Source organism: Mytilus californianus, unplaced genomic scaffold (assembly GCF_021869535.1).
Source record: "Mytilus californianus isolate M0D057914Y unplaced genomic scaffold, xbMytCali1.0.p SCAF_4, whole genome shotgun sequence".
Classification (NCBI taxonomy): domain Eukaryota; kingdom Metazoa; phylum Mollusca; class Bivalvia; order Mytilida; family Mytilidae; genus Mytilus; species Mytilus californianus.
The window spans coordinates 120700690-120772778 of NW_026262690.1; the positions used below are offsets into that span (position 1 = coordinate 120700690).

General features: G+C 33.2%; 1 protein-coding gene and 1 long non-coding RNA gene across 2 annotated transcripts; one reads left to right on the plus strand and one right to left on the minus strand.

Annotated features, from left to right (window-relative positions):
• Positions 1–5184: 5184 nt before the first annotated feature.
• LOC127699193 (uncharacterized) lies at positions 5185–15585 on the plus strand. Its single transcript, XM_052202958.1, has 2 exons — positions 5185–5620; positions 11058–15585. The coding sequence occupies exon 2, from the start codon at positions 11322–11324 to the stop codon at positions 12834–12836; it is 1515 nt and encodes a 504-aa protein (XP_052058918.1). The 5' UTR covers positions 5185–5620; positions 11058–11321; the 3' UTR covers positions 12837–15585.
• A 148-nt stretch (positions 15586–15733) lies between these two features.
• Positions 15734–16708, minus strand: LOC127699216 (uncharacterized). The gene is made up of 2 exons (XR_007981129.1): positions 15852–16708; positions 15734–15821 (listed from the first exon to the last, which is right to left on the minus strand). It is a non-coding gene; the product is annotated as an uncharacterized LOC127699216 (long non-coding RNA).
• Between the last annotated feature and the right edge of the window lie 55381 nt (positions 16709–72089).

The window sequence follows — 72089 nt, forward strand, 5'->3', positions numbered from 1 at the left end:
GTTGCAATGCCTAAAATTAAATCGTAATCATCCCGAGTATGTATGAGATAATTCCAACTGAACAATAAGTAAATAAAAATCTACATTGATCAATCAATGAAAGAAATTTTGTTATATCTTCAAAACTAAGAAAATCCGACTGATCTACCTATTTTTCACTTCTTCTTTTACCACTTGACTCCAACATATACACGGATCACTTTAGTATTTAAGGATGATCATACAGGGAGAATTAGGGATTGCAATAATGTTTATTATGAATGACATTTCCCATCATCTGTACCTATTTTGTTTCACGATGCTTGTAATTTTTATTTGCTAGCTTTGTAGTTTGATAGAATATATAAATAATATATGGATTAAATATTGCAGAATATCTAAGATTTTCCAAATAAAGACTGTTTAACATAAAAAAAAACATAAAATAAAGGAAAAAACCGTTGACTCTATCCCTCTTTTTAAAAGAATCTATTTGTTAACATAGTTTAGTAATGTTCAAGTATTTTGAATACAGTTTCACTCTATTTCATTCGCAAGATCATAATCAAGAGATGTCCCCTTTGGTTGTGCCCTGCTATCTTTTAATACAACAAAATATTTCTGAAATCACACTTAGCAGAATATGATTTGAAAAAGTAATAAAAAAATGCGTGTATTTGATCAATGAAACCATATTGTAATTTGTTATCAAAGGTACCAGGCTTATAATTTAATACGCCAGACGCGCGTTTCTACATAATACTCATCAGTGACGCTCAGATCAAAATAGTAAAGAAGCCAAACATGTATAAAGGTGAAGAGCATTGAGGCCCCAAAATTTCAATCAACTTTCCCATTGGATATTTGCTAGCTCATTTATGAGTTTTGTAATATCAAAACGATGTATAATTGCCCAAGGCAGTTATGTTGTTTCGTCAATTATAAACAAAAAACCCACACTTTTTATCGTCTTATTAAGAAATGTTATTTCATTATGAAGCTAATACAGACTTTTAAAATGTCTTTTGTAAATTGTGATGTTTGAACAGAACATTTGATGTCGATCTAGTATATGCAACACAATATGCTTTTTATTTCTTAAAAAGACATTTAAAATACTAAACACCCATCAGTTCATATATATATATATATATATATATATAGATATGAAGTGAGCAAAAAATAGTAAAAAAATATAATAACCAATGTCATAAGGTTGGCAATGATACATAAACTACACCAAATACAAAATAATTGCATTCAACAATGAGTAAAACCCATACACTACACCAAAGATCAAAGGGCTGCCCACATCAATGAGTAAAACCTATAGTTTACTTTACAGACCAAAGGACTGTCTTCAATAAACAATAAATAAATCTTATATATTGCACTAAAGCCCTCAACAAGGAGTAACACCTATTGCTACAACAAAGACTAAAGGATTGCCTTCAACGATGAATATATATATATATAGTATTGAGCAATACAAAATCGGATAAAGGTAACAAAATGTACACAGTTCAAAAGAAAATAAGTTTCTTGATTTATGCTATATAGAAATACACCAATCAATGCAACCACTCCTGTTACTGGCTTGTAGAAACATTTATGTGAGCCCAAATTATTCTCTTATAAATAGTGGTATTACAGTAAGTTCGAATGAACATGATAGCTATTTGCTTTTTAGTGTTATTACTTTTATAATGTATTTTCCAGATGTTCCAGATTCTAAAACATTCGATGTGACTTTGATGATACTATTACTGAGAAATTTGACTCAAATGACCCCTCCTCTTTGTGGATTTGACCGTTTACCTTCTGTAATGGAGACCACTCATGCTGCAGATTTAGCAAGGATCAAGCACTACAGGAATTACCTGGCTCATCTGGATGATGGCAGACTAGACACAGGGTTCTTCAATACTGCATGGAATGATATAACGTGTGTATGTATCTATATCAAGGTCAAGATAAGGAACTTTGAACTACCTGTTACATGTAGAAAGATATTTGAAACAAAAATCAGAAATCAAATTTAATTCATTTCCCCGAAGTACACTAATCATCTTATTAATTTATTTATGGAAAATATATCTGTTTATTGTCTAGCCTGCATCAAAATGAGCAGAATGTAAGACTAAGGAATACATATCTCATGTATCTGCGCCACCTGCAGCTTTGGTGACAGCGGAAATTTTGTACACTATTTGTTTAAAAAAAGCTTTATTTTTTCACAAACTAAGAGACTAGATGCTTCATACTTTGTATATACAAGCCTTATATTACTAAGTTTCGGTCTGTAATATGTCTATTGTCCATGACCTCATTTTAGTGAATCAGGTTGTTCTAACAAAAGTGTATAGTTTTATTTTGTCATGTGAATATCTCGCTTATTATGAAGTAAAGGATAGTTATGCAGTCAAACCTTGACAAGTCTAGGTCAAAGGGACCCAAAATAACTCTGATTCCTCTGAGGTTGAAGTCGTCTTAGGTTGCATATACCATTATGGTGTCCAATTTCAAAATTTTACCTTGTATTGTATATTTGATTTATCAAGGTTTCAATCAAATCATTTGCATCGATAGTACATTTACTGCTGAAAAATTATTTATTGCATAACACACCGGACAGAATGAACAGTTCACATATAATATGACCAACGAAAGTACTAACAGAACGAAACAAGTCGTTGCAGATGAATGTATTCAACTTTTATTCCTTGTTGCTATCTGTAGAGGTTGAGACTTAATTGCTTACAAATGTTTAATTATGATTTTGATTATACTTTTTCTGTAATGTATTTTACCAGCTTTTTGTCACAGGTAAAATAATATTAACAAACATAGTGCTCACCGTGGTCAAATAAAAAGGGTGTCGACAAATAAGGTTTACATGTCATTTTGATTATTATACAAACACATTGATTGACATAAAGTTATTAAGGCAACTTATTTTAATGCACAATAAAACATTCGATTTCACTGGAAATTTCACTGGAACTACAAATTCCTTAAACAATCTGAATCCTTGGTTAATCTCCATGTTCGTTTGGCAGGCTTCATCAAAACCTTAGCCTCATTAAATGGACTAATTATTTAATGGTACAGTTTTATGTTTTTGTTGGTTTCTCATAAGCATGTAACATTCAGAATTAGGAGTAAAGACTTGTCCGATCGGAGTCAGAATAATGTGTAAAGGTAGATTGAAATTTCTTTTCTGCGGACCTTGTACTAGTACTTTGAAAATCTGACACAACATGTTATGTCAGTTTTGTACAAAGAATAGTTAAAATCTATAAATCATTAATATGTTCTCATCCTGAATATATGCATTTAATTTGCATCCATCATAATCAACAATGTTAAGTTTCAGAGATCTGTTCTCTTTGTGGCTTACTATATATTTACTTACGATTAACTCCATTTGGTGTATACAATGAGTGTGTGATGTACATGTCAGTTTATAGATTTCTTCTAACCTTGGCCTCATTTTCATGTTTCATTGTCTAGGTTTTTTTAATAGTTTGGTCTGTTTCTCAGAAATTCTATGTCAAACTGGTTTACTTTATTTGATTTCTGCAAATGATTGTATGATGTGCATATCCGTGTTACAGGGTATTCTAGCCTTGACCACATTTTCATTAGTCATCATTGCGTTTTTGTGGTTGTTCTGTTTCTGAGATATTTTAAACTATAGATAAATTATGTTTGGTGTATAGAATGTATCATTTAAATATCTGTCCGGCAGCATTCATCTGACCTACATAGATATAAGAAGATGTGGTATGAATGCCAATGAGACAACTCTCCATCCAAGTCAAAATTTATAAAAGTAAACCATTATAGGTCAAAGTACGGACTTCAACACGGAGCCTTGTCTTACACCGAACAACAAGCTATAAAGGGCCCCACAAATTACTAGTGTAAAACCATTCAAACGGGAAAACCAACGGTCTAATATATATAAAAAACGAGAAACGAGAAACACGTATGAACCACATCATTAAACGACAACTACTGAACATCAGATTCCTGACTTAGGACAGGTGCAAACAATTGCAGCGTGTTTAAACGTTTTAATGGTACTAAACCTTCACCCTTTTTCTGAAACATGAATGTATATATCATTTTCAATCAGGATAATAAAGCATGCCAGACATTTCAGTTTGTGCACTCTTGTTGATGGTTGAACACATACATAGCTAATAACCTTGTCAGATATCATTTAAGTGTAAACATTTTCATCAAAAACCAAACAGTTCTAAAAACTGGTGAAGCTATTAACTGATTAACATGTTAAAAAGATACAGTTTCGATTGAAATTCTGGTCATTAACCAAATTGTAATCAATAGTTAGAATAGTAAAATTTGAACAAAAATTATTGAGGGAAGTCTGCAAAAGGTCATTTGAGCTTTTGCCATTCCTTAGGCTTAGTTGTTGGCGTCCGCCTATCTATCGTTTTTCATAAACTTTCAAAAAAATCTTTGAACCTGTTTGGACAAAAACCCATCCTGCATAGTCATTAACAAAAGGCCCCACAATGAAAAATGCAGAGCAATTTAAGAGAGAAAGATAAATGTCTGATTTATTTACGAAACAATGACCGAATATATTAGTGGATTGTTTCGAGTGGTTGGAATTTTTGTAAATTAATTGTAGTTTGGCTTTCCTAAACGTTGGTAAACTCAAGTTTCTGTTCTGGATTTCTTTGGTTTTTGTAAGCTGTAAAGATGTTCCTGTTTGTTTTAAACATTGTTTACTATACTTTGGCTTGGTTCATCTTACCATATAAATGAGGCTCACATGGCTTATTCCAACTAGAATATGCAGATTCAGAAATAATTATAAAAAAAAGCAAAGCTCAGAGAAATCCAAAGGAAGCAAGTCCATGTTCAAAATATAAAATGAATGAGTGATAAACCAGTGATCAATTAATATACTGAGGATTAATTTTTTTTTTATGGTTTCAAATTTAATTTTCATGGTTGGAGATGATTTTGAAAGACTTGAGTAAGTGTTGTCTTCCCTGATTTCACAGATTTGTTCGAGCTGTTAGACGACTGTCATTGATTATTAGCTTTTATTCCAAAACTCCCTTTTCAACCTGCAATTTTCATTCAAGTCATCAAGAATGACAAAATTCCAAAAAAATAACTCATAAAATAATTGCAAAATAAATATGGTATATTTTACAGGCCATAGATAGATTAGGTGGGCAGCAAATGAAGCAGGAGTGTAATCATCTAAAAACCAAACCTTTAGATCAAACCAACCAAGAAATAATGATGGATATTAAACATTCCAATAATGAAATGCGGGAACTTAAAGAATCATTGGAAAGTTTGAAGATGTCACATACTAAGATAATAAAATCTCATGAATTACTTGAAGAACACCATGCAGAGGTAAAGCAATCCCATGTAATGTTACAGGAAGACTATACAAAAGTTAAGAAATCCCATCAGATATTACAAGAAGACCATTCAAAGGTTAAAAAATCCCATGAGATATTACAGGAAGACTATACAAAAGTAAAGAAATCCCATGAGAAATTGCAGGATGACCATAGGAAAGTAACAGACGAAATGGAAAAAGTGAAAACTTCTCAAAAGGATAGTGTGCCTTGGAATATAAGAGGTAAACAATTTGAGTGGACGTACGATACATCTACTCAATTTATTGTTAGATAAGATTAATTCGTTGAAACGTGATCAATCATCAGTTTATTGGTTATAGGTTGCATACTTGGCAAGAGGTTGAACAAGGATTCTCATGTTGATAATTTTGAATATAAGAGGTTATAAACGAGAAAGGTCTGGTAAGTACTTTGGGATGATATAGATCAATACTGGGTGGTAATCTTAAAACCTTTCGATGAAAGAAATCAACAGGGGGTGAATTTGATAGCATTAGATGTCCAGAGGTAAACACAGAGGTTGATATCTTGAAGATCAATAATTGAAGGAATATTTGTAAGAGGTAGAGTCTTTGGGGTCAGGTCGAGATCTTTGGCAGTAACAGATTAGTTGAAACCTTTAGAATATTAGATTGATTGATTGATGGCAATATTGATATCTATACAAAATGTACTGCTCTAACTTTTTAAGGCAGACTGCACCTTAATTGAATTGCATAGCAATAATTTAAATTATTCTTCCAGATGCTTGGTTGGTAACTTGTTTACGTAGAAATCTAAATGAACAAGTTCAGATTTGTCATTGCTTAATATGTACATTGCTAAATTAAAATGAAATGAAATATAATTTGCAGCAATAGCAAGATGCCCGAGTAACAGGAATAAGAAATAGCCCCAATAGTTTTCCGTTAATTCAATGCAAAAGACTAGTAGCTGTGTAAATCTTTGACAAGAAAAATAGTTTGAAGTATAAAATGAATTGCTGGATAGGAGACGAATAGAGACATCTTTTGGTTAAAGTAAAGTGTTTATCAATATTGGTTCCAGGTTCAGTTATACGCAGTACACTGGGTTGGTGATCGGTATTAGAAAATTTCAATTCCTAAAAATGCATATTGCATGATGGTGTGTATGGCAATTTTGAAATCGAAATTGCAATAATTTTGATCAATTATTTAGTGCCAGAATTAAGGCTATTCAAACAAAGCTTGTTGTTGCTACCAAATAAAGAACGGGTGGTTAGAAGACCTTTTATAATAAAAGGGTGTTGACTATATCTTCCTTGCCATATGCGTATATTTTCTATCGGGTATTAATGGAGCAGACCTTACCAGTATGTAGAGATCTTTTTCAAATATGTATGAGCATTGTCTTATCACAGGGAGCTGTTTCTTGTTATGTCGCATAATATTAACCAAACTTTACTTAATAAAATACAAAACAGTTAACATGAACATGTATTATTAAGAAGTTTACAAACCTCAAAGAAATTAAACTTACGGTAGTTGTATATCATAAATATAGAAATAATTAGATGTGATGTATGATTACCAATAAGACAACTATCCACAAAAGTTCAAATAAAGTTTTCATCACTAATGTATTGTTAAATGGCATTTACTTTTAGATTTTAGTACCCTTACTTTTCTGCATTTACCCTAACTTTTGGTTGTGCAGGTTGCACCATTTGCTTACGAGTGAAAAGCCAACCATCTTGATGTAACTGAAGGGATAGCTAATCCTCAAGTCTTGTCAATTTTTTACAGTATTTTTAGTAGCTTCTAGTCCCTTTGAATATATAAACATGCATATGGCTGTAGTACACCTCTATAAACCTAAAGCGAACAAGCTTCTGACTTAATCATATTATATTGGTTGTATCTGATTTCTTGTCTTCTCTCAGCAGTGTTTAATACATATGTATGCCTTGTATCTTTTCTTCCATTAGTAAAACAATTGACTTTTCATTTAATAGGTTGTGTCAGTATCTTTTTAGGTTATCTTTATAACGAATATGTCACAATAAAAAAGACTCATCAGTGACGCTCGAATCCAAAAAAGTTAAAAAGGCCAAATAAAGTACGAAAATTCCTAAAAGTTTTGCCAAATACAGCTAAGGTAATCTATTCCTGAGGTAGAAAAGCCTTTGTATTTCAAAAATTCAAAAGTTTGGTAAACAGTTAAATATGACCATATCAATGATAATTCATGTCAGCACAGAAGTGCTGACTACTGGGCTGGTGATACCATCGAGGAATTAAAACTCCACCAGCAGTGGAATCGACACAGTATACATGTCTTTCTTTTTCATAGCGAAGTATGAATCAACTATACCCAAACATCCTGGTCACAGTACCAATTATTGGGGTTTGGTTAGTACTTCTTTCTATTTATACAAAGCAAAGTAGTAACCAATTAAACCAAACAATCTTTTTGCAATTTGCAAGAACAAATCAATAAGGATTTTACTTGTGAAAATAACTTGTGATTTAAATTAATTAAGTTATTCATCATCACTCTATCTCTATCTAAGAGAGGGCGAAAGATACGAGAGGGACATTCAAACTCATAAATCGAAAATAAACTGACAACGCTATGGCTAAAAAAGAAACAGACAAACAGACAAACAATAATACAAAAAAACACAACATAGAAAAATAAAGACTAAGCAACACGAACCCCATCAAAAACTACGGGTGATCTCAGGTGCTCCGGAAGGGTAAGCAGATCTTGCTCCACATGTTGCACCCTCGTGTTGCTCTAGTTAGTACAAACCCGGTAATAAGTCTAATCTGGTAGGTCAAATCATTTATCTAATTAAAAATGGGCACACCTTATGAAATTTACAGTATTCAAGCTTAACGTTTCAACGTTTCAATGTTCATCTTGAAAATTACTAGTACTTTAAACCATATGCTTATGATTGTAACATATGAGTATATATGCATGACCATGTTCGTATGGTCAAAATACTCATATGTCTAAAACATATCAATAGGATATTTATTGACATTAAACATGACTTTAACACAAATCAAAAGAAAAAGGGAAAGGGAATATACCACGTTATAAATCGCATGCGTCCGAAATGCTTTTCTGGATTTACCTTCATCAAGAACGCTCAAAGCCGAATATGCAAAGGCCATGGATGTATTAGAAGTGAAACAGTTGAAGAGTCATACAAACATTGATTCCCTTGTTTAAATAGCAACAGCTTTTACAATTTCTTCTGAGCTTTATTTCTCGATGGTAAGGTTGCAATTTATAATATTCTATTTTATTATACGACCGCAGATGTTTTTACATTTGTATAATGTAATCATGTTGTGAGCGTCGTCGTCGTCATCCGAAGACATTTGTTTTTCAGACCAAAACCTGAGTATAAGTTTATAAATGATTTTTAGGGATATTGTTCTAGCTGTTTAGTAATTAGGAGCCAAAAAGGGGCCACACATAAATATGTCTTGTTTCAGGACAATAACGTGTGTGTAAGTGTTTAAATCTCTATGAAATTAAAAAACAAAGTTCCATACCTCAAAATGTAGGTTGGGATTGATTTTGGTGGTAATGGCCCCAACTGTTTGGGAAAAGGAGCCAAGAAAGTACATTTTTAATACTTTGCATAAATTTCTTTTTTCTTGAGCAATTTCAATGGGGTTTAATTCAAAGTCTTGAATTCTAAGGGTTCTTTAATATGCTAAAAATAACCGTGTATTTAAATTTTGGATTTGGACCTCGTTTTAAAATTGGTCCGCATTGAGGTCCAAAAGGGTCCAAAATTAAACTTTGTATAATTTCAAGAAAAAAATGAATTCTTTGGTTCTTTGGTATGCTGAATCTAACCGTGTTATTTAAATTTTTGATTTTCGGTTCAGTTTTCAAATTGGTCCTCATTAACGTCATTAAGATCCACAAGCTCTAAAATTAAACTTAGTTTGATTTTAACCAAATTTAAAACGGGTCTTTTTTGGTATGCTGAATCTAAACATGTTTTAAGATATTTGATTTTGGGCCAATATTTCAAGTTGGTTCAAATCAGTGTCCAAGTTTAACCTTGTTTGATTTCAACAAAAATGTAATTTATTTGGTTCTTTGATATGCTGAATCTAACTGTGTGTATAAAATTTTTGGATTGTTAGCCCCATTATCAAATTTGATCCATATTGAGTTCCAAAGGGTCTAAAATTTAACTTTGTTTAATTTCCTCAAAAATTGATTTTTTGTGGTTCTTTGGTATGCTGTATTAAGATTTTGGATGTCGAACCATAATAAGTCCAACTTCAAATTTTGTAGTTCTTAGACAACATTAATCCTATGTTAAATTAGACACCTATGCTTTGTCAAATATTTAATCACAATCTAAATTCAGAGCTGTATTGCAAAATTAACAGAAATTGTTAGTAGATTCATAGTTGAAAAGAGATATAGCATCATATTCTAATTTTAGACTTATGAATAAATATAGTTTGAAATTTACTGTTCATCATTAGATATTTTGAAAAACAATTACAAGCAAGTTCTATAGATTTTTTAAGACATTATATCAATGATGAATGATATTTTGGAAATGGTATTTTTTTTGTAATTTTTTTTAAGAACTTCGTGGAAAGTTTATTGTTATTCTGTATAAATTAATTTTCAGAATGCTAGAAATATATAGATATATTTTTTATGAAACGAATCTTCTTAAAAATTTAGCTAATATTGTCCATTGACAAATAAATAAAATAAATTCTTTGTGTACTTGGATATTATGAATCTAACCGTTTATTTAGATTTTACATATCGGACCATAATAGATATAATTCAATATCCTTTTTTTTTTGTTCTTTGGTCACATTCATTTTGTGACAGAAATCTATGATGAGTAAAATATTTAATCACAATCCAAATTCAGAGCTGTGTCAAGCTTTAATATAGTGTTCTGTCTTTCCCCAACTGTTAAGGATTGCGGTCATATATTGCTGCGCCTAAGAGCATTTTATTGTATTCTGTATCTATCTTACAATACTGAGACACTAGTCGCGCTACTCCAATAGAATATGTTGATATTTTATATCAAGTGATTAGGCATCAAACAATAGCAGAACCTTCAAACATGAAATGAGCAAGGATAAGAATAAAGTTTAACAAGGATATAGAAGTAATCAGGAAGTGTAGGTTGAAAAGAAGTTATTAAGGATGTCAGGCGCCACCTAGATTTTACCCCCAAAATAATAGGTAGAATTAAATCTATTTTCTGCTGCTCTGGTAATGAGAACACAAAATTGAAATAGTGAGAAATGTGTGTTGGCAATTGGTGTAGAAAATGCGAGAAACTTGAAGGAAACTCTCTGGGACGAGCAACAATTTTTTGTGCAAAATTAAGCAGTTATAAACACACAAAGGTGTTGATAATTCAGAATTTGACAGTTTTATCAATGGATCTTTTATAGTCAAAACACAGGACGCAAAAAGGCTATACTTGTCGCCTTTGTAATAATTACATTGTGTACTTCATTTTCACCTGTGAAGATTTACATGGAAACATTATTCCTTCAATATTATACACATATCTGAAATACAGCAATCAGTTGGTTATTTATAAAATGAAATGATAAACTGTTGTATCCAGATATTTCTTTGTCAGTAATGATGATTTTTTAATTTATATTTCAGAAAGAATAAATGATACACTTAAAGATTGGAAGGACAATGATGATACCATGTTTATAAGTACAAGCGCTGCCCAATATGTACTCAAATGTATTAAGGAAAACAGTTGTGTAACTATTACTACAAGTTCTGGTGTAGGGAAGACAGCAACACTGAGACATGTGGCTTTACAAATGGCAAAAGAAGAGTTTGATGTCCTTCCGGTGACAGACCCAGCTGACATTATGAGGTTTTGCAATCCTAAAAAGAAAACATTGTTTGTTGTTGATGATTTATGTGGAAACTTTTCACTTTGACCAGAGTGATATAAAAAGTTGGGAACCAATCATAGAGGATATAAAAAAAATTCCTGATAAAAATCAAACAAAAATTCTTGCAGCCTGTCGGTTTCAGGTGTACCAAGATGGAAAGTTTGATTCATTATCAGTTTTCAAGTCCTGTGTGTGTAACATGTTATCTGAGAACATTTGCTTGACAAAAAATGAAAAACAATTAATAGCTAATGTGTATCTCAATGCAAAAGCATCTGAGATAAGTGACTTTTATGATATTTATGACTGTTTTCCTCTTTTATGTAAATTGTACCATGATAACCCTGAAATTATTATTACAGAATTTTTTCAGAATCCCTATTCAACTTATAAAGCAGAGATAGATAAGTTTCTTAAGAAAGGGCTTTACGCTGAATACTGTGCTTTGGCTTTATGTGTCATGTTTAACAACCAGTTAAAGGAAGAAATGTTGACAAAAGATGTGAATGAAGAAACCAGGATTATCATTGAGAACACATGTGAGGCATGTAGATTAGACAGGGGAACATCAAGACTTGTATTACAGGATGAACTTGACTCACTCACAGATACATTCATAAAGAAAGAAAAACATATGTACAAAATTTTACATGATAAAATATTTGACTTTCTTGCTAACATCTTTGGACAAAAGATAATATATTGCTTGATCAGGAATGCAGACAGTAGTTTGATAAAGGAACGTTTTGTATTAGAAAGAAAGGACGACATGGATCAGTTTATTACTATTATACCTCTAGCTTATCATGATATGTACATGCAGAGAATGATTGATGACTGGTCAAAGGGAAAATTACAAGATGTATTTAGTAACATCAATATGAAAATACCTATGTTTAGAGAGAAATTGCTCTTCTTTTTGAAAACACTAGACAAATCTGACCAGAGACACCTGGCACATATCTGCGATCATAGTAATATATTTGAGAAACGATTTGGAATTTTTGGTCATGATAATGACCATACCTATGATAATTCTTTATCACTTTGTTGCTATTTAGGATATATTTCTTTGGTCAAATGGTGTTGTGATCATGGTGTAAATATAAACAGGTGTACATACAATGGTCAGTCTCCAATAATGACTGCTTGTAAATATGGTCATATAGAAATAGTAAAGATGTTGCTAGACAGAGGAGTTGACTGTAATAAATGTGACAGGTTTGGTCAGTCACCTGTAATGACTGCTTGTAAATATGGTCATATAGAAATAGTAAAGATGTTGCTAGACAGAGGAGTTGACTGTAATAAATGTGACAGGTTTGGTCAGTCACTTGTAATGACTGCTTGTAAATATGGTCATATAGAAATAGTAAAGATGTTGCTAGACAGAAGAGTTGACTGTAATAAATGTGACAGGTTTGGTCAGTCACCTGTAATGAAAGGCTGTAAACATAGTCATACAGAAATAGTAAAAATGTTGTTAGACAGAGGAGCAGGCTATAATCAAAGAGGTATGAGTCACCTGTAATGAAGGCTTGTAAACATGGTAAAACAGAAATAGTAACGATTTTGTTAGACAGAGGAGCTGAATGTAATAAATGTGATGTAAACAGGGTTTCACCTGTAATAATCGCTTGTAAATATGGTCATACAGAAATAGTAGAGATGTTGTGAGACAGAGGGATAGATTGTCATAAATGTGACTGGAAGAGTCGGTCACCGGTAATGATGGCTTGTCAACATGGGCATACAGAAATAGTAAAAATATTGTTAGACAGAGGGGCAAACTATAATGAATGTAACAGTTGGAATCAGTCAACTGTAATGAAGGCTTGTGAACATGGTCATACAGAAATAGTAAAGATGTTGTTAGACAGAGGAGCTGATTGTAACACATTTGATTTATACAGTGAGTCCCCTGTAATAATCGCTTGTAAACACGGTTATACAGAAATATTAAAGATGTTGTTAGACGGAGGAGCAGACTGTTATAAATCTGATGAATATGACAGATCACCTGTAATGATTGCTTGTGAACATGGTCATACAGAAATAGTGAAGATGTTGTTGGACAGACGAGCAGACTGTAATAAATGTGACAAGAGAAGTCAGTCAAATGTAATGAAGGTTTGTGCATTTGGTAATACAGAAATAGTGAAGATGTTGTTAGACAGAGGAGCAGACTTTAATAAATGTGATGAGTATGGTCAGTTACCTCTAATGAAGGCTTGTGTAAATGGCCATACAGAAATAGTGAAAATGTTGTTGGACAGAGGAGCAGACTTTAATAAATGGTGTATGGCCATACAGAAATAGTGAAGATGTTGTTGGGCAGAGGAGCAGACTTTAATAAATGTGATGAGTATGGTCAGTTACTTCTAAAGAAGGCTCGTGTAAATGGCCATACAAAATAGTGAAGATGTTGTTGGACAGAGGAGCAGAATTATATAAATGTGACATTTGGGGTCAGTCACCTTTAAGGGAGGCTTTTGAATATGGTCATAAATAGTAAAGATTTTGTTAGACAGAGAAGCAGACTTTAATAAATGTGATGATTAGGGTCATTTACCCCTACAGACGTCTCGAGCAAATGGCAATACAAAATAGGAAAGATGTAATAAGTCGGAGAAGAAGACTCTGATAAGTGTAATAAAGGAAGTGATGCACCTGTAACGAAGGTTTGCGAACATGGTTATATCGAAATAGTGAAAATGCTGTTAGACAGAGGAGTAGGCTGTAATAAATGTGACTCAAATGGTAAATCACCTGTAATGGAGGCTTGTAAACATGGTCAAACAGAAATTGTAAAGATGTTGTTAGACAGATGAACAGACTATAATAAATGTGATGATAAGGGTCACTTACCTCTTAAGACGGCTTACGCAAATGGCAGTACAAAAATGGTAAAGATATTATTAGTCAGAGGATGACAGAGAAGCAGACTGTGATTGGATTGGTCAGTCAGCTTTATAGATTGCCTTTGTAAATGGTGACAATGATATCGTTGCGATAATTAATCCACATTTCAGTCAAAAAATGGTTTAAATTGAAGTTTAAACAATTTTAAAATGTTTTAAAGCCTAATTTTGATATTTATTTATTATTAATATAATTCACAAATATGAAACAAATATTTCTATAGAGAGTCATTACTTGTTTTAAACGATATATTTCTTTGATAAAGTGATTTGTGACTAAGAAGACGGACTTTGACTAAATATGTCTGGTTACATGCTGACTAAACATGGCACTGCTGTTTACATGATGACAAAACATGATGAGTAAATATTGCACTATTTTTATGATACTGACTAAACATACTGCTGCTGTTACATGCTGATTAAGCATACCACTACTGTTTACATGCTGACTAAACATACCACTACTTTTTACATGCTGATAAGATATAACACTATTGTTTACATGCCGATTAAATCTACCATTACTGTCTACATGCTGACTATATATACCATTTCTGTTTACATGCTGACTAAATATACCACTCTGCCTACATGCTGACTAAACATATCATTACTGTGTACATGCTGACTAAATATACCGCTACTCTTTAAATGCTGACTTAATAATCCACTGCTGTTTACTGCTAACTCAATATATCACTACTGTGTACATGATGATTAGATATACCGTTACTGTTAACGTGCTGACTAAATATACCACTTCTTTGTACATGCTGACTAAATATATCATTCTGCTTACATGCGGACTTAATATTCCACTAATGTGTACATGTAACTAAAAATACCCTTACTGTTGACATACTGACTAAACATACCATGCTGCCTACATTCTGACTAAACATACCATTACTGTGTACATGCTGACTAAATCTAACACTACTGTTGACTTGCTGCCTAAATATACATCTTCTGTTTACATGTTGACTTAACAGATCACTACTGTTTACATGCTGACTAACGATACCACTACTGTTTACATGCTAACTAAATATTCCACTATTGTTTACATGTTGACTAAATATGCAACTACTGTTTACATGCTGACTAAATATAATACTACTGTTTACATGCTGACTAAATATACCACTACAGTTTACATGCTGACTAAATATGCCACTACTGCTTACATGCTGACTAAATATGTTACTACTGTTTACATGCTGACTAAATATACCCTAACTGTTTGCATGCTGACTAAATACACCACTACTGTTTACATGCTGACTGAATATACTTCTACTGTTTACATGCTGACCAAATGTGCCATTCCTGCTTACATGCTGACTAAACATACCACTACTGTTTACATACTGACCAAAAATACCACTAATGTTTACATCTGACTAAATATACCATTACTGTTTACATGCTGACTAAACATACCATAACTGTTTACATGCTGACTAAACATACCACTACTGTTTACATACTGACCAAATATACCACTACTGTTTTCATGCTGACTAAATATACCACTACTGTTTACATCTGACTAAATATACCATTACTGTTTACATGCTGACTAAATATACCTCTACTTTTTACATGCTGACTCAATATACCACTACTGTTTACATGCTGACTAAATATACCACTATTGTTTACATGCTTACTAAATATACCACTATTGTTTCCATGCTGATTAAATATACCACTGCTCTTTACATGCTGACTAAATATACCACAACTGTTTTATGCTGACTAAATATACCACTACTGTTTACATACTGACTAAGTATGCCACTTCTGTTTACATGCTGACTAAATATGCCACTTCTGTTTACATGCCGACTAAATATGCCACTTCTGTTTACATGCCGACTAAATATACCACTTCTGTTTACATGCCGACTAAATATTCCACTACTGTTTACATGCTGGCTAAATATACCACTACTGTTTACATGTTGACTATATATGCCACTACTGTTCGAATGCCGACTAAATATACCACTTATGTTTACATGCTGGTTAGATATTCCACTTCTGTTTACATGCTGGTTAAATATACCACTACTGTTCACATACCGACTAAATATACCACTTCCGTTTTACATGCTGGTTAAATAGACCTCTACTGTTTATATGCTGACTAGACATACAACTTCTGTTTACATGCTTACTATGCTTTAATTAAAAAATGCAATGCTGTAAATGAAAATCCAATCAATGGTCACATGAAATTTTGAACAATTTAAGGTTAAGAATCGCTTATTACATTAGACTTTTTGTAAGAGTTTTCATCCAAGCTGGACATACTTTACTTTAACGAACATCAAAATCATAAATATATAATATAATTTTATAAATAAGTTGTAAATGTTGTATGAAAAGGTTCATTGTTCTTTTTACGAAACAATTTATGCATAAAAAATATTTTTGTATATATGGAAAATTTTCATTGATTTATTCTTATCTGATTGACGTTTTTTTTTTTTATATATTTGTCTTTTCATTCTAATCATTATAAATCAAAGATCTTAATTTTGTTTAATGTATTTAATTGTTTTTATAAATGATTACTATGTTCATCAGTGGGCGCCATAATTAGCTCAATAAAATAACTTGTAGTTTGTATTGATGTTTGTACAAATTAAATGCAGATAATTCTTTTATCACATTTTAACAAAATGAATTTGTTCGCATACTTTCAGCACTAAGGTTTGATTAATTGTTAAACGTTTATACTATGTATTAAATTTTTAAATACTTGGTATTCATTTATTTTTGTGTGTATCAACTTTTGTAGATGAAGACATGTTGAATTTATAATGGATATATGATTATGTGGTTCTGCCCAAGTTTTCATTCAAGGACACTTATGAACTTCCTGGAGCACTTACATTCGTTGCTGATCTACGATCAAAGATATCCACGAAAATTGATACTCAACGAATAATAATTAATCAATTGACATCATTACGGGTCTTTATAAGGTCTACATTATTGAGAACATGAAGGTCATTATGAGATTTACATTGGTGAGAACATGAGAGTTATAACAAGGTTTATCGGTAATCTGTGCATTTCCCCTTTGATGTGTACTCGCTGATAATGTCAGTATCAGTGGACGGGTCGTGAGAAAAAAGTAATTGGGTCAGTTTGCAATTGACATGCGCGAATGCACCGCGAGTTTTTTGGTGAATGAAACACTTGTCATTGTTTAAAACGTTTTGAACGATTGTGTGAAAAATTGAACAGAAAATGTACGAAAACCCTGATAAACTTTAATTGCGTTATCTGCAGTTTTACTACTATTGATAGCTTTCCTTACTATTCACAAGGACGTCGTATAACTAACATATCGTCCATGCTATGCTTATCTGAGTTTTTATTCATAGTCTGGTGCTGTTCCAAGGTGTCTTCTTTTTCTGTTTCTTGAGAAGTATTTGTTTAACCTGTTCAGTCACTATTAATTGTTACAATTCATATTCAAACGCAACATATAGATAGTGACAAAAAAGGTTCCACTATCGCATGAGACTGAGATCCGTTAGAAAAAAATGAAGTGTACACATTTTCGACATTTTTGTGGGACCATCATAAGGAGATGTGGTTATATTGTCAATATATAGACAGATATTCATAGACAAATTCAAATGCGGATCCAGGATAAATTTTAAAAAAGGGGTGCCCGGGGGCCCAAACTAGAAAGCGTTTGGTGTGGAACGTAAAACGTCTGCATTATTCCATTAACCATAAATATAGCCTTTGTAAGGAGTGACCCGGGTCGCCTTCCTTTAAATCCGCTTCTGAAATTAAAGGTAACAACAGGGCCTTCAATATTTCATATTTCCGGTCCGGGTTGAAAAATAAATGACATGACTTTGAAAAAAAAACAAAAATTTTAAGCAAAAGTAAATAGACCAAAGGCAAAGTTGAGTGACATCTATTAAAATGTTTGAAATTATTATGAAGTCGACAAGAAATGAGCTTGTTCAGAAAATTTACAATCAGCCTACAGTCTCGTTGCCTCCTGCCTGTAAAGGCTGTAAATAAATGTCTGCTTTATACACAGACTGTCACAGTGCTTTGCTGAAATGATTTAAAATCAATGTGGTTGTTGTCTGGATGAAAGTAGTCCAATTATTTGGACTAGTAAAGGCAACAGTAGCATACCGCTGTTCAAAATTCATAAATCGATTGTGAAGAAAACAAATCCGGGTTTCAAACTAAAACTGAGGGAAACACATCAAATATAAGAGGAGAACTACGACACAACATTAAAATGTAACACACACAGAAACGAACTATACTATAACAATGGCCATTTTCCTGACTTGGTATAGGACATTTTAAGAAAAAAATGGTGGGCTGAACCTGATTTTGTGGCTTGGATGAACGCTGAGCATATAATGACAAGATAAATGTAATGTTTAAGAAAATTATTCATCCAACAAAGCCAAAGATTTATCTTGAACTTCTAAAACAATGATAAATCTGCTGATTCATATCGTATCATTCTATGCTTTGTGAAAAAATAAAGAAATTTGACTTACCGGTATGCTACCATTATATTCGGCATTGTTAAAGTTTCCAAAGCAGAATTAATGAAACGCATACAAGGGCGAGTCTTTTATTCATTTTCAATACTTGGTGCAAGAGAACGCCATGTTTACTACAAAATATTGTAATGGTGGTTGGTTTTACCTAATAATTCGTTCATATTTAAACCACTTTGTAATATATATAGCTTCTTGACTGCCGTACTGGTCGTAGTTGGCTATGAGGTTTCTGGGACTATCGGTCTTCTTCCGGTAGGACCGGCCCGTGCCGGTCTTATGTCTTCAGACGTCAGACTACGAAGTTTGCGTTGGTTCTGCACTAACGAACTTACTAAGAAAGACAGAAACTGAACATCACCTTCTTCAGGATGATATTTTTATTAATACTACTTTTAAAACCACCATTATGTCTCATTTCGCTATTCTTAAATATTTACAGTATTACTATTCATTGTAAATTGTACTTAAATTATTTGGCTGATATTAAATTTATATTATTAGTAATGTTTTCTAATATTCCGTGAAGTCGGCAAACTCATTCCCGTTACACTAGGGGCTCGTCTTCTAAAGAAAATATATTTATTTTTGTGAAAACTTCAGTAAAAAAAAAAATATCGTCAGCCAAAAAGATTTTTTCGAACTTAGGGGCTAGTTTAAATAGACTTCTTCATGGAAGTAGGGAAAATGAAACACATAATGTGTGCACAAATCAAAATTTAGATTCCGTTAACCAAGTTTACGAGTATAATAGAGATAAAAATAATGTAAGTGACTTACCCCAACATGAAACAAACTTCCAAGAACAGTTTGTTTTTCCAGAAACTCCCAGAAATAGGGAGACACACATATTGTGAGGGTACCCAAGTTGCACTTATTTTGACAGTTTTTTCGCCTACGTTTTTTATCCTCCAAACAAAAGTTTCCATTCTGGGTTTATTTTGTAGATGTATCCTAATTTACTATATAGTTTCACCGATTTAATTATGAATCCATATTACATCATAGAAAAATGGGTTTGAATTTACCTCCAAACGATCCATTATTCTGTAATGGGGAGTACCAAAATTACATCCATGCTTAAATTCACATCCTTAAAAATTGCATAACAGATGTTTTGTTCTATTTCTTCAAATATTTAGAACAATTTGACATTAGTCCATGCTTACTATTCTTTTTTTAAGAAATGGATGCGTGTAACATATTTTATTTGCTCATTTTTAAAAAGATGACCTTTTGTGAACGTCGCATGGCGACGTTTCCGTAGATTTTACATTTACAGTGAATACTTTATCTGTTGAGATATACTGTGAACGTTTTGTTCATACTTAGATATATTTACTTATACTGAAATATGTGTATAATGTCAAATCATACAAAAACAAATTGTTTAGTCTCAAATAAAACTTAAAAAGATTTCCGCAGCTATTTTTGTTCAGTTGGAGCAATTTGGGTACTGTGACGTTAAACACACACACAACTAATCCACATGAACAAAACAGAATTACTCCTTCTGTGGTTCGTCACAATTCACAAAACCAAGACGAAAAGTTTTCTTCAGTAGCTCGTGAATGTTACACATTGTTCCGAGATCCTGATTCTTTTTGTTACGGTACGTACACACCAGATATTTTAACTTAATCTTGAAAACGGCACTGACCTTGACAATAACAAGGAACACATGTCCACTCATAATTCACGTGGAATTTCTGGATCGCGACAATCAACTGGAAAAAAATGAAAGTTCTCGTGATTTACGTAGGTTACCCGAGTCTAGTTTGTTTGATTCCTCTGTCAGTAATTGTCAAACAGGTTATGGGAATACACAACGTCAAAGCAAAACAAAAGACGTTAAATGGCGTGTTGACGTAGCACCAGTAACCTCTACCGGAGATCACATGACTAACGTCGTATCTAAGGAAACAGAAAGATGAACAGTAAGGGGAATAGGCTTTGATAATTGCGAATATTACGACGGTTTGACTTAAATAAACTTAAAACTAGGACACAAAATAATCAAACAGTTTCATTTGAGTCTCCTTTGAATAGTAAAACAATGTTAAATGCTCAGGAAACAAATTTTCAATTTTCAACAGATGCGTGTTCTGATCAATACAACGGTCATGTCAGATTTGAAGATAGGGACGTCTTGCCTGGTGAGGATTCTCGGAATTTGGAGTTTCAAAAACGAACACATAGTTTGTCAAAACAACATTACAACACATTAGACCAAGATGGGTTTCGGGAGGTAAACAATAAATGTTTTCAGGACAAGGGATTCACCCCTTCCTACAATAAACAGTCCGTACGCGTGTTTCTCACAAGTTCACCGTAATGGTGAAAATAGAGAATCTTTTGGGGGTTATCCTAACTGTGCAAATACTGGAATAACAAATGTTGGTATACAACATAGTAGGAGGCCAGATCAAATGTCTGATAGGGTTTAATTGGGAGAAAATAAAAATATGTCTTCGCTTCAAAGTCGGCATAGTATGCAGATGCCAAGGAAACAAAAAGACCCAGATACATATGACGGCAAACATACCGAATGGCCTGATTACATATGCCACTTTTAGCAAGTAGCTCTTTGGAATAGGTGGTTCAAGAATGAAATGGCAGCCAAGTTAACCATGTGTCTACGCGGGAATGCCCAGCGTGCTCTTAGTGAACTCTCTAGGGAGGAGTTGTTAAATTTCAAGAGGTTGAAATGTTCATTGACCCAAAGATTCTGTCCACCTGAACGAGACACAGCTTACCGGTGTGAATTTAGGAACAGTAGGCGGAAAGGGGAGGAGTCAGTAGCCGATTACGGTTATGCGCTGAAACGATTGGCCACACATGCATTTCCATCAATCCAAGTTGATATAAGAAAAAGCCTTATAATAGAGCAGTACATTTTAGGGCTACCTAATCTAGAACTTAAAAGACATGTCCAGTTTTGCCAACCAACATCACTTGATAGGGCAATTTCACTTGCACTCGAATTAGTCAGATTAAACCTTTTTCAAGGAAACCAAAGGATGAAGATATTTCACGCATTTGTACGTCAATTAAGGCAAACTCAGGGTCCGACAATGATAGTTCACAAACCTCTATGTTTTCTAAACTAATTGCGGGTATGCAGGAGATCCAAAAATCAATGCAAGCAATGATGCATAGTCAAAAAGAAAAGGGAACGCAACCTAACAAGAATCACACAAACAGGAGGAAAATACAATGTTATTATTGTAAGGTAGAAGGATATATGAAGAAGGACTGTCCTGTCCTTGAACGTACAGGCTTGACTTCAAATCAAAATATCAATGTACAGGAGGATAATCTTGTTGAGTCCGATCAGTCCAAAATCCTATTAATTTTGAAAATTTTGCAAGGCCGTCGTCTTTGATTAGGTTATGTAACATTTCACAGTTTTGTTGGTATGCATATGTTAGAATGCTTAACATAGACATTAGTATGTCACTTTGTTGTCAAGTGAAGTTTTTAAGGAGTTGAACATAAGCAATTCGGTACTAAAGGGGGTGTCAAACAAGCTCACAACTGCAGATGGTGATTCACTTGAGGTCATGGGTAGCACCACGATTCCACTTTGTAAAGATGGAAATAATTTTGAACATTCTGTAATTGTAGACGGCCTGGGGGAACTCTCTGGTATTTTAGGTATGGACTTCCTCTGTAAGAACAGAGGGTCTATTGACACTGCAGAAGGAAGGTGAAGATCACCAAAATTTGAGGACAAATTAAAATGTCAAACGACGTTTAATAATGTCTGTGCTAGGGTCCATCTAACAGATACTGTGCATATTCCTGCTAAATCTGAATTTTTTGTAGAAGGAGAAATTACGGGGAATTTTTATGGGAAACAAGAAGTTTGCTTAGAACCATTACCTGAATTCAAAGGCGATAATCATCTTTTAATGCCAAAATCAGTTGTTAATTTGTCAAAATCAAAAGTAGTATTTTCAATTTTGAATCCTACATCAGATCCGAGAATTCTTAAAAAGAATGTTCAAGTAGGGTCAGTTCAACCAATTGACCAAGTTTTAAACTGCAATTCGGAATCAAGAAGTAAAAAAAAATGATAACTTTGCTTTGCCCGAAATTGTATTACCAGAGTATTTACAGCCGTTAGTTGAGCGATGCTCCGAGAAATTATCGGTAGAGGAACGAAAACGCTTAGAGAGCGTAATTTATCAATACACGGATATTTTTGTCGGGCCGGATGGGAAGTTGGGACACACCGATCTTGTCAGACACGAAATCGACACCGGAGATATAAACCGATAAAATTGCTTTTACGGCAATTACCGATTATGCAGCGAGACGTTGCCGAAGCAGAAATCAAAAAAAATCTTAAAACAGGGCATTATTGAACAAAGTCAATCGCCGCTAATATTGTCTTGGTGAAGAAGTCTGACGGCTGTACTCGATTCTGTGCAGATTACAGAAAAATTAATTCTATAATTAAAAAGGAAGTCTACCCATTACCGCGTATCGATGAGTCCCTTGAAGCCTTATCTGGAGCTAAGTATTTTTGTACGGCCGACATGGCAAGCAGTTTCCATCAGGTTTCCGTAAAACAAGAAGACAAAGAAAAAACTGCATTTATCACGCATAAAGGCCTTTTTCAATTCAAACACTCACTCGGAAAAATCAAAAGTTTAAGTGGACAGAGAGTTGAGTCAACGCTTTTGAACACCTTCAAAATGCCATAACATCGACACCGATTTTAGTATATCCCACTCGTGAAGATCCTGTCATATTGGATACCGATACCAGCCTTTACGGTATCGTAGGAGTCCTTTCGCAGGTACAAAACGGCGTAGAGCGCGTTATAGCTTATGGGAGTAAAATTCGGTCACGGTCTCAGATAAAGTATTGCACAACTTACAGAGAACTTTTATCGGTTGTTGTATTTGTAAAGCAGTTCAAGCATTACCTCTACGGGAGAAAATGTCTTCTGAAAACAGATCACTCTTCGTTAGTTTGGCTAAAGAAGTTGAAGGAACCGGAAAAGATGGTAGCTCGTTGGGTATCTCTGTTAGACACTTACGATATGACTATACAACATCGGAAGGGCAACGCGAATGGAAACGCAGATGTACGAGTGCCTAGACGACGTTGTACACGCGATAACTGTTCAGAATGCATAGGTAATACGCCGTGCACTGTTAGCGCTATCAACGCAATCTCGGGGGATTCAAAACAGCCAACTCCAAATACAAAAATCATCTCCGCTTCAAACTGGGTACACCAATGAGGTGCAGAGGATATACGTATACTGCAGCAAAAGGACAGTAATATAGCTACTGTAATGTAGTATCTTACGCATAGTACTGAAAAACCACAGATCAGTACTCCCGATCAGGATATGTCTGCCTTATTGCGGCAGTGGGATTTACTCTTTATCCGTGATGATTTGCTCTGTCGTTAATTCTTTGAAATCGATGGTTCAGTTACTCATCAACTTGTGCCACTAAAAGAATTGCGTAAGGACATTATGCTCCAGTTGAACAACAATCGGACCGCTGTCACTTAGGACGGGAAAAAACTTTGAATAAAGTTAGGTCGCGGTTTTATTGGCCATGTATGACAAGCGATATAAGTCGGTGGTGTCAGACTTGTCACTCTTGCGCGAAGCGGAAAAGGGGCCAGGAAAACGGAAGTATTCTATTCAAATTTACACTGTTACGCGTCCGCTTGAGTGTATTGCTATAAATATAATGGGGCCGTTGCCACAAAAACAATGCCATGAATATATAATGGTCATCGGAGATTATTTTAGTAAATGGAAAGAGGCATATACTGTGAAAAATCATACAGCGCAAGCGGTGGCGAATAAATTAGTTACCGAGTTCATTTGTAGATTCGGGGCGCTGACAAAAATACATACTGACCAAGGAAGGGAATTTGAGTCAGGGCTGTTGTCGGAAATTTGTAAACTCCTAGGAGTGGATAAGTCGCGTACTACTCCGTACAGACCGAAATCGGACGGTATGGTAAAAAAATATAATCACACTGCTCAAAATATGTTGGCAATGTACGAGGATGAAAATCGCAGACTGGGATGACCACTTGCTTTTTATAATGATGGCATATCGGGCCGCAGTACACGAAAGTACCAAGTGTACCCCAAATTTAATCATGCTTGGGAGGGAGGGAAGTATGTCTGCCTATAGACATAATTGCTGGTACACCACCGATTGAAACGGAGATTGAATGTCCTATTAAATATGTAGAATGGGTTAAGAATGCAAGAGTCTTTTTCTTTTCCTCACGAGAAATTATAGGCAAGTTTTCATCGACAAAAAAGTTTTTACGACGTTAAGCTTAGAATTCGTTCCTTCGAAAAGGACCAGTTAGTGTGGAAGCACATGCAAACCGAAAATTAGGCGTCGGTTGAATCGGTCCGTACAAAATTATAAGAAAATATGTTGGTGTCACTTATGTGATCAAGTCGAGTCAAACAAAGAAAATGAAAATCCTACACGTAGACCACTTAAAACGAGTAGAAGGAAATTGCTTGGAAAATGAACTGTCAAATGTCTATTCAAGCCTCGCGACCTTAATGGATCAAGGATCTCTGGAACATGTAAACTCGAACGCAGAAGAGTACATTTCCGTTTCTAACAACGAAGATGAAACAGTTTCACATAACTGTACAAACAAAAATAAAGACAATGTTGTACATTACTCACCTAAATACAGTACACGAAGTCGCTTTATACGACCAAATTTACACTTTTCAACATAAAGCTCTCTTATGCAATCTATTTCAACATCGTTTATTATTACTGTTGTATCAGAATAAAACTTTAGACCTACGTTATATAGATATATCATAAGGCTGTGACCGGAAATGGTGGGAATTTTACATGTACGTTTGTACATTTTATTTACCATGGGCCTTTTTCGAATGAGCTTTCGGTAATTTGCAGATGTATAGGATAATTTAGCTGCCATTGGAATGGTATGGGAATAAAGTCAGGTTAGACGTCAACCTGGGTTTTAATATTATGGAAGCTGGGGTACGCTTCCTATAGCATGGAAACAGTCACCATGGATGTTTACATATTGATAGATAACATTTAATATAAGAATAAATCATAGGAATTAGACCAGTAAAACTTTCATAGATATTATACAAAACATTTAAAGTACTACTCTTATTCACAACATGGAAAATCCGGATGTCTCAGAATACAATGAAGATGAAATGGAAACAGAGATGTTGGAATTGACAAATACCATAGAATTTTTTTTATAAGCCTGGTGGACGAATGCAATGTGGACGATTGTGGAGCTCAGTCCTTTGAAAACAGGACAAAATATCAGAGACATTGGGAAGAGCAACACACCATGCTGTGTGTGAAATATGATTGCTCGGTAGCCGGCTGTCTAGCTTCCTGCCATAGAAAACATGACATTAAAAACCATTTAATTCGCCAACATTATATGACAGATATGAAATTTATACAGTCCACCCTGGAGAAATGCAAAGAGACACTGGAGAAATGCAAAGAGACACAAATGGACAACAAAGGGTTTATTGACCATGTTTTTTTTCATATACAAAAACAGAGTGGAGATAAAAATTCTTCTGGATCACCAGGGAGATCTTATTCATCTAACACAAATTCGGCCAAGCAGTTAGTACCTTCACCTTCAGACAAGTCTGCTCATGAGTTACTTTCATCTTCAGTCAAGTCAACCAAGCAAATATCTTCTTCCGTTGTGAAGTCTACCAAGCAGTTATCTTATTCTGTTGTGAAATCAGCACAGCAGTTATCTTCTTCCGTTGTGAACTCTGCCCAGCAGTCAGCTTCTTCTGATGTGATTTCTTACCAGCAGTTTCTTCTTCTGTGAATCCTGCTAAGCAGCTAGGTTATATTTCCGTAGGTTCAGCCCGGCTGCTATCATCACCAACTCCGTCTATCTCACGCATTTCATCAGTCTTAGCAGTTACATGTAACCCTACTAAGAAGGATGATGGACCAGAATTTACAGTATCAGTTCCGAGCAAATTCTCTACCAGTTCTTCTAAGATTTCTCTGTCAGAATATTATAATAGACCACATACTACTTCTACAGATAGGAATTATAATACCTCCTGTGGGTATTCTGTTACTGCCTTTACCGACAATTCCAGCCAGAAGTTCTGCTTTGATTACCTTCCAATTCAGCTGCCGGCCATCCCAGAGAGTGAATTATCGTTATACCTACTGTTCTTATCCAATAGCATGGGATCTCTGGGAAGGACAAGGCAAGTCGCAAAGAAAAGATTAGAGAACCTCAGAAAAGAAGATTTCAAACTAGAACTTGAACGTAAGAAGAGGAGAGAGATCGAAGTTGAAAATCGCAGACTACGTACCGAACTTGCGGACTTGAAATGGAAGGACCAGCTTTTCAGAAATATGGAACTTTAATTCTTTTTGTGGAACTATAATTTATCATATATGACTAATTGTAAAACTTGTGACAATGATTTTTGTGTGTTCAGTATTTATATACTTATTAGGCATATTGGTTGAAAAAAGTTAAGTGACTGTATTTTGTTAAATTTGAAGTTGAAATACGTAACATAAAATTTCGTTTATTTCGAAACTGATTCAAGAAATTTAGAATACCAGACTAATAATTTTGAAAATGAAATTTCGTTAATAGTAAGTGCAAAGTTTAAACATAATTAAGGACTTGGTAAGTTTACTTGCATGCTTTTATATTGTTGTATGTATTTTGTTCTATTGAATATTTCATCGTTTGACTATTGTTGTCCCGACATTAGATCTTAAGGGAGGGGGAGGGTAATATGGTTGGTTTTACTTAATAATTCATTCATATTTAACCTACTTTGTATTATATATAGCTTTTAAACTGCCGTACTTGCCGTAGTTGGCTATGAGGTTAGGGGCCTATCGGTCTTCTTCCGGTTGGACCGGCCCGTGCCGGTCTTATGTCTTATGACGTCAGACTACGAAGTTTGCGTTGGTTCTGCACTTACGAACTTACTTAGAAAGACAGAAACTGAACATCACCTTCTTCAGGTTGTTATTTTTATTAATACTACTTTTAAAACCACCATTATGTCTCATTTCGCTATTCTTAAATATTTACAGTATTACTATTCATTGTAGATTGTACTTAAATTATTTGGCTGATATTAAATTTAAATTATTAGTAACTTATTCTGTTTTCTTATATTCCATGAACTCGGGAAACTCATTCCCGTTACAATATCAAATGACGTAATGCAGCCTGTGACGTCAAGTGTGATTCGCCGTGATTCGACGCGATAAAATAGTTCGTTTGTTATTTTCTCTATTATTGTAGTGATTTTCATTTTTTCGTAATAATCGATAAAAAATATAAAGGACTTCGGGCTCACCTGATATTTAACAGTGATAAAGAAAGTATCAAAAACAAAAAGTCCTTTATTCTATATCTACAGTATTGATAATATGAGAGTCATTCTTCGGTCTACAATAGTGAGAACATACCAGTCATTTAAAGGTTTATAGGTGGTGAGAAAATTCAATATGTGAATTCGAACCATGCATTGGCAGGTGCTCTAGACTCCAATTTTAATTGGCAATGCTTGTTAGTGTCACTGCCAATAAATTGACTGCCATAAAATAGCCAATAGTTCTGAAAGTTGCGTTAATCAGCAATCAATCTATCGATCAATCATTAACAGTTATTTCATGGTGATAACAAAAAAGTAATTTTGAGGTCTTATTGGTGAAAACATAAGGCATTAAAATGTCTTAAGTGACAATAACATGATGATCATTATATCGTCTTTAGAGATAATGAAATAAGATTAGATATGAGGTCTCTAGTAGTGAGCAAATAGTGTCATTATCAGTATTTTTGTGTTGAGAATACAAGTCATCAGTACGTGTTCAATGGCGTGAACATAGTCTCGTTTGTAGGTCTTCAATGGGGTTACAAATGTACCATAAAGTCATTATTAGTTTGTCAGTTGTGAGAACATGAGTCATTTTATGTTTGAGTGATGAGAATATATTGATTGTTTGTTTATGGGTTGATTGACGTCCAGTTGCAAATATGTCATGCATGTTCAGCAAATTAACAATATATACAATAGGTAGTTCTGTAATGGAGTCCTTCTGTGATGAAGGTCGGATAAAATTTTGACTGCCATTGGAAAATGAGGGTATTTGAATACGGACAGAAATTAAGCATTGCAACAGGCAAGTTATGAATACCAACCTCCAGATAATTTGAATATTTTAATACGTTGTATACCTATAGACAGGATATCAAAGAAAATTGGTATTTCATGAATCCACAATATTAGGTTCTCTGTGATAATAAGTCATCAAAAGGTCTTTGGTGAAAATGAAATGATAGTCATTATCAGGTATTCCGTTGCTGAAAACACAGTCATTTTAGGTCTTCAGTGGTACTAACTGGCGAGCCATTAGTCCAGTACTTCAGTAATAAAAATATGAAAGTCATTGTGATGTCTTCAGGGGTGATAACCACGGTAAGAAGATGAGTGTCATTATTTTGATCTTCAATAGTAATAACCTGACAATCAGTATCAGGGCTTCAGCGGTGTAAACTTTAGAGTCACTGTGAGGTTTTCAGTAATGAAAACATGAGTCATTGTAAAGGTCTTCAGTAATGAAAACATGAGTCAGTGTGACGTCTGAAGTAATGCAAACATGAGAGTCAGTCAATATAAGGTCTTCAGTATTGAAAATATCAGAAAAAAGTAAAATAACAAAAATTAAAAATAAGAAACTGCGAGGAAATTTCAAAACGGAAAGTCCCTTTTAAATCACAAAACCAAGAGCTCAACCATATCAAACGAATGTATAACAACTGTCATATTCTTGACTTGGTATAACTATTTTCTAATGAAGAAAATGGTGGATTAAACCTGGTTTTATAGTAAGCAAAACATCTCACTTGTATGGCAGTCGCATACAATTCCATCAAGGATATTGACAACAATGAGTGAACAAAACAGACAGACATAACAGGTAAAAATTTCAAAAATAGTTTTACAGCAGTCAACATTGTGTTATAATTTTAATCAATATAAAAACAAACAATTATGTCAACAAAGAAAAACAAAAAGGCATATAAGCAAAAACGAAGGACAAGAATACAGAAATTTACTATGCACAATAACACAAGGCCGGGATGTGTAGGTACCGAGCCACGTCAAATGAATATTTCCAAAAATAAACTAAACAGTAATAGAAATAAAATACAAAGACAATAAAAGAACACTATAACACGTAATCAAGATCATAAACAACGTCAGTACCTAGAATCTATACTTCAAGACCATCGTGAATTATTTGTGAAGGTCTTGGTATCTTCCTATGAACATTTTTAGAAAAAGGACGAGACGTTCTTTGGCACAATCCTGGTTCATTTACTCATTGCTCAGACACTGGTGATGTTTTATAAAGTCTGAGTAGCAGCTGCAAGCTCTTTAATACCGTATGAGTTGTGAAATGTGTATCTCATATGCAGGTGAAGTTGGAAAATTGCTGCTAATGTGGGGCAAATTGATAACTTCACAATTAAAATCTTCTCGTTTGTCATAGATTCTGAGTCATAATAAGGTCTTTAGTAGTGAAAACAGCAGTGTCACTGTGAGGTTGAAAACTTTAGGTCTTCAGCGTTGAAATCATTATTAGGTCTGAAGTGGTAATAACTTGAGAGTCATTATTAGGTCTTTAGTAGCACTTTCAGGCAATAATTATTAAATCACCAGTAATTCAATGATATTCTTTATAAGGTGTTCAGTTTTAATATCATGAGTCATTATAAGGTCTTCAGTGGTAATAATATTAAAGTCAGTATAATGTCAACATATAAAATATGAATCATAACAAATAAATCAATAGAGAATATCTAATGAACTCATAAATGGCCATTAGATAGTAGAACAACTTTTAATCGAAAACTGAAGGACTTAAAATCATAGCTGTATTAAATATAATAAGCATATCAACTATATGAATATGATTTAAACTGTATTAACTTATAATAATAATATTTGGTTAATCAACAAATATGACTTCGGTACAACCTCTACCTTCAGTGTAAAATATTTTTTCTCTATTATCTAATGTGAATTAACCAAAAAATATTAAATTAGACCAAAACTCAGTACCAATCCTCGGTGATAACTGATATCAAATCTTCAAATACTTGTCTCTCTAGTCCGGATAATAAGACTTTAGCAATCTAACCAGTAATGTATACAGCTTTGTGTTGCAGAGACTGTACCATAGAAGCAGCTTAAAATAGTCCTCTGATTGCATACATTTAGGTTCCTGTCTAGCACGTCCTAAACGCCTAAGACCATCCTTTGCAGGCTCTGTTCATATGCTGGTTAAACTGTAGGTTGAGACTACATGTCCATTCGCTTGTTCATCAGAAGTAGAAGAGCTTCCTGTATCACTCTCAGAATCTTCTCCATCAGTACTCTGTTCTTTGAAGTGCATGTCTCCATCTGATTCTGATTTGTGATGGTAAGACTGATCAATCTCCTGACTTAGTATCATGCATGACAGTTTGTGCTGTATCATCAACGACAGTAACTATGTAATGCTCTTCTTAACTCTCATAGACGAAGGATTCTGGAGATAGCTGAGCTGTCTCATGTTTTGTTCTGGTTTTGGTTCTAGTTCAATGAATTGGTTCTGTAAAGATGCTGGTTTCGGAGTCTGTTTCCCTTCAATTGTGTGTCCAAATGGCAGTAGAAGCTTACTATACAACATCCAATTACGGCACCCGCTTCTCTCCTTGTGCACAGTAAAAAAGAAGCCCAAGGTTTACACCTCCTATCGACAAATTTGTATTTCCCATCACAGAGAACAATTTTGATTTATACATGATCTCCCTTTTTCCAATGCAACACCACGTTTCTTCGATTCTTTATCTGCATTTCGTCTGCTGTGTTGGAAGCAAGTTCGTAATCATTTGATAATTATTGTCGTAATGTCTTGACCTTTAACACCTGTATATTTTGTATTGCTCATTTTGATGGTTTCACGATAAGAAAATCCGGGCATACAAATGCCATTGGTTGTGATGCCATGTATTTCATAGGAGGTCTTGTTGTTCCTTTGCTCTACTCTAGTGCAATAACGACCAGAGTGTTCCATCGCATCATTTAGTGCGTAAGGATTCATATGAACATTAGCTAGTGTCTGATCTTTCTATCTTTAATCGTTATCTCTCTGTATAGAACATCATCTATTATCAGCAGCTGATTAGAGATCTATTATCTATTATCAAGAGAGGTGCCATATGTGGAACAGGATCTGCTAACTTTTCCCGAGAACCTGAGGTCATCCCTTGTTTTTGGTGGGATTCGTGTTGCTCGGTCTTCGGTTTTTTATGTTGTGATTTGTGTATTGTTGTTTGTCTGTTTGTATTTTTCTTTTTTTATGGACCTGGCCTTTTATTTTCGACTTACGAGTTTTAATGTCCCTTTTGGCATCCTTCGTCCCTCTTCTATTGAACAGCGCTATACTACTGTTGCCTTCCTATATCTATTACCGACAGCTAATTTAAGATATTTTTCAATTGATGACCCTAGAGATAATCATGAAATTTGCCCGTGACACTCATCTTTTTAGATGAATGTTTTTTTCTGCTCTAGTCAACCATCGTCTGACATAATATTATATGCAATGACCTTTTTGATGGGGGAAGCCTGAGTGGCCAGAGAGGAGAGAATCTCTAACCTTCGGTAGGAAAACTAACAATCCTAGGATTCGAACTCGAACTCACAACCTCAGTGTGGACGGGTAAGGATACTGTAGTCCCACTACTTACACCACTCGGCCCATGAAATGGATAAATCACCAGTTATTTCAAACAAAACTAGCAAACCTTAACTTGATCTGTGTTGTTGGTGTCGGCAATTCAGTATGCGGTTTATATATTTCTATGTTGTTTTATTATCAACAGTCGTCAGGTTTATGGATGTATCAATTCCCTAATTATATTTTTAACTAGATTCCCAAAGAATCGCTTATTTGGTGAATAAAAATTCGATTCTATTCTATATCAGGAAATCAATTATTTATGTACTGTCAATTCAATAAAATTGAGAATGGGAACGGGGAATGTGTTAAAAAGACAACAACCTGGCCAAAAAGCAGAAAATAGCACAAGGCCACCAATGAGTCTTCAACGCAACGATAAAAGTCCGCACCAGGAATTCCCTAAACAATAATGTATACTATTTCAGCAAAACTGAAAACATGTAGATGTTTTCAAATTAAGATAGTAATATAGTGTTGATCAGAGGACAACATACGAGTGTTATCATTTGCTTTAAATTTCGTGTGAAAAGATATGGCTCAAAATCACTACATGCAATTAACAAAACCAAAGGACAAAGAAGAATCCATGTGCTAATGCTCTTCATAATATAGTTGCATCGATGCCTTTACCAGACAGAAAATTTACACAATTAACTGCAAGTTTATGACGATATACAGCACCATTTTTACATGAGTTCTTTGAGAGATATCGTTCGTTTCTATGTTGAATAAATCTATATTTCATAAATGAATAATTCCAATTTGATTTTACTTTGTTGAATCGTTGTCTCATTGTTACCAAAACTCCATATTTTGTACAGATAAATTAAATTTAAAAGTTAGAAGACATGGTATGATTGCCACAATAGACAACTATCCACCGGATAAGAAAGAACAACGCTTAGAAAAACTATTAGCCTAAGTCTTCAATTATTCACCATGTTTACTTCCATTGGTCTATACAAAAACAAATGCCAACAATGATAACTTGCTAGCTTTTGTTATGTTTTCTGCATTTAATTTCAATTGTTTATCATCAAGTTTTTCATCCGTTGTCAGGGCGAAACGTTTAAGATTTTCCTTCAAAGCAACATTGTTTTGAAAAGGGGCGTACAACTGTTATTAAAACAGTGTATTAGAATAAAACACGCCCACTGACCAAATTTAAAATATACATGGTCTTCACGTGTTCCCTTTTAAACAATGATATTCCTAGAAGTGCATATTAGGTTAGATAAAGAGAAAAACAAATAACACTATGTTAATGCTTAATTAATTTTAAGTTCATTTGTTCGATACAATTAGGAAACACGTTATAATTTAAAATTAAAAATGATGATCCTGTTTTGTCTACTTCGTTAAAACGCATCGGTAAGATTAATGTCTATATTTTTATAAGAATAACATTATAATATATGTTTTGTCTTTTCTATTTCATCGTTAGATATTATTAATATTTTTTGTTTTGTTTTGGGTTTTTTTTTGTTTTTTTTTTATCATTTGTTGCAACGAGACATGATTTGCAGTTAACTCTTCATGATCATCTTACAAACTTTAAAATCCTTTAAAAAAACTAATCATCCTACTTGACCTAAATTCTAAACGTTAAAGATTGAATTGAGACTTTCTGAAATCCACAGTAAAAATTCGCCATTTTAGAAGCTAGTGCATTCTGGGTAAACGTTTCAAAAGCGTACACCAGAACATAGTGATTGGTACTTAACAATGGAAATTCGACAAATGACGTGACGTTATTTTCATTTTGGTGTACGAACAATGTAATTACCCATAGTCCACTGGGTTCTAAAAAGGCAATTTGTTCAACTCATATTTCAGAACCGGATGTACAACAATCTATATCGTATGATTTATCAGAAATGCATCTTCACATGACCCTAATGTCATAAAACTTATAATTTCAATTTTTTAATATAATCATTTCTTTTTTAAAAAGATGAAAGAGAACAATTATAAAAGTTGTTTTGTAAGTAATTAATTTCAAAGAAATATTTTAATAGTATACCTTATTGTACTAAAACCTATAATAAATAGATAGTTTGGAAAAAAAAAACAATTTCTATTTTATAACTTCTGATGATTGTATCAACTATTTAACTCTTCCATTTCCATACTTGTAATAAATTACAATTCGGAAAATACATGATCAACAACGATATTTCCGTGACATGAAATTAATAGAATTAAATTAGTTAATAGATTAAACAAAGTGTATAACACATGTTTATAAGAGTTCAATTCTGCTTACTTTTTGTACAAAAGGCTGCAAAAATAATGTTAAACACAAATCAATGGTGTCGTTAGAGGTTTATACGACAAAGGATACAAAAGAATCCAAAATTTCTATGCAGAGACTTTCAAAAGTTGTGAACTTTACATTTATTATACTAGGAACTCTGTGGGATTCTGACGTTACCGACGTTATATCTGCCACAGTCCAATGTTTGGTAAATGTTTTCATCCCGATACTTAAAACCAAAAGGTGCACATTCACACAAACCGTTTCAAAATTATATCAAGCGAAAACCAATACTCCACATTTTTAGAATCTTCTATAATTTTACGACAAAACAGGGGATCAAGTCCGATTTTGATGTAATTTTAAACATTTGTTTTGTTAACGTTAATAATTTGCGGCAAAATCATCGCACTTAGAATCGATTCGCTATTTTTTATGCACGTATAACAAAATAAGAAAACATAAGATATTTAGCATTAATTTTCTAAATCGTTTTAGACAGATATAAAATCAAAATAATGGTGTTAAGCAGCAACACAGTGCATTTATTTCTAATTCATGAAAAATCTAGGCTTCTGTGGAAAATTTCGAACTTTATACCAGTCCCATTCAAAAAGTAGAGTAACAAAAAAAAAAACGGAACTCCAATGAAAATTCAAAACGGAAAGTCCCATATCAAATGGCAAAATCAAAAGCTCTAACATATCAAACGAATGAAAACAACTGTCATATCTCTGACATAGACAGGCATTCGCTTATGTAGAAAATGGTGAATTAAACCTTGTTTTTATAGCTAGTTAAACCTCTCAAGTATATGACAGTCGCATAAAATTCCATTATATTGACAGCAATATGTGAACAAAACAAACATGTTTAACCCCGCCACATTCTTTATGTGCCAAGTCAGGAGCCTGTATTTCAGTGGTTGGTGTTGATTCATGTCTGTCATATTTGTTTTTCGTAAATTTGTTTGTTATCAATTATGCCGTTAGTTTTTCTAAATTGAATTGTTTCATATTTTTCACACGGGGCCTTTTATAGACGATTATACGATAGGGGGTTTTCTCATTGTTGAAGGCCGTACGGTTGCCTATAATTTCTTACATCCACCTCATTTAAACTTTGGTGGATAGTTGTCTCACTGGCAATCATACCACATCTCCTGACTTATAATAATAGGTTTATATGTCAAAAATAGGGGTACAGCAGTTAACATTGTGTTAAAATCTTAATCGCTATAAAAACAAACAAATATGTCAACAAAGAAAAAAAGCATATAGACAAATCACATCAGCAAAAATGAAAGACAAGAATACAAACAATTGCCGTTGTACAATAACATGGGATGTATAAGCACCAAGCCACTCCAAATGGATATTACTTAGAATGAACTAAACAGTAAAGGTTAATAATTTACAAAGACAAATAAAAGAACATGTATTAAAGATGATAAACAGCGTCAGTACTTAGAATCTGTACTTCAAGACCATCATGTATTATTTGTGAAGTTGTTTTATTTATGTAATGATACATATCCTATATGAGATTAGTATCATAAGGTTCTAGGGTACACTATGTTAATTATCAACGGGGAAAAGACGACTTTATTTAGTCTGATAATTAATGTACATTATGTGTGTAAATGTCTGTATGCTTTTCTATCACATTGGGGACGATTTTTCGGTAGATATTCTTGCATTTGTCGGGAACACTCATATTTCATCATTTGGTGATATAATGATAATATTACAAGCAATATATTATAAGTCAAATTTTAGTTTGTTTAAACACATACAAATTGCCCGCTAAGAACGCGGCATTTAGGGATACAGATCGGCTCGGAGTCAGAATAATGTACCCATGTAGGGTGACAAGTCTTCCTATGAATAATTACTTTGCGCAATAGCACGTTCAAAGTTAGACTCAACATGTCGGTCTATACAAAGCATAGATCATACCAAGGTTCCTGATATTCTTGTAATGTTTTCAAATGGACTTTAACACCAATCCGTCACCAATAGTAAAAGAAACGGTACCAGAGAATGCTTTTCAAATTTAAAACATTGGGGGCTCGGCACCAACCTTACAAAATGGTCAATTGTTTACAGAGAGTGAGTTTTCCATTTTTATTTTTTATTATTACAAATTCGTTGATTAAAATCTTTTCTTTCATTTATCCAAATTTGTATATTTGTCTATGTTCGTGTTGGTTTTCTTAATGGTGTGTACCTTAAAGGGCAGTTAAAATCTTCCCTGTGTTTATATCTTGAGTTCCATGGCCCTGTACAATGCAGTAAAATGTTCGCGTATTATAAATATCTTGGACAAATTATCCGATTACAGTGCTCAAAACATCGATGTATGAATTGAAAACTTGAAACTTAAACATGGTTTGACTACGCATTTATTCGCAGATATCTGAATACTTCTTTACCTTTGAATATAGTTGAAGTTGATGCCTTTTATTTGTTTTTTTTCCGCCAAATATGTCGATCCCTGGTGTTAAATTTTAGTACAAAAGATATGTTATCACGTACTTTTGTGTTCTACTCGTCTAACTTTACGATATAATAACACTTCTTTAAATTTATGTACGAATGTAGCCTTAACGACGAGAATGCTATCTTGAGTATGCTGGGTTGAGTTTGTGGTATTATAGGATTGTAATTTTTTTCTGCCGAAGGTCTCTCTGGACACTCCGGCTTCCTCCACCAATAAAAACTTACCGCCACTTAATCTTATAGTGCTGAAGGTGGGGTTAAACACAAATCAATCAATCAATTAACCAATAAAATTATGTAACAATGGTGTTCTTTCAAATTCTTCTGACAAAATATAAATAAGACAAATGACCGTTCAAAGCCATAACTCCTATTTTGAAATTATAAGTAATGATTCTGTTTGTTTGTTGTACATTTATATACGTTTAATAGTTGGTAAGATAATTATCTTCAAGATGAAAATATAAAATTTTGCCTTAGAATTTATGATTTTTCTTCTCTATATAATCGTTAATATCTTAATTTTGGGTGGTTGTTTTGTTATCAGAATTCATTTCTTGTGTATGCGTTTCATGATCTTAGAACAAGACAGGATTTGTAATGCTCTCTTAATGATCAATTTAAAAACTAAAATCTTTAAAATTTCTTTATCCTTTTTGACTCTAATCTTAAGCGCTAGATAGAGACTTTCCGAAATCCACAGTAAAAAATGTTCAACTTTTATTTCAAAACCGAATATACGACAATCTATATCGTATGATTTATCTATATTGCATCTTCACATGACATTAATGTCATGAGACTTTTGTTTCATTTTGTCGTTTAAATCCTGTCAAAATATAGGAGAAAGAGAATGAAATAGGATTCATGTGTTTATATCACAAAATGATTATACATGTTATATTTTTAAGTAATTAATTTCAATAAAACATATTCATAATACACATCATTACTCACTGTTACTGTTGCTTCTAATTCAAAGATTGAAAAAACACAACAACTAACTCTTACCTCGTTCGAAGCATGAAGACATATCTTACAATATACATTATCCCTTGACCAATTTTGACCAGTATTTCAAGTGGACGGATTCACATGGCAGTTGAAAACCAACGCCTATCCTTTGCGTGGATTTTCTGTTTACGTTGAGGCGGTTGCCGAAGCTAACAGACGAACAGCCGCCCAAAAGTGCACTCATTTAGACTTAATGCTGATACAAATAGCAAATTACTGCCCAATCATTTCTAGAAACATTATAATCAAGAATACAACGTCAATGAAAACGATTTGGGAATCAATTCATCTTGACTACGGATTTCAATCACCTATTGGACACTTTCTATACTTCAATGGCATCCACTTTGAACACAATGGACGTCCAGAGGACTAATATCAGCGGTTGGCTAGTTTCATTGAGGATAATTAGGGCCCCGCCGAATGGCGGACGCCCTATAGTGATCAGTCTGTCCGTCCGTCTGTCCGTCTGTCCGTCTGTCTGTCCATCTGCCCGTCTGTCTGTCCATCTGCCCGTCTGTCTGTCCGTCCGTCCATCCGTCCGTCCGTTACAAATTGTGTCCGCTCTATATCTAGAGAACCGTTATGATTTCAAAGTTTATACTTGACATGTATATTAACCAACAACAGAGGGTGTGTCATAATGTATGTACAACTTCCTAGGTCAAAGGTCAAGGTAAAAAAAATTGGTTTCAGTTGACAACCCCATGTCCTATGGTATAGATTGTGTCCGCTCTATATCTTGAGAACTGTATGATTTCAAAGTTTATACTTGACATGTATATAAACCAACAGCAGAGGGTGTGTCATAATTTATGTACAACTTCCTAGGTCAAAGGTCAAGGTCAAAAACTATGGTTTCAGTTGACAACCCCATGTCCTATGTTAAATATACTAATTTTTTACCACACGTTATTCACAGCGGGGCCCACAGAGATGGCTTCCATCTAAATGATATCTAGTTTACTTCGCACCGGTGTTACTATACAGCGCCATGGAGATGTTCCTGATGCCGACGAAGAACTCTCAACTTTTCTGGAAAATCTAATTGTGCTTACTTGGCTTAGACGTATTCATCGTAATTTGCCTAACTTAGTGAAACAAATGGAACAGAGGTGGTCTTAAACTTTATCTTCATTAAAACCTGAAATTTCGCAGGCTCTGGATAGTTTACTAGGTGAAATTCATTCGGCCGCGGACGCAAAAGTTTTACGTGCATCCTTAAAACATCCCTTCGATAGAAGTGCACGAAAATAAGGTTAAATCAGAACTGGTCGTACTCAAGCAGGCCGTCCAATATTTTTTAAGTTCTTGTAAATACTAACCAGACGAAGACAAATAATATATGTCCAGCGTTAGACAATATAATTGTACTGAAATATGTGATAGTGAGTCTGAGGACGATTTTGATAATAATGAACAAGTATTACTGGTAAATTATTAAGTCAGGGATTTCGTTACCACAAATTAATTGAAACCTTTACTAAATTCTTCCATAGATATAGAGATTTGGTTTTGAAGTTTGGTTGTACCTTTAGAAAACCTATTTCAAACAGGATAGCACATCCTCATTTTTACGGAGATGTTGTTTACCGTGCCCGGAAATTTAGAAACGATCCTGATTAACTTATCAATCCTTTAAATAAACTTAATCTAAAAGGTTACCAATTCAACACTGTAATAAGTTCTTTGAATATTGTTTTATTGTTATTTATATTGATTTTGTTATCAGTAAATGTAAGGCAAACTAAATATTATTGTTATATACATATGCACATTCATGGATCTACAATGTGTCGATACCTGTATCTTGGCATTGCACAAGGTCATGTTTTTCTCTGACTGTTTATGACGTCTTTACTCTAAATCCATTGCATGTTGGATGTGTAATGATTGATAATTCAGTCTTAGATGCTTGATTTTATTTATTAGTTGTTATTGGCTTTGAACTAGCTGTCAGTATCTGCGAGTACTCTTAGATCTGTACTTAGTGTCTTCTTGTTTGTGGGATGTACAAGTACCCGGCCACGTCCACTCTGTGTTTTTTTTAGATGTATTTCTATTTGGATCCATTTGATGAGTTTAGCCTTTTTCAACTGATTTTTATAGTTCGTTCTTATGTTGTCCTGTTACACCACTGTCCCAGGTTAGGGGAGGGTTGGAATCCCGCTAACATGTTTAACCCCGCCACTTATTGGCAATCATATCACATCGTCTTTTTCAGAAGTATCAACTTTAAATGAAAATTTCGTACCAAGTAAGCATACAGTTTTTCGTCTTTGAGACGGGTGAGCACTAGTGCCCTTACTTTAAGGTATTTTACAAACATTTTCCCCTTCAACTCACACTAGATGCATCTTTACATGACACTTTTGTGATAAAACTTATAATTTCGATTTGCAAATTCAATCATGGTTTTAAAAAGACGAAAGAGAATTTATAATATCACGAAACAATTATAAATGTTGTTTTGTAAGTAATTAATTTCAATGAAATATATTCATTATGTACCTTAAAGTGATGAGACTTCTGATAAATAGTTTGAAAAACAAACAATTTCTGATGAATGTATCAATTATTTAACTCTTCCATTCCCAAACTTGTAATAAATTACAATCCGGAAAATACATGATCATAGTGGATATTTTAGTGGTATGGAATTAATAGGATAACATTATTTAATAAGATTAAACAGAATGCATGACATATGTTATATAGGAGATCAATACTACTTGATATTTTCACTGAAGGCTGCAAAAATAATTTTAACACAAATCGATGGTGTCGTTGGAGGTTTATACGACAAAGGATACAAACGAATCCAAAATATCTTTGCTAATTGTTTGAGCCTCGTTTTATTGAAAATCATCAAGAGACGTGTGTTCCTACAACAGCAAAAATATATGCATGAATATTTCCCTGATCTAGTCTGATAGTTCATTGGACTTTATGTGTGTAAATGTCTATGCTTTTCTATCCCATTGGAACAAATTTTCAGTAGATATTGTTGCAATTGTCGGGAACATTCATATTTCCCATTTGTTGATATTTCGATAATATTACACGCAATATATTAGAAGTCAAATTTTAGTTTGTTTAACCACTTAAGAATAAGGATTAATGATCGTACTTTTCTTTATTTATAGTATATATTATGTACATGTATAAACAAGTCAACAGCGAAAAACTCGGTCTTTTAGTCTTGTTATAGCGTGCTTACCTCGGGTGTGCTGGATCGTTGGTGCAATCCCTGACCGGTTGAAATCAAACTTATAATGTTCACCTTGCCCGCTAACCACGCGGCATCTAGCATGTTTAGGGATAAATATAGGCTCGGATTCAGAATAATGTACCAATGTAGGGTTACAGGTCTTCCTATGAATAATTACTTTGTAAATTAGCACATATCGGTCTGATACAAAGCAAGGATCATATCAAGGACTTAGGTTCCTATTATTCTTGTAATGTTTTCCACTGAACTTTTACACCAATCCGTCATCATCAGTAAATGAAACGGTACCAGAGAATGCTTTTTCAAGTTTAAAAAAATGGGTGCTCGGCACCAACTTTACAAATCGCCAATTGTTTAAAACATGTTTCCCATCAAAACTTAAAAGGATCTAATGATATAAGGAAAAAACGTGTTTTGTTTGTGTTCTTTTTTTTATTGCAAATTCGTTGATTTAAATCTTTTCTTTCTTTTATCAAAATGAGTATAACTGGCTACTTTCGTGTTGTGTTTTTAGCGGTGTGTACCCTAAAGGGGCAGTTAAAATCTTACCTGTGTTTATATCTTGAGTTCCATGGCCATGTACAATGCACTAAAATGTTCGCGTAAGAAAAATATCATGGACAAATTTCCCGATTACAGTGCTCAAAACATCGATGTATGAATTGAAACCGTGAAATTTAAACATGGTTCGATTTTGCATTTATTCGCAGATATCTGACTACTTCTTTTCTATCTTTGAAATTTGGTGCCTATTATTTGTCTTTTTCCGCGAAATATGTCGAACTTGTGTTAAATTTTAGTACAAAAATATGATATCACGTAATTTTGTATTGTACTCGTCTAACTTTACGTTATAATAACACGTCTTTTAATTTATGTACGAATGTAGCTTTTTCGACGAGAATACTGTCTTGAGTATGCTCGGTTGAGGTTGTGGTATTATAGCATTGTAATTTCTTCTGCCAAAGGTCTCTTCGGACACTCCGGCTTCCTCCATTAATAAAAACTGACTGCCACTAGATATCCAATAGTGCTGAAAGTGGGGTAAACACAAATCAATCAATCAATTAACCAATAATATTATGTAACAATGTTATGATCTTCTTCCAAATTATTCTTACACAAAACATAAATAAGACAAATGAACGTTCAAGGCCATAACTCCTTTCTTGGAATTAGAAGTAATGATTCTAAAATTGAGAATGGAAATGGGGAATGTGTCAAAGAGACAACAACCCGACCATAGAGCAGACAGCAGCCGAAGGCCACCAATGGGTCTTCAATGCAGCGAGAAACTCCCACACCCGGAGGCGTCCTTCAGCTGGCCCCTAAACAAATATGTATACCAGTTCAGTGATAATGGACGTCATACTTAACTCCAAATTATACACAAGAAACTAAAATTAAAAATGATACAAGACTAACAAAGGCCAGAAGCTCCTGACTTGGGACAGGCGCAAAAATGCGGCGGGGTTAAACATGTTTTTTGAGATCTCAACCCTCCCCCTATTACTCTAGCCAATGTAGAAAAAACAAACGTACAACAGTACGCACAGTAAAACTCCGTTTAAGAGAAGTCCGAGTCCGATGTCAGAATAGGAAACAAAAGAAAATAAACAAAATGACAATAATACATAAATAACAACAGACTACTAGCAGTTACTGACATGCCAGCTCCAGACCTCAATTAAACTGATTGAAAGATTATGTCTTCATCATATGAATATCAGGCACAATCCCTCCTGTTTGGGGTTTAGTATTATACCGTCATATAATATATGAGAAGAACATAACCCGTGTCATGCCAACAACGGGTTTTAGAATAAACATGTTTAATTCCGATGTAAAGACCCTATAAGTGAATCAATATTAAAGCCAAAATATGCAATCTTTAAAAACCTGACAACAGTATCGTAACTATATCCCTTCTTACTAAGTCTGTTTAAAGGTTTTGTTAGCTTTTGAGGTGAATACTGACATTTTTGTGCTTTGTAAAGAATATTACCATAAAAGATTGGATGTGAAATACCCGAACGTATAAGATGTCAGCATGTTGAGTTATATTTACGAATGATGTCCTTATACCGATGATAAAATTTAGTAAATGTTTTGACTAGTTTATGATATCAAAAACCCTGGTGTAATAATTTTTCAGTAATATATAAATTTCTCTCGCTAAAATCTAATACGTTGTTACAAACACGAGCGAATCGTACAAGTTGAGATATATAAACACCATAAGATGGTGACAAGGGAACGTCACCATCTAAAAATAGATAATTAACGATAGGAAATTAAAAATCATCTCTTTTATCATAAATCTTTGTATTAAGCTTCCCGTTAATGATATAGATATCAAGATCGAGGAGAGGACAGTGGTCATTGTTAGTATTAGCTTTATTTAAAGTAAGTTCAACAGGATAAATTTCTTTAGTATATATACTGAAGTTGTCATTATTGAGAGCCAATATATCATCCAAATATCTAAAAGTATTGTTAAATTTTTGTATCAGATGTTGTTTCGATGGGTCTTTGCTGATTTTAGTCATAAATTGTAACTCATAACAATACAAAAACAGGTCCGCAATAAGTGGTGCACAGTTAGTCCCCATTGGAATTCCGATAACTTGACGATATACGGAATCTCCAAAGCGAACAAAAATGTTATCAAGTAAAAATTCAAGGGCAGATATAGTATCAAAGCATGTCCAATTGACATAGCTCTTTTGTTTGTTGCTACTAAAAATGACCTAAAAGAGTTTGAACATATGTATTCGCATTCCGACTTTTTAAATGCCCATTTAATTAGGTGTGTGAATTTTTTCTTAATAAGAATATGAGGCAAAGTGGTATATAGGGTAGAAAAATCAAAACTTTGAACAGATTCAAAATTACCAATATATGCATGCAATTTATCAAGTACTTCCAACGAGTTTTTGACACTCCAAAAGTAGTTAATTCCACTATTTTCAAAGGCCTTATTTGAACAATTTATTATCAGGTTTTTGATTGTACCAAGTGTACTAGTAAGTAGAATAGACAATTTAGTAGTGGAACAATGACTTGAAGACCAAATAAATCTATATTTGAAAGGTGATTTTTATGTAGCTTCGGAAGCCAGTACATAGTTGGGACTTTCATTGTATTTGGTTCTGCTTGTAAAGAAGTAGCTAATAGTTTATGTTTGTTACAGATATCGTTTTCTGAAAATGAAGTCAGTTGGAATGTTGATGAATTCGTGATTTCCTTTTGCAGAACCTCAATGTAAAATTTACGTCAAACTATAATGATATTAATAGCAGCTTTATCAGCCGGGACAAAAACAAATTCCTTGGCTAGTCCTTTTAGTTTGTTTGTTGTATTTTAATACGTCTAATTAGAAGTAATGATTCTGTTTGTTTGTTGTACGTTTAATACGTTTAATAATTGGTAAGATAATTATCTTCAAGATGAAAATATAAAATTTTGCATCAGAATTTATGATTCTTCTTCTCTTTTTAATTGTTAATATTTTAATTTTTCTGTGTGTGTTTTTTTTTTTTTTTTTATCAGAATTTATTTCTTGTATATGACGTTTCATGATTTTAGAACCAGGCAGGATTTGTAATCGTATCTTAATGATAAATTTAAAAACTAAAATCTTTTAAAAAAAATTATCCTTTTTGACTTTAATTTTAAGCGCTAAATAGTGTATATATAGACTTTCTGAAATCCACAGTAACAATTTTTCAACTTTTATTACAAAACCGGATATACTACAATCTATATCGTATGATTTATCTATATTGCATCTTCACATGACATTAAATTCATGAGAATCTTTATTTCATTTTGTCAATTTAATCATTTCAAAATATAAAAGAAAGAGTATGATACAGGATTCACGTGTTAATATCACAAAATGATTATATATTTTATATTTTTAAGTAATTAATTTCAATAAAACATATTCATAATAAACATAATTACTGTTGCCTCTTATTCATAGATTGAAAAATAAAAACAATTTCTGCAATACAATTTCTGACGAATGTATCAATTAAATTGATCTTTAATTCCCAGAACTTTAAAAACCGGAAAATATATGATCATAGATGATATTTTAGAGGTTATTTATTTTAATGGAACATAAGAATATAGTCAGTTAATAGATGAAACAGAATGTATAACATATGTTATATAGAAGATCAATACAATGGTGTCGTTAGAGGTTTGTACGACAAAAGGAGACAAACAATTCCAAAATTTCTGTTCCGAGACTCTCCAAAGTTGAGAACTTTACATGTTAATACTCCACATCACGGTGCGAAGCTATAAGTTTCATACGATATTCAAGTCATCTTGAAGTTATTATGTAACACATATCGGTACTAATTGATTGCCTTATGATGTGGGACAGTTTCTATTAGCTAGAATGAGATATAGAATTTTGTCTAAAAAGATGAAGTCCATGTTATTAAACCAAGTGATATACAAAACCCATGAATTGTGCATTATAATTATTTTGAGATCTAAAACTTTTAAGAGGCATCTAATGGAAAACATGTATGAGGATATGCAACGCAAATTAATATTGCGTCAAAAATGACCACTTATTACTCCTTTCCCATATCTAAACACCCACATCTTACTTAAAAGTATGCTACAGCAAAGCCCTCTACAGCTTTTTAGAAAGCCAAAACTTATAAAATTATATGCCTGACGTTTTGTTGAAAATCATCATGAAACGAGTATTCCTACATCATGAAATGTAGGCATGTGTATTGCCCTTATTGCAGTAAGTGTGTGTTTTTTTCTTTTGAATAAATTTAGGTGTGTTGTATTAGTAGCTTGATCATCAAATATAAGTTGTTCAAATTTTGCAAATTTCAAATCTTTTATTATTATTAAACTATTTAAACATTCCTTGGTGTATAAGGTCTCTATGCAGTTTGGTACATGTCCTTTCAATTAAAAAGATATCAGCAGTCCCCAAGACCACAGTTAAAATTAGTTGTATTTTGACATCATTTTGGTTTACTTTAAAATATATAAGCAAATACCGAACTCCAAGGTAAATTTAAAAAGGCAAAGTCCATAAAAACTGACAAAATCAAACTTCATCTATCATTGGAACGAGTGAAAAACATCTGTCGTATTACAGGCGTTTTCCGAAGAAAATGGGGGGGGGGGGGGGGAGGGAAAATTGATATAGAATTATGTCTATCATTGTTGGTACTACATTCGTCATTAAGCATGTTACTTTTTTAATAGTTTTGGTAGAATATTTTACAGAATCTTGGTCAAATCTCGTTGCTCTTTGTGTAAGATTGTGATGGTGAGTCTTTCAAGTGTTGCATTCTTTACTTATTATTATGTATGTTAACGTTTTCAATTTTATACTATTTAAATCCATTTGAAATAAATGTTTACTACACCGAAACCTTTTAACTGGAGCAAACAACAGTTAAAACACACTACTTAAAACTATGTATAAATCAAAGTACTTTAAAAACTTACCTAAGCACGAAAACTAAACGGTGATTAGCATGGCTGTCTAACGATGAATTTGTATAGACCACATAATGTTGATATATAATCACTATATTAATTGCGTGTATTATCTAAGCACGAAAATAAACCTAGATTAATGAACCATGAAAATCAGTTTTAGATCAGTGAATCCTTTAAACGAAAACTTAAAAAATAGGTGTTAATTTTGATCTCCGATTAATGAAAATTAGATTACAATCAGACGACTCCTCTCGGACAGACATGTACACCTAGCAACGATCATTGACCTAAACGGTACTGAAAATTCTTGCCGAAAAATGAAAACTTCCGTTTATCATTGAAAACTAAAATTGGTAAACATTACAGAAACTTCAGACCATTGTCCACTTATAAGTGAATTATCAAAGTATAGCTCTACTATCTACTTAAATAATATACTCCCATTCTCAGATTTGGGCGTACAATGGGAACTATATTGAAACTAGTGTGTTCGTCCGTCTGTTCGTCTAAGATGTATTTTCGTTACTCGTTTCTCGCTTTTTTCTCCCTAGTAAACGAATTATTTTTAGTTTTTTCAGATCTGTTAAACACCTACTCCTTGTTTCCTATACCTTTTGTTAGCTATTATTCGAGTGTTTCTTTGTCCTATACGTTCTCCCATTTATTTGTATTGTGGTCCTGTCATGTGATGTTGTCGTTTTGGTGTTGTGTTTGACGTTGCCATTAAAGCGGGAGGTTTGGCATGCCACAAAACCAGGTTCAACCCACCATTTTTTTCTTAAAATGTCCTGTACCAAGTCAGGAAAATGGCCATTATTATATAATAGTTCGTTTCTATGTGTGTTACATTTTTAATGTTGTGTTTTTGTTGTGTCGTTGTTCTCCTCTTATATTTGATGCGTTTCCCTCAGTTTTAGTTTGTAACCCGGATTTGTTTTTATCTCTATCGATTTATGAGTTTCGAACAGCGGTATACTACTGTTGCCTTTATTTAAATTACGAGTTGAAGTGTGAAATATTACGCTTCATTCAACATGTTCAAGAATCTAGCGATGACAACTTCACCACTTTAGCAAACATATAAATGGGCTTCATTTCTTTGTTTGTAGTGATATTGAATATGACAAAACTGAAATCATAATGCGGTCATTCCATGATATCTTTTTCCGATCTTAATCTTAAATTTTCTGCTTCACGTTTCAACAGCGATGTATCTTTGGTCCTTATTATGGTATATATATTCCTTATAAGTCTTTGTTCAACACTAAAAGCACTCATAATTCAAAAATGTGCATTTATATAAATATATTTGGTAATATATAAATATATGTATATCATACAAATTATCCACAACATCTTTATATTATGTTATAAAGCAGTATGCTCATATTCGCCAAAATAGATTATGAATGGTGAATCTTTATCATATCTAAAGGAACTACCATATACGTTTACACTGGGGTTGGCATAGCATGTGTTGGTACAAATTAAGAAAACAAAAACCACCCAAAGCTACATTGTTTAACATTTCATTGCTCACAAGATATCACATCAGAATAATTAAAATCATACAACCCAATGCTATATAAACAGTTGTTATAACAAATTGCTGACTACAATTGATCATTTTTACCGAAGAAGTTAAAAAGGTAAAAACATTGCAAATGTTTCTTTAGAAATGCGTTTAACAATAATTTTCCAAATTCTCTTTTTTATGTTTGGATTCTTTTCATTGTGTGTTCAACTTTCTGTATCGGACAAGAAAAGAAGAAAATTTTCAATTCAGAAAAATAAACGGATAAAATACAACGGAACCTTATTTGGAACTGCAATTTTTTCGTCCAGAACACAATGTGCCGCTTTTTGCAGTACACACGAGAATTGTTGTACATCTTATCATGAAAAATTGAGCAAAGCATGTAGTCTATTTTCTGACTGTTCAATGACAACAACAATGTCAATTGGGGATGTTACAATTGTTAAAGATACTGATCAAGGTAAGACAAAATTCGTTTCACAAAATCTCAGTCTCTTGATTAGCTTTATAAGTCAAATTGTATTGTTTATTAGCACAACCTGTGGTAACTCTATGTTTAATAAAACGCTTTGGATTATAAAACCTCTTTTCTATTTGACACATATCTTTAGCTCCCTGTAAAAATGAATATTATACATAGTGTAAGAACAAGCATTTGGGGTATATATATTGTCTTTATTTAAAATGTCTTACAATATACCGTTGAGAATTAGCATAAATTGTTTTACGGGGGTAAATAAAAAGAAAAATCTTCTGATGGGGGTGATGAGTTATGTTTGAAATCGACTACATTCATATATTGAATGACAGAAGCTCTTATGAAGGCAGGCGGGGTGAGATAAAAAGAAATAAAAACTTCTGTTGTGTTGTGCAGTTATGTTTGAGATCGACATGTTTATTTTTGAACAAACAAAGGAACCTTTTGTGATTGCAGACTGTATTTACTTATTTGTTTTGCTTTAAAACAAATGGAAATTGCAACCTAAAAATTGTTTTGTCGTCGTGCAATATGGCAGATATCTAAAATGTCAGATCAACAATACTGTGATTAGTCGTAAATGTAATAAGGGTATTACTGTTTTCTCTTGTCTACTTATTTCTACATTTTACTGCTACTGGTTTTCGAACATACGTGTTAAAAAAAAACATTCTTTTGTCTTAACGATATATCATTATATTCATTTTATGTTTTTAATTTTTTATAATTATTATGCATTCATCTATTCCTCGGAATTTTGAATTATATACTCTCGGTCTTTCCAAAGTTCCATACTCTTCCAAGTCGGACAACAGATACACGTATAATAATCTTGCTAATTTGCTTCGAAAATCTTAAACTTAAATTTGTTTGTTTGACATAGACTCCTAAACAAAAATACCGCATTTTTCGCCGTCAGTTTTATTATTTGATTTACGTTATATTATATCCCAAATAGCAGTTTGACCTCAATGTCTTGGTTCAATGAACATATAAATACGATAGTGTAAATCCACTACATTCTCAGGTTAAAATTTTTGGTTAAGATAGTAAACCATGAAGTTGTGTTGACATCAACATGAAACTCAGAGAACATGACCATTATGGTGTGAACGCCTTGAATTATTTTTCTCCAAATAACAGTTTAGTCCTAAATTGACGATTCAATGAACAAGTAAATGTGATAGTGTGAAACAACTGAGTTCTCAAATTAATTTTGTTGGTTAAGGTCTTTTACCGTGTAAATATTCGTTTGTACTTAGCGCTTTTCAGGATTTACCTTCATCATTTTTTTTTTACTTTCTTTTCTTTTGTGGTATATTCAAAATAGATTAAAACATCAGTAATCCTATTTTGAATTTGTTTATCATCGAATAGATAATCAATTTACCAAACAAAGTCTGGGAGAATATAGTTTATTCATAAGATGAGATTGGGATTTTAACTACCATTCAGTAACTACGAGTAACTCTTATATTTACTTTGTGTCTTTTGTCTATTTGGCATTTGCTTTTGTACTTTTAGAAAACCTTTCTGGTCATTCACTGTATGCAAGTATTTTCATTCTGTGATGTAGCAAAAATTCGGTCGTTAGTTTTCTCTCTTGAATTGTTTCACATTATGTTATTTATAGCACGTGAATGTAGGGTATGTGTTTTGCTTATTGAAAAAGGCCGTACGATGACTGTAATTGTTCACATTTTTGTTATTTTTGGTCTTTAGTGATAATGTCCAATTCAATGTAATTGGCAGTTTTACCACAAATCCTTTTTTTTCAGTCCAATTAGAATAGACAGAACTCTAAATTGCTATAAACACATTAGATATATACGAAACAAAAGATTTGAGCAATAGGGGTAATATCAAGTATTGAATTCATGTCCTCTTGTGGGATATAAAGTACCTGCTCTGTTATTTAGACTGTTTTTCTTTTTTTCTTTTTCATTTACAAGTATTATCGTTTATATGAATAGACAATGTTGATCTCCATTGCTTTATGAAACTTATATAATTCTTATTTTTTAGCTTTAGATAATTAAGTATAAAGTTGGTGTTTCCTTTTAACGATGTATTGATGAGTTTAAGTTAGTTGATATAAAAAAGAAGATGTTGTATTATTGCCAATGAGACAACTCTCCACAAGAGACCAAAAGACACAGAAATTAACAGCTATAGGTCACCGTACGACCTTCAACAATGAGCAAAGCCTATACCGCATAGTCAGCTATAAAAGGCCCCGAAATCACAAATGTAAAACAATTCAAACGAGAAAACTAGTGGCCTAATTAATGTACAAAAAAAATGAATGAAAAACAAATATGTAACACAGCATCAAACGACAACCACTGAATTACAGGCTCCTGACTTGGGACAGGCACATACATACAGAATGTGGCGGGGTTAAACATGTTAGCGGGATCCCAACCCTCCCCCATAAACTGGGACAGTTATGTAACAATACAACATAAGAACGAACTTTAAAAATCAGTTGAAAAAGGCTTAACTCTTCAGATGGATACAAATAGAAATACATTTAACAAAAATACACAGTGGACGTGGCCAGGTACTTGTACATCCCAACAACAAAAATACACCAAGTACAGATCTGAGAGTACTCGCAGTTACTGACAGCTAATTCAATGCCAATAACAACTAATAAAAAAAATCATGCATCTAAGACTAAATTATCAGTCACTATACATCCAACATCCAATGGATTTAGTGTAGGTAAGTTGGTTTCATTCTCTATTGCTTCTTAGGGATATATCTTGATACCATGGAGGGTGTATTTTGGTTGAAACATTTATGGTCTTATTGAGCTATAGATAGGCATATTTTTTCCTCGGTTAAATAATGGTAAAAAATGGATTCATTCTTAAACACAACTATGCTTGATTGTTCTGCATTTTGTTTCATAGTGCTGAATTTTGAGAAAGCTCATAATTATCAGATTAAAACTTATTTATAAATATATATATATTTTTTTTTTATTTATCTCTTTAATATGTTCTAGGTTTATGAAAATAAACAACTAATTTTTACTTTAGTGGGCCATTACTTTTTTTATGTTTTTATTGTTTAATTAAAAAAGGAAAATTCTAAAAATACGCAAGTTTGTCAATATAGTCAAGAATTATTATATAAAAAGAGAGTGAATGTAAAACAGATTCTGTATTTTTCAATTTTCAACTTCAACTTCAAAATTTGACTTGTTCAGCGCAATTTGAGCAGCTGTTAATGGCTAGCCTTGATAGTGTCATTTATTCAATATCTAATCATAATGTTCAATATTTGAACAAACTACGATTGGTTTTTTTTTTGTATTTTTATGGGTTATCAAAATGACTGCATTGCAAAAAAAAACAAACTCATCAGACTAGACATATCATTTTGTGCGCCATACACGCCTTTCGTTTAAATTTTTTTATCATTGTTGTACATGTTGTATGTGGATATTTCTTGTATGGCTTTACTATGTTCCACTGTGGTAGTCATATCTTATTTCAGGGTGGCATTTCAAATTGCAAATACTCATATAGGATCACCCCATTTACAAAGTGTTTAAATGAGAAGCTAACTATATGTATATTTCTCATAACATAAACACAAAATTAGGTTAAGGATTATTTATACAATATCTTAAAGGGGCATTAGCAACGAGATATAAAAAAATTAAAAAATGTGATTTTTTTTTTGTACGGTCTAATAATGTATAATACAGATCAACATTGCTGAAATATCAATTTAATACAAAAAGTTCAATTGTGATTGAAATAAAAACTTAATATTTTAACTATTTAAAAAAGTCACGTTAATTTAATCTGTTTATCTCCTGTATTTAGCATGTCAGTAATACATGAAATTAGATTATGCTCACTGAAATTGAAGTTATCGGAAGTGAACATATTGTGGGAAGAATTTATGTTTGAATATTTAGGAACTTAACTTAAAAATGCAAATTTAAAGGAACGTGCATGAACAGAACATGTAAATGTAAAAAAATCTGACATTCCTTGTGGCAGCAAATGTCACCGTAGGGGGTGCCAAAATAATATTTCGATAGACAATCAAATAAATATTTAATTGCAATTGATTGAATGTTCGCTTATTCACTTTTATCGTATAATTGTAATAATATTTGTAAAGTTCAATAATAGATTTTGAAATTAACCCATATGGTCCAAATGCATGCATGTATGGTACAGCTCGTACTAGACCGTACGAGTATACTCCGATCGTACGAGTATACTCCGACCGTACGAGTATACGTATACGGTCCGGACCGGACCGTACGCGTACGACCCAAATACTCATGATCTGGAACATATATAACTTTTTATAACTTATTACGCAGTCAAATAACCTAAGTTTATTTGTTCATCATTTTCTAATTTTCTACATTTGCTTGCTGGTAATTCCAATCTAATGTCCTGAAACATGTGAAATAAATACATAAATTTCATAAACTATTGTTACCAGCATCACACTCACTTTCGTTTGTAAAAAATTTTAACTGAAGTGCTATATACATTCAAGCTTCTGTATTTAAAAGAAGCTTTACAGACATTGCATTCGATTGAGTCATTGTTGTGTTGCTCTTTTAGATGTCTTTTAACAACACGATTTGTTTTATATACTGCGCATGTATTTTGGCAATTTGTTTCACTATCAACGCACTTTTACAACGGCATTCAAGTCAAATGAAGATGAATTTACCTTACAACTTCATTTTCCGGCAATGCTGAGATTTTAAGAAATTTTGCATCATGAATTTTCCGGCGATGCTGAAATCTAAACAAATGTTGCATCAGAAATAAATTGCAATCGGAAATTTTATAACTTTTCTTACCTTTAAGGTATTTCCCCAAATCATTTATTCATTTAGTATATTTATACAATTTTTTTTTCGGTTTTGGTTTATGACCGGCCGGATTTGTCTTCGCTTAATCGATTTATGACTTTTGAACAGCGGTATACTACTGTTGTCTTTATTTATTCAGAATACAATGCATCCCTGAAAGTACAAGATTGTAGTCATCTGCCCGAAGGTAGTGGGAATGGTCTCTACATGATATATCCAAATAATTCACCTGGATTTGAAGTATATTGTGACAATGGATGGACAGTAAGTATTATATAAGGTCATATCGATTGTGATTGATAAATATATCCACCAAAACTTCTGACATTTTGAAAATTAATAAATGATAGCACAATTAGCAACACATTATGTTAATCACAGATATCTAAGGATTCAGGTTAACAATTTTATTACAAATCGTTCTGCCTTGCTTCTTAGCAAAAAATAAAATATTGTGCAGAGAATCTAATACTAGTAATGCTTGGACGAACAGACAAAGACCAATCAAAATTTTAAATTAGAACTATAAAGGTAAAGGACCGAAGAAGTAAGTCAAGGGCATACATATCTTGTGGTTAATTCTTTATTTTTCTATTACTTATCCCGTTTTTTTTTTTTGTCTTAATTTACTGCGCACTTCATTTTCGTATATTTCATTAAAGTTACAGCTTCATAATTGCATGTCAACAAGTGATAGAGTTGAAGTATTTGCATGTCATTCTTATCTTTCAATTGACAGGATTACTGTTAACCTCTTAGTGTTCATTGGCTTTTTAGATATATGTATCTTTTTTTCTTTTCTTTTTTTGTCATTCGCATTACAAGATTTGATTGCAATAAATGTAAGTACATACATCCATAATAGACAGGTGCCTGTGAGATACGACAAGCTCTAACTCGTCCAAAGTCTTGAAGAAAAAAAGTTGTAAATAAATTTAACAAACTAAAATTTACAATCAATACTAAATTCTCAAAAAAAACCACCAACATTACGACAGAACGTAAGACACACACTAACGAGGATCTTAATTTAGGACAGACACATGAACATGAGATATGCTTGATTTTTTTCAATCTGGGCCTTCCCCCTACTTTAACATCATTGGACTAAGATTATGTAAATAAGAAGAATACATGCTATTTTTTTCTGAAATCTGCAATGGTATTTTGAAGTATACCGAATAAATCTTATTAATTTTTTAAATATTCATATTGTAGCACTTTGTGGATATACAAATCAGACTATTCTTGCAGGTGTTCCAAAGAAATAGAAGAATCTATACCGGAAATTTCAATAGGAGTTGGTCAGAGTATGAAGCTGGGTTTGGGAATGTTGGTGTCTACAATACATATTGGTTAGGTACTGGTGATAAATTTGCACAAAACCAGCGTTCATTTCTTTTGATTTCTATTATATACATTTAAAGCGAGAATAATGAAACTTCATAATTATACGGTGATTTATTCCTGTGTATGTGTTGATTGAATAAAAAATCTCCTCTTTATTATTCATAGGAATACAGACTCTAGTATCAACCTACATGTTAAGATTTTTTTCAAAGATATTACGTATTTTATTCCATCATTTTATAACCCTATATATTCTTAATAGATAAATATTAGAATTTGTCCAAGATCTGACAAAATTATATATTTTGCTTTACTTATGCGTTTATATTTTGATTATCGTTTTAAACATAAGCACTATTATTGTTAGAAACTGAAGGTATCCACTTTAGGTTGTAATGCTGTGCATTTAAGTAATGATTAAAACCTTCTTTTGAAAATTGCCCTGGTGTGAAATAAATTCAAGGAAATTGGCTAAATAAATCTCTTTTCGAAGTTACGCTTTTCACATTAGTATCAGTGAAAAAACTAAATCGATGAAAGTAGCATATCATGGGCTTCAATAGAACAGTAAGCAGCTAGACATTGAACGTAGGTTCGATTCAACGTAAAGTTAAAGATAATAGACTATTTTCATATTACCGACTTTTGACTCCGGATTATATAATTTTTCGACAGGTTACCTTTTCTGTGGTTAGATATCCTGGTACTCGGTCAGGTAAAAGCAACCAAAAGAAGAAAAATCAAACACATAATCCGTGCAATTTGAGGGGAAAGTTTTCTGTTTTCTCATGATTTTATCGTGTCAAGAAAATATAAAGCAGTTAATTGTCCCCATAAATTGTATCGATTAAAAGCTTGATTTTACTTTTTTACGTTGCTCTTACTTGACCGAGTACCAGGATGTCTTTCCACAGAGTAGGTAACCTGTCGAAAAAATATAAACTCCGGAGTCAAAAGTCGATAATATGAAAAAGGTCTGTTGGAAGAACCTTAGTATAGTGTATTTTGCCTCTGTTCACTATGTTGGATTACATGACTTTAAACAATTTTGCAATAGCTTTTACTGGCCCGAGAAGACAGTTATTTCGTAGTGCATTTCTTTTAGACAATAAAGTCAAATTAAAAAAACGCACCTGCTCTATCTCAAAAAGATTTTTACAGTGTAGTGTACTACTATTGGGACAAATAATATCAAAATTATAGAAAAGTCTACCAGCTCTAACTCAAACTATTGACAATTCTATGTTAAGGGGGTCTAAAATTCAGTTTGACAGCTTCAGACATACTAGTTTTTGACCTTTTTTTAACTGGACCAAATCACTACTTTACATAAAGATTCAGCACCCAAATTTTTTAACGTGTAATTTCATCCCCTTACTTAATATTCCATGCATAAAATATAAAGAAATAAATTTGGAAAGTGTATGAAAAAAATTTGCAAGTTATACACTGTCCACACTAGGGACTATATTTGTAGACAACACAATCTAAGGACGATAACTGTGTCCTCGGACCTAATAGTATAGAAAGACTTGACCAATTCTAATAAAACTTTGCATGACCTAAGCTTAGGGAATTATAAGATAGTTGGCCAGGTTTCATGGCCATAGGATATATATATATTATAGAAACTATGGCAATTTTAATATTGAAATTTGAATGTTTAATTTTGACGTTTAAATCAAATAATTTTGAATTATCAAGATTTGGGCTTAAAAATTTTAAATATTGCAAAAATTTGCTTTCTAAATGCTCTTAAATATAAAATATTAAGTATTAAAAGCAACTGAACACTCATTTGATTTATAAGATTTATTACAATTATTCAAAAGTCAAATTTATATGAGCCTGTGCTTGATAATAGAGATTTTCGAATTAAGGGGAGCCTTACATAAACATGCATTTTTTTCAACCAATTTGAAGTTTTTGAAGTTTTTTTACAATAAATTATTCTTCCATATATATTGAATGTACTTGAAATGGAAAGAAAAGTTACAAAAAGCATACCAAATGAGTATAAAATGGTCTTAAGCTATGTAAGACTGAACATTATTTAGTGTCAATTTAGGCCGTAGCACATATTTACATATAAAAATGCATGCAGAAGCTATAAGAAATGGAAATTTGTTACTTTTTGCTCATTTCTATGCTGAAATGTCATGATACAAAAAGTCTAATTGCAAAAGGACTCTTGCATTCAACTTTTTTTGCAGACAGTATGGTCTGATGTACAGTTTTTTTTCACTTTTCAATGGAAAACTTGCATGTAGTTTTAGTCTCAACTGGCATATATTTGAACCACATACTATCCTACAGAAGAAAATAAAGATAGTATATGAAATGGATAAGGTACACAGATCATTGTCAAGTGCTTTTTTTTTTTTTTTACATATTTAGTGAAATATCTATGATGAACTACACATTTTATGTACAAAGCTCTTCACATTTCACATACATTAAACAGGCCGTTCGACCAGGGCCTAAATACAAAACATTTTGCACATTTTTTTCTGTGATAATCTACTTTTCTCTATATTCAGAGTTCACAAATGGTTAATAGAATTTGAATTAATCATAGAAACACAAATATCAAAGCATAAAAAGCTGTCAGATAGAAAGTCAGCATGCCTCTTAGGCTTAAAAATGGAAACTGCTTGATATTTCATTCATAAAATATAAAGAAATAAATTTGGAAAGTGTATGAAAAAAATTTGCAAGTTATACACTGTCCACACTAGGGACTATAATTTTGTAGACAACGAAAATCTAAGGACGATGACTGTGTCCTCGGACCTACTGTCAAAGGGTTTTGAAAGAAACAATTAACTGTTACTATGGAAACTGTTTTGTAAAAGCAAATAATACTAACCCTAAACCAAAAAAAAAAGGAGCGAAAGATAAACAGTATATCGTTTCAACTGAAATCTTTCATGTACATTTACAACATGTACAACATTCAACATGCAAGATTGGTCTCACAACTAGTGATAGTAAAAGTAATTAGAAGTGAAATGTATTTGCTACAGCTGTCGTCTTTGAATCAACTTAATTTCTTAGAAAATAAATGAAAAAAACGAATATTGATGCATGTCAATTTAATTTTATAGAAGAGTTTACTATGTAATACATGTACAGGGATGCACAGAAATTGATATTTCTAATCTTGAACGGTGTTCCTTTTCAGGTTTTCAGAAGATTTGTATCTTGCTGAATTCTACAAAATCGACATGCGATCAGAATTATCATCTAAAACTTCACCTGATAGACTCTGATTATGGCAATGGTTTTGCAGTGTATGACACTTTTACTATCAACTGCACGGACGGTTTTTACACTCTAGGGTTATCAGGTTACAACGGCTCATTAGGTAAATATGCTTTAAATTTGTCGTTTGTTAATGTGGTTCATAAGTGTTTCTGGTTTCTCGTTTTTTATATAGATGAGATCGTTGGTTTTCCCGTTTGAATGGTTTTACACTAGTCATTTTTGCCTTTATAGCTTGCTGTTCGGTGTGAGCCAAGGATCCGTGTTGAAGACCGTACTTTGACCTATATTGGTTTACTTTTACAAATTGTGACTTGGATGGAGAGTTGTCTCATTGGCACTCATACCACATCTTCTTATATCTATTTAAGATAAAGCTTAAAGATGCTTTCCTAAGATATTGTTTTAGTCTATATTGAAGTTTTATATAGCACATACAAATTTATATATTACTGAAAAATTATTACACCAGGGTTTTCGATATCATAAACTAGTCAAAACATTTACTAAATGTTATATTCGGTATAAGGACATCATTCGTAAATATAACTCAACATGCAGACATCTTATACGTTCGGGTATTTCACATCCAATCTTTTATGGTAATATTCTTTACAAAGCACAAAAATGCCAGTATTCACCTCAAAAGCTAACAAAACCTTTAAACAGACTTATAAAGAAGGGATATAGTTACGATACTGTTGTCAGGTCATTAAAGATTGCATATTTTGGCTTTAATATTGATTCACTTATAGGGTCTTTGCATCGGAATTAAACATATTTATTCTAAAACCAGTTGTTGGCATGACACGGGTTGTGTTCTTCTCATATATTTTATGACGGTATAATACTCAACCCCTAACAGGAGGGATTGTGCCTGATATTCATATGATGAAGACATAATCTTTCAATCAGTTTAATTGAGGTCTGGAGCTGGCATGTCAGTAACTGCTAGTAGTCTGTTGTTATTTATGTATTATTGTAATTTTGTTTATTTTCTTTTGTTTCCTATTCTGACATCGGACTCGGACTTCTCTTAAACTGAATTTTACTGTGCGTACTGTTGTACGTTTGTTTTTTCTACATTGGCTAGAGGTATAGGGGGAGGGTTGAGATCTCAAAAAACATGTATAACCCCGCCGCATTTTTGCGCCTGTCCCAAGTCAGGAGCCTCTGGCCTTTGTTAGTCTTGTATCATTTTTAATTTTAGTTTCTTGTGTATAATTTGGAGTTTAGTATGACGTCCATTGTCACTGAACTAGTATACATATTTGTTTAGGGGCCAGCTGAAGGACGCCTCCGGGTGCGGGAGTTTCTCGCTGCATTGAAGACCCATTGGTGGCCTTCGGCTGTTGTCTGCTCTGTGGTCGGGTTGTTGTCTCTTTGACACATTCCCCATTTCCATTCTCAATTTTATGTACACACCAGATTCAGTGTATTTCGATGTAAACGCATTCAAGTTTGAGTTCGTGCTATGAATCGGCTCTCAGGAATAAGCATCATGGATACAATTTGGACAAAAAAAACTGTCAACTATATCTAAACGTTTCGGAGATCAAAAACAAACAGGACAAAACCAGAACCACTAAATCTTTCGATAATTAAGTAACTGAAAACCAATGATGATTATATCCCTAATTTCCAACATAAAGAAAATCAAATTTACATTTCATAGTGCATATTGCATTGAATGACACCCGATCTATAGAAATTGGGTACCAAATTTACAAAATCGATTCGAAACTGTTTGTTTAGTTAGATTTATGAAAACACGAAAGTTTCGTTGAAGATGTAAAAACATATTTTGAAACAATAACTTTTTATAAATTGTTTTAATGAGCTTGTTACCATATCAGGAATTTGACAGTTGTTTCAATTCGTTAGATGTGTTTTAGCTTTCGATTTTGCCATTTTATAAAGGACTTTCCTTTTTTGAATTTCCCTTGGAACTATTTTACTTTTTGTTATATAGTTTAAACCAGACTATCGATAGATTTGATTTAAAACCTGGTTTTATTAGAGGAACAGGATAGGAAAAAGGATGAAAAGTACTAAAATAAATGCATATTTGATATAACCCAAAACCCGCAAATAAGTGATACTGCGAAAGCTAAACTAAAAAAATAGGAATTATCAAAGGAGAAACCAATTACTAAAGGTCCTTTAAACAAACAATTGGTGACAGACATCTTAAGTGATTTGTAATTGTTTTAAAGCAGCTCGGCATCTTTCGCTTCTCATCCCTTTCCAAATTCACAATTCCTCATTCGCAACACAGTTGTAATTATTTGGTTGATGGTTTGTAGTTGGTTGATAGATTTATTGATGAATATTTGATTATGAACAGTAGCTTTATGTATGTATTCCTGTTTTACATGAAGAGCACCATCTTGGTTATCACAACAACCAACGGTTCTCTACCTTCGACCGGGATAATGACCAAAGGGACGATTTCAATTGTGCAGTTAACCTTGACGCTGGTTGGTGGTATGAAGGTTGTGGAAGGTGTATTTTGAACTCGCACACAACTATGTTCTGTGCCAATAAATATTGGGAAACTTCAACAATGATGCTGAAGTGAGACAAAAAAAAAAACGCTACAATCAACAAAAGCCTGTTCCAGTCTGACAACGGGATTTCTACAATATTCAATAATTGGCATTTGTTTGAGACGTTCATAACAGATAATATGTCTACGAATTATTAAGGTTTAAAATTACTACTCAGAAAACAGATTTTTGGTTTTTTTTTAATATAACAACTACATATCTGGATAGTTTTCTTATTTGTCGAAGTTTTTCTTCTAAATCATTCTTTAATCTATTTTTAACTTAATGTTTTGATAGTTCAAGATGACGTTATAATCCTATACAAAATTTTTGTAGTAAATAATTTTAAAGGCAGTAAACCCGTTGTATCAAGTGTGATACTTTTGTCCTTTTTGTCTTTTTTTTTATGGGGAAGGAGTTAATTCCCCAAACAAAGTAAGCATAAGCTGTGAAGGTAATTCATACAAATTAGATAAACATAATTTACTACCAAACTTCATTGGGAAACATTATATAATAGAGAGGATCGTTACTTAGATAATTGTTGTAATTAGAACTTAGAAAATATCCATGTATTGTAATTTGATTTGCGATTGACATATAATTGTGTCCACATGTCTGCTTTATGAATGATTTGTATTATTGAAACATGAAAAGTTATTAAAAACAAATGTGCTGTGAATTTCTACAACAAACTCAGTGTAAAAACATTTGCTTTTATATACTTTTATGTTGCTCATTTTTACAAGGTGCACGAGTGTACTATAGATGCGTTCGAGTTTTGATATTTGTTTAAACAGGGTTCCGGATGGGTTTTTTTTGTTTGTTTTAGATATTAATAAACCAGAAAAATAAAGAACAGAAAAATAGACAAAAAATTAAGATTACAGGATAATGGGGTTCTATGTATAAAGAATATAGAATAATGAGCAAACAACTCAAAGAATAGGAGAACAGAAAATACTTTAATGAAAACAAAACCAAAGAATATAGAAAAAAGTCCCAATAATTCAAAGACCTCGTATTGTTTGTGTCAAAAAATATTTGCATCATCGTTTTAGTATCATTATTCCTGTTCATAATTTTTAATCGTCCATTTGATGCTTTCAATGTGATATTTTATTTCATTAATGTTTGAGTAAGGACCGAGTTATGACATATACGTAATGCTTAAGTAGGAATTCTGATGATTAGTAAATACGTCTTAAAATCGATACTTATTCTACATGTTGGTAGGGCGGTTTGGTATCTAAAATTATAGTGTATACTTATTATCAGATCATAATAAAATATAATTATGTTCAATGTTTTTATTTTTTAAATATTTCAAACTAAACATCATCATATGTTAATATATCTGTATTACCATTGACAAACGTGTTCGTTTATATTTTTATCGGTCTTTAAGATATATTCAAAATGAAAGAACCTTAGTGAGCGCTCACATACCCCCCGTCCCCACATTGTCATTGGAGAAATAAAATAAGTGTAAGAAAAAAAAATTGTATCAGAAAAAAATTTAAATCATAATTTCCTGTCAATAGGCACATCTACATAGTATGTCCTTATTATCTACACAGTTTCATGAAATTCTGTTGTGTGGTTTGAGAGGAGTTGCGATTATAAAAGGTTGCAGTAGTATATTGGGCAAATAAGTTCAAAGGGGCGTAACTCCTGGAAAAAAATTGAATCGTAATTTCTTGTCGATATGCACATCTACGTAGTATATCCTTATTATCTGAAAAGGTTTCATGAAATTCTGTTGTGTGGCTCGAGAGGAGTTGCGATGACAAACTGTTGCAGTAGTACATTCAAGTAAATAAGTTCAAAGGGGCGTAACTCCTAGAAAAAAAATTGAATCGCAATTTCCTGTCGATATGCACAACTACATAGTATGTCCTTATTATCTAAAAAGGTTTCGTGAAATTCTGTTGGGTGGTTTGAGAGAAGTTGCGATGACAAGAGACAGGACTGACGGACGGACGGACTGACGGACGGACTGACGGACAGACGGGTCAAAAACATTATACCCTCCGCAACCCGTTGCGTGGGGTATAAAAATATAAAGGGCTGTATTGGAAGTTTAGTGTGACCATGGCGGTGAAAGCAGTAAAAGCGCTAGTAAATAAGATGAATTGAAACCTCATGCAAAGCTCTGATTCCTTGCCCAGCTTTGGCTATACCTTTTTTACCTTTTTGGATTATAGCTCTTAATCTCTTGAAAAAAATTTGGAATTTTCAAATATTTTGGCCTCGAGTATCACCGAAGAGACATTTATTGTCGAAATGCGCATCTGGTGCAATAATAATTGGTACCGTTAATGTTATTATTATTTTTTATTAATTTTCTTATATATATATATCTACATATAAATAAAAGAAACCTCGGGGTAAAAGAGTGTGACAGCATCTCAAACACTAAATGCATGACACGTAGAGAATATAATACATAAATATAAAGGAAATGTGACGAATCTGTTTATGTGACAGCAATCTGACGATAGAAAAAAGTAAAATCACAAAAATACTAATTCCGAGGAAAATTCAAAAAGGAAAGTCCCTAATCAAATGGCAAAATCAAAAGCTCAAACACATCAAACGAATGGATAACAACTGTCATATTCCTGGCTTGGTACAGGCATTTTCTTATGTAGAAAATGGTGGATTGAACCTGGTTTTATAGCTATCTAAACCTCTCACTTGTATGACAGTCGCATCAAATTCCATTATATTGACAACGATGCGTGAACAAAACAAACAGACACAATAGGTAAAAATGTCAAAAATAGGGGTACAGCAGTCAACATTGTGTTATCATCTTAATCACTATAAAAAAAAAACAAATGTAACAAAGAAGCACAAAAAGGTATACATCAAATTTAACATCCTCATTTTGCTTTTTTATTATACGATTTTATTTATCTAGAGATAATCATACATGAATAAAGGAAGATTTGAAAATCGTTTACTGTAAAAGCAACCCGGCGACACAAAACGAACGATTTCTAGAGATCGACATGCATGAATAAAAAAAAAGATTTGTGGATTGTTTACTTTGATAGCAACCCGACGACACAAAACCAAATGACATTTAATGATCCTCATACATGAATTAATTGGAGATGTTAAGAATATGTTAATGTGAAATAAACCCGACAAAACAAAACCAAAAGACAGCTAGAGATCAACATGCATAAAAAAAGAAATGTGAGGTATCCGTTAATCTAGAGCTGTGGTACATGCAAAAAAGGAGATGTCCAGAATCTGTTAAAGTGATAGCAACCTGACTATACAAAAACAAATTACATCCTGATATCATACATGAAAAAAAGAGTTCTGAAGTATGTGTAAACAATGCAATAATCAAGCGACACAAAAACAAATGACATCTAGTGATCATCATACATACATAAAAAGGAGACGTGAAGTACCAGTAAATGTGACAGAAACCTGACGACACAAACGCAAATGACATCTAGTGATCATCATACATACATAAAAAGGAGACGTGAAGTACCAGTAAATGTGACAGAAACCTGACGTCACAAACGCAAATGATATCTAGTGGTCATCATACATACATAAAAAGGAGACGTGAAGTACCAGTAAATAAGACAGTAACCTGACGACACAAACGCAAATGACATCTAGTGATCATCATACATGCATAAAAAGGAGGCGTGAAGTACCAGTAAATGTGACTGAAACCTAACGACACAAACGCAAATGACATCTAGTGATCATCATACATGCATAAAAAGGAGACGTGAAGTACCAGTAAATGTGACAGTAACCTGACGATACAAACGCAAATGATATCTACTGATCATCATACATACATAAAAAGAAGACGTGAAGTACCAGTAATTAAGACAGTAACCTGACGACACAAAAACAACTGATATCTAATGATCATCATACGTACATAAAAAGGAGACGTGAAGTACCAGTAAATAAGACAGTAACCTGAAGACATAAAAACAAATGATATCTAGTGATCATCATACATACATAAAAAGGAGACGTGAAGTACCAGTAAATGTGACAGTAACCTGACAACACAAACGCAAATGATATCTAGTGATCATCATACATACATAAAAAGAAGACGTGAAGTACCTGTAAATATGACAGTAACTTGACGACACAAACGCAAATGATATCTAGACATTTACATACATGAATATACACTTATAAAATAATGAGATGTTAGGTATCCTTTAATAAGACAGAAACCAGGTGACACAAAAATAAATGACATAGAGAGATCTTCATACATCAATAAAAAGGAGATGTGAAGAATTTTGTAATGTGAAAGGAACCCGACGACACAAAAACAAATGACATTCAGATATCATCATACACGTATACAAGTAATGTGACAGCAACCCGACACACAAAAAAGAATGAGAACTAGAGATCATTATACAGGAATAAAAAACAAGATGTGAGGTATATGTAAATGTGGCAGCAACCCGACGACATCAAAGCAGATGCCATCTCTTTTTCAGATGACGGTGTTCCTCAAGCCTCATCCTATAACAATTCATTTCACTAGTTGTACAATTTACTAGAATAAAGAAATATCCGTACCGTACTTTGCATCGTCAAATGGGTAGTAAACAGTAGCAAATGTTGTTTTACTTGGGACGAAGAGCGGACCGACAAATCAAAATTGACGGTGGCAACTCTACAAACACATTACGGCCATCCTGATTGTAATGCAATACCATTTTAAAACATGTTTAAATAAAACATTTTAGATATCCCGGAAAAGTCGATTGCGCTTGTGCAACGTTAACGTTGTTACAAAAGACTCTGAATGTCACCCGTGGAATCGACTGCATATGGTATCTAATTAAAATTGCGTAACATATCATATTAAATAATGGTATAATTGCTTTAACACAATAAGTACCTTTACAGGTATCAGATACCTCAAAGTTTTAATATTTTAAACAAATGACATTCGTTATCAGCATCTTATTTGTAAATATAACGTGTCTTGTAATAATTAAGTTTTGACGGTAATTTCCACTCGACCTTTTACTGTCATGCATTTCTATTGGCTTCATTTGAATTGGAGACTTCATGACACTTATTGAATATTGCTTCTGATTTATTTTCTTGAGCGCCAGTATTCAACAGCCGTAGCTACTTAACTTTACCACTGCATTCCAACTGTACCATCCGTCTTGCAATGAGTGTAACAATGGATAAGCATAGCTGCAGTGGTTTGTCGATTTTTGAGGATTCCAACCGTCTTGAAATCAATGTACCACTTAGTGGACAAATTTATTTTACTCGCGTAGTGGTATTTACCATATGTGGATTCTTAAGGGTTCTGAAGAACTTCTGGACAATTATAAATCTCGGTCTATTTCTGAAATTAATTCTAACATAACTTTTGATTTTTTAACCCTGTATACCAACATTCCCCATGTGAAATTATAAAATTGTTTTGAATAGACATTGAATGACAAACTTTTTTCTTATGTGACGTTTACATTTTCTGACGTCAGACACGCGAAGCAATGAATGTGGGTCTTAATTTGATAGATGCTTTTGTGCTTTTTTTGTAAATAATTGTTTGTTTTGATATTGTAACACAGTGATGACTGCTGTACCCATATTTTGACTATTTTATTTATAATGTCTGTTTTGTTCACGCATCGTTGTAAATATAACGAAATTTGATAAGACTGTCGTACAAGTGAGAGGTTTAGCGCTATAAAACCAGGTTCAATCCACCATTTTCTACATTTGAAAATGCCTGTACCAAGTCAGGAATATGACAGTTGTTGTCCATTCGTTTGATGTGTTTTGTCATTTGATTTTGCCATGTGATTAGGGACTTTCCGATTGAATTTTCCTCGGAGTTCAGTATTTTTGTGATTTTACTTTTTAGTTAGTACCGCCAGTTTCGTCTTGTCAGATTAGTTTGTACAAAGTGTACCATTTGTTCGATACCGCTATTGTCTGTATTTGATTAAGTGTAAACCTTGGTTGGTACGTAAATTTTAAATTGTCAGTTACGAGGAATAATTCCATCCGTCTTGTAGACGTAGTCGTTGTACAACGCGGTCCATTACACTCTGTAGTTCAATTTCTGAAGATAGTATATGTCTTGTAGTTAGTGTACCATTGGGATTTCACCCAGCGCTTTAGATGCTTTGCAGTTTCTGAGGTAATTACATTTTGTAACTGTCTTGAAGTCAGTGAACAATTGGGTCATTAGTGCTGTAGTATATTGTCTTCCGATTAAGGTTTCCGATAGCGTCAAACGTCTTATAGTCAGGGTACAAGTTGTTCAATACTGCTGCTTATATTTTTAATTTACCGATTATATCATCCGTCTTGTTGTCAGTGTACTTCTTGGTTGGAACAGCTGCAGTAGATTGCCGAGTATACGTTCTGTAGTATAGTCAGTGTACTACTAAGACGTTCTTGGTGTAGTAGAATGTGAGTAATAGAGTATACAACCCGTCTTATAGTTAGTGCATCACTTAGATGTTATCGCTGTAAAGATTGTTAGTTATAGAAGGCACCATCTGTTTTGGAGTCAGTGTATCACTGGGTAGGACCGTATGACACGAATATATTGTCCGTCTTGGAGTCAGTGTATCACTGGATCGGACCGTGTGTACACACATGTATCGTCTGTCTTCGAGTCGGTGTATCACGCTGCAGTAGATTTTCAGTAGTTTCTGATGCTACCATGCGTTTTGTATTCAGTTTTCAATAAGTCGCCACCGAGGTTAACCGAGGGTATTATCCATTTTCGAGTTTTTCAAAACTGAAATAAAAAATCATTCTACGTCCATACCTACTATTTCTACCAAAGAAAAATATATGATTGTAGAGAAAACGTTCCGACAATGCCTGAATTGAAAGTAAAACTTCTAGTAAGTTCCTATCGAGGAACACGTTCTGAAAATGACTGAACTGAAAGAAAATCTTCTAGTACCTTTCTATCTAGGAACACGTTTCGACAATGACTGAACTGAAAGTAAAGCTTCCATTACGTCCCAAGCAGGGAACACATTCCGATAATTACTGAATTGAAAGTAACACATTAAGTACGCTCCTACCAAGGAACACTTTTCGACTATGACTGAACTAAAAGTAAAACTTGTGGTACGTTCCTACCGAGGAACACGTTCCGATAATGACATGAACTAAAAGTAAAACTTCTAATGCGTTCGTACCGAGGAACACGTTCCGACTATGACATTAACTGACGGTAAAACTTTAAGTACGTTCATACCGAGGAACATGTTCCAATAAAGACTGAACTGACGGAAAATGTTCTTGAATTTTCTTACATAAGAAGCCGTTCCGACAATGACTGAACTGAAAGAAAACTTCGAGTACGTATCTACCGAGGAACACGTTCCGACAAAGACTTAACTGACACTGAAAGTAAAACTTGAAGTTAGTTTTGTATGAGAAATAAGTCCCTGCTGATTTATCCTGATGAACTAACTTTAAATAAAGCTTATACTAGCAATGAACACTGCCCTTTCCTGGATCTTGATATCTATATCTTTAACTGGAAGCTTTATACCAAAATTTATGATAAAAGAGATGATTTTTATTTCCTATTGTTAATTATCCATTTTTAGATGGTGACGTTTCCTTGTCACCATCTTATGGTGTTTATATATCTAAACTTGTACGATTCGCTCGTGTATGTAACAACGTATTAGATTTTAGCGAAAGAAATCCATGTATTACTGAAAAATTATAACACCAGGGTTTTCGATATCATAAACTAGTCAAAACATTTACTAAATGTTATCATCGGTACAAGGACATCATCGTAAATATAAATCAACATGCAGACATCTTGTACGTTCAGGTATTTCACATCCAATTTTTTATGGTAATATTCTCTACAAAGCACAAAAAAAGTCGGCATTCACCTCTAAAGTTAAGAAAACCTTTAAACAGACTTATTAAGAAGGGATATAGTTACGATGCTGTTGTCAGGTCATTAAATATGGCATATTTTGGCTTTAATATTGATTCACTTATAGGGTCTTTGCATCGGGAATAAACACATTTATTCTAAAACCAGTTGTTGACATGATACGAGTTATGTTCTTCTCATATATTTTATGATGGTATGGTACTAAACCCCTAACGAGAGGGATTGTGCTTGATAGTCATATGATGAAGACATAGTCTTTCAATCAGTTTAATTGAGGTCTGGAGCTGGCATGTCAGAAACTGCTAGTAGTCCTTTGTTAATTTATGTATCATTGTCATTTTGTTTAGTTTCTTTTGTTTCCTATTCTGACATCGGACTCGGGCTTCTTTTGAACTGAGTTTTACTGTGCGTATTGCTGTGTGTTTGTTTTTTCTACATTGGCTAGAGGTATAGGGGGAGGGTTGAGATCTCAAAAAACATGTTTAACCCCGCCGTATTTTTGCGCCTGTCCCAAGTCAGGAGCCTCTGGCCTTTGTTAGTCTTGTATGATTTTTAATTTTAGTTTCTTTTATATATTTCGGAGTTTAGTATGACGTCCATTATTACTGAGCTAGTACATATTTTTGTTTAGGGGCCAGCTGAAGCATGCCTCCGGGTGCGGGATTTTCTCGCTGTATTGAAGACCCATTGGTGGCCTTCTGCTGTTTTCAGCTCTTTGGTCGGGTTGTTGTCTCTTTGACACATTCCCCATCTCTATTCTTAATTTTATTATAATATTTTGTTAAGTCTGTATTCAGTGAAAGTTTAACTAAATAAAAATTCTGTTCTACTGACTAGAGCTATTACAATCATTAAAGTAGTAGTCTTTGTTTACAAATACTGTGACAAATATTATGAAAATAGTTGTATAAACTATTTCTTCTGTGTTAAAAAGATTTTATTAATTTTTTATAAACTACGTTTTATTGCGGATCTCTTGTGACTATATAACGTTATGATTTGTCTACTCTGTATACTATTGTATCCCATATATTAAAGTGTAACTATATCTGTTGTGGTCGTCCACTTTGTAGACAAATTTACACACAATACATTTATAAGACGTACATCATCTATGTTGAATTTGTTATAAGAGATAATTATATAAAAGAGAGGCAATAGATACCAAAGGTCATTCAAACTCATTAGTCGAAAACAAACTGACAACGTCATTGCAAAAAAGAAAATGACCAAAAGACAAACACAGTATACAAAACACAATATAGAAAACAAAGGGCTGAGCGACGCGAACCTCACCAAAAAACCGGGATTGATCTCAAATGCTCCAGAAGTGTAGGCAGATCCTGCTCCACATAAAGTATGCATTCAATTGTTTAGTATTACTGTATATATATCTCCGCAGATTGGTCCTTACTAGTTATGCATCATCGTGTGTAGCTAAAGGACATGACGACATACAAACTAAAGAGTTTATCCATCTCAACTATTTCTTACACAGTCTAGAGTTTATAGTGACCGATGTCAATTTTAATCTGTGCTACTATAAGACATTGGCGGAAACTGTCATGCACCTACAGTTAGGATTACAGGTAGCATTTAAATCTGTGGATGTATCAAAGTGTAAATATAAGTCATGGCTAACGCCTATGATGTTTTTTGATAGTTGAACAACGTGGTTTTAAAGAAATATATGTAGTAATGTGCACACATTAATTACTTTACATGATATTATCAGGATTGAACATGACCAAATTTACAGAGTATGATAGAATGGTAAAACCATCATCTAATAATTTCTACTTAAGACGTGAAAACAAATCGCAATTGTATTTGTCTAGGTTGGGACAATTATATTTTTTTTTGGCAGCAAGACTTAGAGTTAAAAAGGACGATCAACTAAGAAGCACATTGACAATATTTGATGCTTTTAATTTTTTTAGAGAATGAGTGGATACAGCGGACTATTTATTCTTCACGGCATTGTACTTGCCCTTCAGTATATTTCTATTATCTTTTACTTTTTGTGTTCACCTGGCCCAAAAGGGCCAAGTGAGCTTTTCTCATCACTTGGCATCCGTCGTCCGTCGTCCGTCGTCGTCCGTTAACTTTTACAAAAATCTTCTCCTCTGAAACTACTGGGCCAAATTAAACCAAACTTGGCCTAAATCATCCTTAGGGTCTCTAGTTTAAAAGATGTATCCGATGACCCCGTCCATCAATCAAGATGGCCATCATGGTTAAAAATAGAACATGGGGGTAAAATGTAGTTTTTGGCTTATATCTCTGAAACTAAGGCATTTAGAGCAAATCTGACTTGGGTAAAAATGTTCATCAGATCAAGATCTATCGGCCATGAAATTTTCAGACACATCAGACAACCCGTCGTTGGGATGCTTCCCCTGAATTGGTAATTTTAAGGATATTTTGCAGTTTTGGGTTATATATATTATCTTGAATATTATAAGAGATAGAGATAAACTGTAAACAGCAAATTTGTTCAGCAAAGTAATATCTACAAATAAGTCAAACATTATCAAAATTGTCAACTGACCCTATAAAGAGTTATTGCCCTTTAAAGTAAATTTTTCACAATTTTCGTCAACATAACCTAAATTGATAAGTGACCCCATAAAGAGTTATTGCCCTTTAAAGTAAAATTTTCACAATTTTTCGTAAATTTTTGTTATCTTTTACAAAAATCATCTCCTCTGAAACTACTGGGTCAAATTAAACCAAACTTGGCCTAAATTATGCTTAGGGTATTTAGTTTAACACATGTATCTGATAAACCCGCCCATTAATCAAGATGGCGGCCATGGCTAAAAATAGAACATGATATAAAATGCAGTATTTTGGCTTATATCTCTGAAATAAAGGCATTTAGAGCATATCTGAAATGGGGTAAATATGGTCATCAGGTCAAGATCTATCTGCCTTGAAATTTAGACGCATCAGACAACCGTTGTTGGGTTGCTGCCCCTGCATTGGATATTTCATGTTATTCTG

Excerpts from the sequence above, each read along its gene's own strand:
- LOC127699193 (XM_052202958.1), top strand. The coding sequence starts at position 11,322 with ATGATTTATGTGGAAACTTTTCACTTTGACCAGAGTGATATAAAAAGT.